General features: G+C 45.6%; 2 protein-coding genes across 2 annotated transcripts; one reads left to right on the top strand and one right to left on the bottom strand.

Moving 5' to 3' along the window:
* Positions 1-1,571: 1,571 nt before the first annotated feature.
* Positions 1,572-5,785, bottom strand: LOC311224505 (protein L-Myc-1b-like). The gene is made up of 3 exons (XM_084309526.1): positions 5,498-5,785; positions 4,268-4,954; positions 1,572-2,986 (listed from the first exon to the last, which is right to left on the bottom strand). The coding sequence occupies exons 2-3, from the start codon at positions 4,851-4,853 to the stop codon at positions 2,361-2,363; spliced, it is 1,212 nt and encodes a 403-aa protein (XP_084165652.1). The 5' UTR covers positions 4,854-4,954; positions 5,498-5,785; the 3' UTR covers positions 1,572-2,360.
* A 35,082-nt stretch (positions 5,786-40,867) lies between these two features.
* LOC311224821 (sodium-dependent lysophosphatidylcholine symporter 1-B-like) lies at positions 40,868-68,016 on the top strand (the record flags this gene model as incomplete). Its single annotated transcript, XM_084309947.1, has 14 exons — positions 40,868-40,960; positions 47,109-47,237; positions 48,439-48,563; positions 58,426-58,549; positions 60,042-60,120; positions 60,240-60,409; positions 60,578-60,668; positions 62,205-62,323; positions 62,845-62,928; positions 64,802-64,885; positions 65,007-65,119; positions 66,828-66,971; positions 67,377-67,553; positions 67,916-68,016. 14 exons carry the CDS (start codon positions 40,868-40,870, stop codon positions 67,968-67,970), a joined length of 1,587 nt encoding a protein of 528 aa, XP_084166073.1. The 3' UTR covers positions 67,971-68,016.
* Positions 68,017-72,089: the final 4,073 nt, after the last annotated feature.

Genomic DNA, 72,089 nt, shown 5'->3' with positions numbered 1-72,089 from the left:
GCCAATTATCCATAAATGATGCCTCCTTATTACCCACCTTTCAAACAGCCCTCCTTGTATTTACAACAACATATTGAGCTGGTATGCACACATTTAATAGGTAAACAACATTACCAATTATGCTAGCTAAGCTCAGGAAAATGCAAATTTTTTGGGTACCATTATGTGTCCGGCCCACGAAATCATCATTTGGGCCCCATTGGTAATCGAGTTTGACACCCTTGCCTTAAGACTTGAAAAATAAAAAACTTTTCTGGAAGACCATCCAACCCCGGTCCTTTCGCATCAGATTCTAAACACGACAGTTCCACCACAAGTAGGCCTTACGACTTGACGCGACCCGACTTCACTGAACTCCACTGCCATTGCTAATGGCAGCTAGGTGCTAATTGGTCTAGAGATGCCATGCTAAGTGCCATGTCTTTGTGTGAGTGGCCCTCAGGCCTACGAGAGCAACGCCAGCTGTGTGTGAGGGGGAAGGGTTGGCACGCGCCACCCCCCATTGACATTACATTGGCCACGGAGCTGCGGAACAAAGGTCCAGGTGGATAGCAAGGCACACCACAAAACAAACACACCCACATAGGGACTGGCTAAACTCTAAAGTAACCAGTACACGTGCAGACCCATAGGGGCACGAGGCCCACCTGAGACTACAGTATGACCCGGTTGGTCCTTTAGTGTACAAATCAATGATAGGAATTACATGCTGCTAAGAGATTTGTTTTATGACCACTTCACATGAAGTAAAGCGGGAAGCAGCGATACTCACACAGACTGCACGCCTCTCCTTATAGCAGCGTACAACTGGAACCTACTGTAGCTCAAAGTAGCAGCTCCCATCTCTCCTAACCCAGGAGACTGTTCTAAAGATATCATGTGTGTGTGTCACTGTAACCTAGTTGAGAGCACATCAGGTGTCCAGCACGCAGCAGCCCCTGCAGAGGGGCGGGCCCGCAGTAGGCATCGCATACACACTTCAAGGACACGTTCCAAGGACACACGCTCCACTCTATAACCTATACCGTGGACCTGCACTTAAGTGTGTAGAATAGTAGTGTACAGAATTACTCATTCCATATATACACCGCCTGCCCTGGAACAGCCTGAACGGACGAATGACAGTATTTTTACGACGTGCAAAGAAGCAACCTGACAGTCAAAGAGATGTGACGTACTGTGTACCTCAACCTCGATCAGGCGTTCCACCTTTCAGCATGAAGCCACCCCCAGAGGTTACCATAGAAACTGATGTTCCGATATGTGAAGCCCTGAATAATCTTTTTATTATAACAATCTGACCCTGTACCTCTTGTGTGTGTGTGTGTGTGCGTGTGTTGCAGGAATTACATGAGGTAGCGATTTAACTTTTTCTTGGCCGCAACACGTTTCATCCGACTGAAAGAAGGACAGAGAGGGAACACTGGAGATCATAATCAAATACGGTATCAAAATGTAATGTTTACGTCAACGTGAACATGTGTCCAAATCAAACCCAAGAGGGAAAGCGCCAACAGGTTGTCACAAAGTGACCGGAGAAAGTACAGCAGTGCTACTTATCTTTTTTTGTATTTCTTTTTTTATTTATATATATATTTTCTTAACAAAAATAGAAAGTCCCCCACCTCCCGATACCTGATGGTACGTAGAGGAGAACAGTAAAAGTTCATTGACAAAAAAAAATCAGATTTTTGTCTCCTTCGCCGGGAGCGATAAGCTATTATTTACAGAACAATTTGTACAACCAAAAACAATCATGAACAAGTCACTCACTCCTATATACACACACACACACACACACAGCAAGGCGTTTACACTTCACTCCAATCCAAGTGTGCAATGATGAAATGCCAAGACATTTCACTGAGAAAACGTAAAAGTTTCATGTATTCAGCGCAAACATACTGTAGGCTATGTGGACATTCACTACCATACTGGTAAACTATTCAGAAGATCTTTTTTTTCTTTTTCTTTTTTGGAAAACAGGTTCTTTCATCGGCTACCAAAGCATACCAGGAAATACCTCTCGGTCATAGCGGTTGTCGTCTATTCAAAGACCTGACATTTCCACCATTAAGACGCTGTGCAAAAAAAAGAGAGAATATGTGAAATACAACACACAAAGCTCTAAACTTCCAGCCTTCCCCATGATGGGCTCATAGGCCAGTCGACTAACAATGAAGCCCATAGCAATATGAATGAGGCAGTTATTCAGAGAGAGGTCCATAGCTCTTTATATGAGGCATAATGTTATATAAAGTCTGTAGCTTTGTTTGAAAGTGGCAGTTAACAGGGGGGGGTCCATGGCGACTTAAGAACGAGGCAGTCCATTTCCGCAGGGGGTCCATTCGCCCAGAGTCTCAGGAGCTCTTCAGGTCGGCGAGTCTGCGGAGGAGCTGCTGCTGGCGGGCACGGAGGCGCTTCCTCTCCCGCGCCTGCTGCTTCTCCCGGGTGTGCAGCTGGAGCAGGTACTCCGTGGCCTGGGTCAGGATGGCCACCTTGGGGGTCTTGGCCGACTCCACCAGGCCGGGGACCTGGTCGCGCAGTGCCAAGAAGCGGGAGCGCAGGTCGTTTCTCCGCTTCCTCTCCAGGAAGTTGTGGTTCCTGCGGCGGTCCGTGTCCTCCCCGTCGTCGGAGCTCTGGGGGCTGTCCGAGGAGGAGGCCGGGCAAGAGATGGACGCCGAGGAAGACTCCAGACAGATGCGTTTGCTCTGAGGTTCTTCCTCATACTCCTCTTCATCCTCGTCCTCCTCCTCCTGGTCCTCCTCCTCGTCCTCGTCATCCTCCAGGTCGCTGTCGGGGGACCGCGCGGCGTAGTTGTGCTGTTGGCGGTGGACCGACATGTGGAAGCGCTTGGGACAGGGGTCGGCGCGGACCGTGACGGTCACCGGCTTCCGGCTGGCACTCACCAGCCGCGCCCGGTTCTGCTTGCTCTCCACGGTCACCACATCGATCTCCTCCTCATCATCGTCGTCATCTTCATCGTCTGTGGTGCCAAAAGGGGAAATACAACCATCAGTATACAATTGGTTGTTTACAAAAAGTCGCTTTGAATAAAAGCGTCCGCTAAATGACACGTACACATTTGTATTATACATTCAGAAACACATATTGGGGAGTAACTGTCTATGTATATAAACTATGAGAGATCATTATCTATCATAAAATCAGATGAAGTTTCGCTACTAGTACATTCCACAAGCAAATTATGCAAATCAACATTCCTCTGGTTGCGTTAGAGCAGAGGAGGCTAGTTGAGGTGTTAACAGGGCGCTGGTCATCAGTGTCGGTGTTTGCAGGAATTAAGGCTTTTGTTGCCGAGCGCTGAGCATATTCATCATTCAGAGGTTCTGTGGGCAGGGGGGCTCACGCCAATTTGGGCAGTCTGAAAGACTTTCTCTCACGGTCTGTCGCCATGTTTGTAAAAGTAATAAATCTTCGGGGGCTCCCATATAACCCGCCCCTACGACGACGGCACTCCCAATTGTAATGCAAAGCCACCGTTGCTTTGGAATATATTGTGCGAGAGGAACCTCGAGCGAAATCAACTCTGAGGTGTGGTTTTAAAAAAAAAGGGGAGAGGAGGGGGAAAAAATACATTTAGATCAAGTATGTGATTGTGTATCATTATCAAGAGTGGGAATAAATTAGCCACATGATGACACACGTGTGCCAGAGAGCACAAGTATGTAAAGACATGGGCCTCATGCATGAAGCGATATAAGAACAGATTTGGACTTTAAGAACGGCTTGATGAGGGGAGCTCCAGTAGCTCACTGCGTACCTCGAGCGCTATTTCGGCGCCGGGGACAACCGTGCTCGTCACGGATCTGGGGTAGCAAGTTCGATTCCCGGACAAAGCCGTAACTTTCTCAGAGTGTCTTCCCCCCATCTCTACCCCCATTCAACCTGTTTCTGTCGGTCATTCTTGACCAGAGAAAAAGCGATAAACGCTAGAAGAGCCAGCGGAATGGCCAAAGTTTATATTAAAAAAAAAAAAAAAAAAACGGCTTGATGAATGTGGCGGTGGCTTTTCTTATTGTTCTCTTAACAGACAGGTAAGCAAGAATATAAGAAAAATAATAAGAGAGTATTGTTGAATGAGGCCCATTGGCTACTTGGGGCTCAGTCAAGATTGTGCTTTGCGGTGCAGCTCTCCAAATTACGCATTGTTAGGCGCACCTCTCCAAATTACGCATTGTTAGAGGGCAACACAGTCCCGGGGCAGGGGCGGGGTGATTCTCAGAGAGTGTGCTCAGTTCCTTACCAGAAGAATCGGAGCGTGACTCCGAGCCGGACGACGCCGCCGCCGGCTTCTTGCAGTTGTTCGTCGGCAAGGTGAGGACAGCTGCGGGGTCCACGCAGTCGGTCACTAGGAGCTGCGTGCTGCTGGCCGCCAGGGACGCGTCAGGTGAGACGCATGGAGCTTTGCTCGCTCTCTGCACGGAACCCGGCGGCACTGGGGGTGGGGGTGCGCGGGGGGCCTGGGCCGCCGCTGCCGACAGCCGCTCGTTGACCTTCTCCAAGTGCTTACTGGCAGAAAAGCTACTCCACATGCAGTCCTGGATGATGATGGAGCTGACGTTCCCAAAGAGCTCCTCCGTCATGTCGGGTATGAACGGCCCGTCGCACTCCTCGTCCTGGCCCAGGACCTTGGACAGCCAGCTGAGCGTGTCCCCGGCGGACAGATGCCCCGGGGCGGCGCCGCTCAGCGTCCGGGTGGGAGACATGGGCGGGGTGGGCAGCAGCTCGAACTTCTTCCATATGTCCTCGCTCGGGGCGGTCGACTTGTAGAAATCCTCCTCCGTGTCGAAGTCGTCTACAAAATAGTGCTGATAGCAGTCGAACTCCATCTTTCGGTTTCCCCAAAAAAGATCCTTTGGTGTTTATTCCCAAAAAAATGGGTGACTGTGGTTAGTAATAATAACCACAAAAAAGACAGGCCTTGCACAACCTGAAGGGACACATTTCAGTCATTAGAAAACAAGACCCGTGCACAATGTGGCTTTTAAAAGCATTTAAAGTCACTTCAAAGTAGATATGATCACGTTTCACAAAGACCCTGCTAATGGCCTATTAAGGAGATCACGTCCCTCTAATAGCCTACTTTCTACAAATGGGTCCACATTAATAATTGATTGCATCTTGCGGCTGCTCGCTTTGCAGTGATGATCATGGGACTGAAACTACCAGACACACAAGGTTATTAGTTATTACATAATCCAGTTATAGCCTGTATAGACTATAGACAGAGCTTTATTAACCGGATCATACACAGGGTTTAGATTGAGCCTTCAGTCCTCTGGTTTTCTCCGACGCGGAAAGACTGCACTCAAATGTACGCTTTGTTCCAAATGCATTCCAAAAAGCAGACAGGCTGTCTCGCACACTCGGCACTAGTAGAAATGGGCACGGATGTAAAAGTAGTAACATGTCCTCGATTTTCTTAAAAGTTGGATACAAACGGTATTCAAATAATAATGACCAATGCACTTACCGGTTTTTTTAGTCTCTGCCTTATCCACAAATCAGGATGCGCAACACGGCATGGAAAATTCCTCAGACAAAAACTCCAAAATTGGGAGGTTGGTGGAGAGAGAGGAGGGGGTCTATAGCTGTCCCGAGTTGCAGGAGGTATAGGCGGCGTCACTGTGGAAACAGATGCTAAGCATGCGACGTAAGGCTTATTTCATCATTCCTCCTACAAAAGCTGGGGGTAAAAAAAAACTCAAACAGGCCGATTGATCCGCCCCGCGATCTGTAAAAATGGAGAGCCACACAGTGCGTTTTTCGCGCCAGTGAGATATCCTGTTATACGATGATACAGTGTGCAGGGCGGGGCCTCGGAAATATCTGCTGCAGCGGGAGATCCGGGTAAGCCCTCTCGTTTGCATAAAAGGCGGAGGGTGGCGTTCAGCCACGCCCCCATGCCTTCAAGCCACGCCCAGGCCTTCAAGCCATTCAAGGCATAATTGAAACATCTTAGACGTTAAATCCCCTCAAGACTAAAAAAGAACATTTGGCCACGGAGTGTGACTCTGACTCATTCGTTTTTAGAAATAATCCCATTTAATATGACCGGGCCAACAGTCTAGGGTCGCATTGCCTCTCTGTATAGGACATATTAATTTCCCTCATCCAATCGATAACTAAATTGATGTTGAGATGAATGTGTATATACATGACATCTCAAAGTGACTTAATTAGAGCCACAAGATTCAGTTTAGATGCTGCTTAGTTAATACGCTGCTTCGGAGAGGGACAAGAGAGCCGGTATACATTTGAGGCAGATGTCCCATCATGTCTCCCATTGTTTCAATGATGCACATAATAATGCCTATGGATCAATAAGCAGCATAAGCAGCATTCTGGTCCTGGAGTGGAAGTGGTGCGTGTTAACCCTGATGATGCCAAACACGGGTTCAGCTGAGCCTCTCCTCCATTAACTCCATCTCCCAGGCTGACGTGCTGCTGCACCAGGAGCTACGAGGGGCAGCCTGCATGGTCACCGTGCACAAGACACTTACATGCTCAAATGTATATACTCTCTTTTATGGACTCTTTTTGTATCACAAACAGTACTGTATTTGCAAATCTGGTATGTCATAAATGTATAGATGTAGCAGTACTGTCTACCTGTATGTCATAAATGTTACGATGAATTGAAAATGGGGGACCCTGATGTAAACAAGACAAAAGTCTCTCTCTGGTCTGCATGCCCTTAACAATTGTGTGTATTGAGCCGTACTGTACCCATTCTGCAATCTGTTAATACAGTTTTCAATCAATCAATCAATCAATCAATCAATCAATCAAAAAACACAATAAAAACTAGCATAATAATGATGTATGAAAAAGTGACAGTGCTGAGAATGGTTGATATAAAAAGTTGGCAATGCTGTTATGGGGCCATTATGGGTTAGTTTGTAGTTCCATAGTTGTTCATTTTATTAAACTCCTTTCACAGCTTGTGTTTCTTCATACTTCATATACAGGGCACACGTATGTTTTGTGTTTTATTATTCATTTTGTGTTTGATTATTCAATTAAATCCAAACTTTAATACAGACTCATGGTCCAATGTCTCCACATAGATGAGTGGTAACGTGTGACACTGAACCTAATGTCCGTTAAAACCAGAACGATCTCATTTCCAGAGTCATTTAGCCGACAGATACATTTATACATGAGATTTCTTAAAACAGCTTGGAAGGTATTGACACGTGCAGCCACAAACATTTCACTTGCACTACACCATCTAGGTCAGGGGTCAGGAACCTTTTTGACTGGGAGAGCCATAAAAGCCAAATATTTCTAAATATATTTCATTGAGAGCCATATATAGTATTTTTAACATATAATAAATTAAATATGTCTTACTTTTAATGCGACTTCTGGTGCTGCATGGTTTTGCTGATGGCCTTGTAATCTGGTTCACACGTGGTGAGATTGAGCTTCATGCAGGCGTTGAGGCTTCCATCAGTTAAACGTGAGCGTAGGTTGGTCTTAATGTTCCTCATATGCAAGAATGACTGCCCACATGCATATGTAGAGCCAAACATGGTCAATACGGCAATACTCACGCTGCATTGTGTGGTATGTCACAGGAAGCTCGTTCCAAGTTTTAAGAATCAGCTGGTCTTCAGGTTGAAGATTTTTAATTTCTGTCCACTTGTGTTCCCTCGCCAGCTCTGCTCGCTATATCTTCAGCTACAGATACTATTAGCTGTATCTTCAAAACTAATTTCTGTTTACTTTAAAATTACACAGTATTATTAAGAAATATCACAAGCATTAAAAAAAAAATTTTTTTTTTTTTTTTTTTACTCAAAAATGTCTGGTCACCAGAAGAGCCATATATGGCTCGCGAGCCATATATGGCTCGCGAGCCATAGGTTCCCGACCCCTGCTCTGAACAGAGACACTTTCACTCCATCTGTACACATACTAAACTTGCGTGAGAGAGTGTTCGCTTGTGCATACATCCTGCGGCATTGCCTGTATCATCATCATCTGTCATTTGTTCTCTAATAAAATGTCGACGATATTTGACCTTTTCACAGACCCCAAGATTATTTGAAGTCAGGAAATGTTTGACATTTGTCCTCTTTGGATCTACAGATTAAAACAGCACTCTTACTGGCATTGTATTTGATATCATGTTCAACCCCATACACAGAACATTATAGTAAGAAGCTGCTGGAGACCAGCGCTACTCTGACTAAATACCATAAGATCATCTGCATAATAATATGGTTCACTAAAGTATCACCAATCAATCATGCACCCAGTATTACAGGCACTCAGTTGCTATTAATTCATTGGTTAAGAAATTGCGGCTTTTGAAGATTTCAAAGCTCCAAGCAGGAGGGGGGGTTGTGTATTTCACATTAGATCACATCAGGGTCAACGATGTAAATAAGTCATTGGCTTTTTCGTTCCTATCCTTGACTAAAGCAAATATGTGATGTAATAATCTGTATATGTTTTGTTGTCTAAATAAATACCTACCTACCTAAAGGTACACAGTAAATTTCACAGTGTAAATTTGACTGAAACTGAGTACATTTTACTCAAACTGAACTAAAATCTTACAGTTTGAGTACAATGTACTCAGTTTGAGTCAAATTGACTGTGTAGACAAAGCAGCTACAAAGCATCCACACAGTTAAAAGAAGGGGTGTTGATTTGGTACCACAGTGGTTTGTGGACCAACTCAATTTGCTTTCCAAAGGTGGGAATTGACACTAATGAGCCTTACATTAGCATATTCGGCTATTTGACTTTGGACAATGCATATGGTTATGAGATGTATTCAGGGGGATACTAGGATGCATAACATTTACAAGTGGAGATGGGAGAGGGGATGGTCGAGTAGTGTGTTTGAACACAAAAGAGTCAAGTAAATAAAAGGAGCATAATTCGGCTGAATTTAGTGCTGGGAAATATGTTTAAAAATATTTTTTATAATAATAATAATAATTAAAAACAAAAATATATATATAAGTAAGTAAGTAATATAATAATACATAACACAATTTTCAGACAGACTTTTTTGTTATTGATATATCCTTTATTACAATAACTACATGGAAAATCTCAATTTAGATCATCCAATTGATGTTCATGAGTTTGCATGGTGATAGGAAGTGTGAACTGCGATACATTTTCAGCTGACATTCAAATACAAATACAAAAAACAAAAAAAATGCGATAAGACAGTCGATAAATGATAAATACCGCCGCAGCCCTCTCGCTGAAATGTACATACAGTAGGTGTAATAAGTAAACTAGTAATCCTCTTTTCGGTGGGTAAACCTCATCATCCCACACGTTAATGTCTGAAATAAGCATCATTGTCTTGCCTTTGGTTTCTGTTGTGTCTGTCACATCCGAAAAGGAATGCGTGCAGACAGCCTAAGAGGATCTTGAGAACAACTCTGTGTGGACGAGCTGACCTCATGTGACAAGTGAAGCTCAAGCAGCCCCCCCCCCCCCCCCCCCCGTTGACCCAATTTGTAAAAACGTTCAGTTTGGTATAGGTAAACCGATTTGAGCATTAGACAGGAAAGCATCACATTGACCCAGGAAATGGTCATAAGTGAGGCCATAAACTAATTTCAAATCATATGAACTGGTCTGGAGTGGTGCAGAACATTAGAGAGACTCGTGCATTGTGCTCCCCCACTGGCCTCTGGCAGGCGAGGGGTCAGAGTTCCCCAACGTCTCCCGACGAAACAAGACACGGTCATCATCATCATCATCATCATACGCCACTGTTCCCGTTCCCTCCTCCTTCCTGTGCAGCATATTGATCAGAGTGGACTGTGGCGTGCGTCTCAGTGGTCAAGAGGAGACCCCCCACTAGCTCCCGCCATATCCAGACTACGCTAATGACACTGATTGGTGATGGACATCTGTTGTCAGGGATACGTACGCCTGAGGTCAAACACGCGTATGGCCTGTGGTCTCGTGTCACCCCACGCCCCACAAGCGGCGTCCCCAGACTGAACAGGGTGTCTAATTAGCGTGCAGCTCACCTATACTGTAATCTTTGGTTTTGGCTCTGGCTTAAGCTGGCCTGGTCTGTCCAGTCCACTCCCAGCAAATTAGTCTAATATACATCTGTTCTCCAAATCAACCCTCATCAATCGTGATCATTCTGCACAGTTAGTCACCAACCTACTGGTTAATGTTAAACTATACAACATGTATAAATTCACCAACCCACTGGTTAAACTATACAACATGTATAAGTTCACCAACCCACTGGTTAAACTATACAACATGTATAAATTCACCCACTGGTTAAACTATACAACATGTATAAATTCACCCACTGGTTAAACTATACAATATGTATAACTTCACCAACCCACTGGTTAAACTATACAACATGTATAAATTCACCAACCCACTGGTTAAACTATACAACATGTATAACTTCACCAACCCACTGGTTAAACTATACAACATGTATAAATTCACCAACTGGTTAAACTATACAACATGTATAAATTCACCCACTGGTTAAACTATGCAACATGTATAAATTCACCCACTGGTTAAACTATACAACATGTATAACTTCACCCACTGGTTAAACTATACAACATGTATAAATTCACCCACTGGTTAAACTATACAACATGTATAAATTCACCCACTGGTTAAACTATACATAACTTCACCCACTGGTGTTGGTCCTTGAACAACCTTGTGAAATACACACCAGGCCATTAGAGCTATTTGCCAAAAAGGTGTCAAAAGAAACGTCTTCTAACGTCAGTCTTTTGACCAACGTTGATTCAACATTGTTAAAACGACAGTCTTGAGATAAGATGAAGATTTCAAACGCAAGCTAAGAATACAACTGAATCTGTAATACACTCCTAACAGCATCTTCAAAGTTTCTGGGAGAATCTTCCTAAATCAGAATTTACATTTGGGTTTGAATGAAAGGCTAATTCATGTCTGGTTGTGAGTGACACAGTGTCAGCTGGCCTGGACTCCGGTTGGCCCGATGCTTGCTTGCTGGGGATGTATCGTTTATACTTGATAATGTTATGAAAATAGACAAAATGGAGTTGCAAGCACAACAACGCTTCTTTCACCTCAGGCGGCCGCCTCTAGCCACCCAAACAACTGCCTCTTTGCACTGCTGCGGTCAGGCAAGCGCTACCGGAGTCTCATGGCCGGCACAGAGAGACTCAGAAGGATGCTCAATGACTCTATGCAACATTAACCCATCCATCTACATTCACTGCACACACATCCACATGCACACACTCTAAAGTCTAAACACTCACATTTAACATTCACTTTAGACACTTTAAACACTTTTTAACACTACACCACATTTGATCTATTTATCACTAAAGATTTGCACTATATCTCTACCTAATTTTACCATTTGGTTGCATTTTGTACTTTAGTTTGTACTTTAGTTGGATATTGGATATTTTGTATAGTGTTTGGTCTTTATTCTTTTTACTTTTGTTTTTACCGTATGAAGCACAACACCAGGGGGCTCATACAGAACCAAGCACTGTAATGTACATGTACCTTATATGTGACAAATAAAACAAAACTTGAAACTTGAACTGAAAGAAATTTGCCATGGGTCCCCAGATCCTACTGGCCGACAGAGGCACAACCGAGGGCATCCTGTGGTGCATCACCGCCTGAAACTGCTGCCCTCAACTGCAAAGTGCTACAGAGAGTCATGAGATAAGATATTCCTTTATTGATTCCCTTGGGGTCATTCGGGCGTCATAGCAGCATGGGGGGGGGGGGGGGGGGGGTATGGTAATAGTAGAACACTATACAATTATAGTAAAGATAAAAATAAGCAGTGTAAACAATATAATTAACTCTGAATATAAGAATATGAGCAAGTAAACAGTGTAATCAAAGGTGCAGATGAGGGTCTGTATGCCCGATCAGTTATATTATACGTTACAATAAATATTGGCAATAAAACACTTCTGAATATATACTATGAGCAAGTAAAGTAAACAGTATACACAGGTGCAGTATACATAAGGTACTCTAACTGGCATGATATACTGTACGTCATACATTATACGTTCATTAACGGTCCAGAACATCCATGGATGTGAGCTTCCCTCCATCCAGGATATATACAGCCACCCCAACCACAAACTGTTGCAGCTGTTGCCACACAGCAAATGGTACCGCAGTCTCAAGGCCCCGACCAGCAGACTCCAGAACGTTTCCCCCCCCCAGGCAGTCAGACGAGCAGATAACACGAGCAGCCTGTCTGTGACTGAGGAAATCCAGTGCTGTTGTATCACTGTTTCTGCCACTGATTTGCAAACACTACACCCATGCAGCGTTTGTTATGTAGAAGCCTCTATAGCGCTACTTTATCCCTGATTCTACTGCCACTTTGCACCCACCACACCCACACTGTAATTATGAATAAATTGTGATGATGGTTTTGTAAATGAATGCTATTTTTTTTATCATTGCTTATGCTGAAAAAAATTGTCATGCTACATTTATTGCTTTCATTTTTGTACTACTTTATGTTGAGGCTGCTGCCAGGCAGAGGAGCCAAGGACAAAGGATTTCACTCCTCTATGCTGTAACAGAATAGAAAGATGTGACAATAAAGCTGATTCTGATTCTGATCCATCATTCACAGATCAATGACTGTGTGAATTCACATCCCCAATTCACCATTCCCACACAGGACCACCCTCGATCTGCTACATTTTAGGACAAACTTCACCCCTACCGGCTCCTCCTCTCCTCTATCCTCCTTCTCCTCTTTCCCCGCTCCTCTCTCCTCCTTTTCTTCTCCTTTCTCCTCCTTCCCCGCTCCTCCTATCCTCTCCTCCTTCCCATCTCCTATCCTCCTCTCCTCTCTCCTCTTTCCCCTCCTCTCCTCTCCTCCTTCCCATATCCTCTCCTCCTCTCCTCCTTCCCCTCTCCTCCTCTCCTCTCCTCCTTCCCATCTCCTCTCCTCCTCTTCTCTCTCCTCCTTCCCCGCTCCTCCTCTCCTCCTTCCCCACTCCTCCTCTCCTCTCTCCTCCTCTCTTTCCCCGCTCCTCCTCTCCTCCTTCCCCTCTCCGCCTCTCCTCTCTCCTCCTCTCCTCCTTCCCTGCTCCTCCTCTCCTCTCTCCTCCTCGCCTCTTTCCCCGCTCCTCTCCTCCTTCCCCTCTCCTCCTCTTTTCCTTTCCCGCTCTTCCTCTCCTCCTTCTCCGCTCCTCCTCTCCTCTCTCCTCCTTCCCCTCTCCGCCTCTCCCCTCTCCTCCTCTCCTCCTTCCCCGCCCTTCTTCCTCTCCGCCTCTCCTCTCTCCTCCTCTCATCTTTCCCCGCTCCTCCTCTCCTCCTTCTCCGCTCCTCCTCTCATCCTTCCCCGCTCCTCCTCTCCTCTCTCCTCTTTCCCCGCTCCTCCTCTCCTCTCTCCTCCTTCCCCGCTCCTCCTCCTCTCCTCTCTCCTCCTCTCCTCCTTCCCCGCTCCTCCTCCTCTCCTCTCTCCTCCTCTCCTCCTTCCCCGCTCCTCCTCTCCTCCTTCCTTGCTCCTCCTCTCCTCTCTCCTTCTCTCCTCCTTCCCCACTCCTCTGCTCTCTCCGTTTCCTTCATGGCGGTGAAATATTTTCCCTCTGCAGGGTTCTTGTTGGGGGACACAATGCTTAACACTAACAATAGCCACCACCCCCAAGTCATCTCCAGCTTAACTCCAAGTGCCCTCCATTGTCTCTCCAGTCGCATAATGTGAGTAGCACTGGTAGGGGTGGTAGGGGGGGGGGCTCACCTTTGGAGGGTACTCATACGGTGCATAACACCCGCCCTAAGCTACCGAGGGGATAGCAGGGAGAACCGACTGGAGGAATTTGTTTTCAGGGACCATCTCTAGAAGTGTCCTCGTGTGGATTATAAGAGGGGGTCCCCCGTCCTTCTCCTCTTCCCCATGACCTCACTGACACGGCGACCTCTGACCCCTGAACCCCCATGACATTCTCCTCCCACCCCAAAAAGATGCAACCTAAAGCAGATTGAAATGAGACAAAGGCCACGGCAACAGAAATGAGTAAAAACTTCACAGAGAAGTGTTATTGCTCCCTGGGGATACGCTGCCATACTCTGACACACCCTCCAAATGTGGTGTGATTGTCATCAGTGGCGTGTAAACTTTACTACTGTGACATTGTGGCAGGTTCCATATGGCCATGTTCTACACGCATGTCGAAGCCGAAGCCAGACCATTGATTATAAACGAGTAAAAATAGTTAAACACATAATAAAAGAGTCAAACTGAGCTACGAATCCAATTCATATTGATATCATTCATATTGAAACATGAAGTGATGTATGTACATTGCAAAGGCTACAAACTGGAGATTTTGTAAATTAATTCATAAAACAAATGCAACCAGTAAGTAAATGTATAGAGAATATATTAGGATAATAGTGATGAAGAGAATATTGTGTATACATTTACATTTAGTCATTTAGCTGATGCTTTTATATGTTCGTCAAGCAGTGTCGAAATTAAGTGCTTCACTCTGAGTAGGGGAGAGTGGGGTGAGGAGTGCCACTTTTTACTTAAAGTGCCTTTAAAGCAAGGGGATTACAGTAATGCCCCCAACTAAAATATGTACATATAGTTTAGGATGTTGTGCATCCCTGGGGACAATCACTTTGGATCTTAAATAAACTGTTTCAGAAATATAGCTTTAGAAAAAAAAGTGGTTTTGTGGCACAACTTGCCCCCGGTGCGGGGTAAGTTGTGACATTAGAGAGAATACACTGGGGTAAATTGTGCCATTGATAATTTTACGTAAAACAGATCATTTTAATCTCAAAAGCGGTAAAAGCATCCTGCAGATCTTCATCTCCTTTCCAACCTGACGTATAGTCTTCCCCTGTTGCACCTCTTTCACTGCTCTTTCCAACTTCTCAAGAGGAGTTGAAACCCTGTCTGTCTTCCGTTTGTATATCTGCGTGGCATGATGGATTTTGGTCTAAAATTAAGAATATCACATCGTTTTAGTGATCAAATGCAAGAATGCAATGTACAATAACAATAAATACAATAAAGTAATATAGTTAATAAAATAAGTTGGGGCAACTTAACAAAGAGAATATCTGGCACAACTTAACCCAGGCCCTTTGGCACAAATCACCCCAAGCCTACCATTTTGAAAAAAATGCATCCCCCAGCTGTTTTGAGCTAGCATCATGCTAACTGTATAGACTCATGGTGTAGCTTACTAAAGCACTAAAACATGTGTGAACTGTTTTCAAAGTTGTCTATAATTGTTCAAACACAGCAATCAAAAAACCTTGATCATACAAATTTTACTTTGGATGGCAAAAAACTGTTTTTTGAACTTAAATGTGCTTACCTCTCAAGCCAGGTGTCTCCCTTCTCTGCAGGTTGAGTGAAATGGATGCCTCTTCAAAAATATGTTGTCACATGACCAACTTCTTCTATGGTTTTCTAGATAACAGGGGTGGAACTACATGCCCCTTGGCACTACTCACCCCACTCTCCCCTACATAGTAGTTATAGAAATATTAGCATAGTAGTAGGTAGTAGTATACGTATAGAGTAGTAGTACATAATGGTAAAAAATACAGTACGATTTTTTTTTTGTATTAATAATATTGATTGAAACACTGTGTTTTTAGTTGACGGCAGAAATGTGTGTGGGTTTCAGCTGTCCTGACTGTAGTGGGAAGTTCTGCATCGTTCTGCACCATCATGGGATAGTCTGCATCGTTTTAGAATTTAGATGACCCTCAGACAGACAAACTGCTTCAATGCAACACATGTGGATTGTGTTTCGCTGCCACCTGGTGGTTATTAGGTGTAAGTAGTTGTCAGGCTTGAGTATAAACCTAAAACTCGTTAGTACCAATATAGTATCAGCTGATGAGTAATGCAGTGACTAACACTTATGAGTCCTGTTATTATAGTGATGGCTCATTAATGAGTCTTGATGTAACTGCACAAAATACAGAGGAGTTAATTTTCTGTTTGTTATAAAAGCCATGAACATTTGGATCAATGTCCAGAAGATGGCAGCATCACACTATTTTCTGCAGTAAAAAGTTTCAGATGTGATAGATAGAAAGTAAGTCTGTGTGCGTGTGTGCGTGCGTGCGATAGACGGGTTTGGTTTCTTGTTCATAAACATACCGTGTTCGAGCCAATCAGCAATACCCGCTGGGCTCTAGAGAAACCATGGCATTCCCCTGATTAAAAGTTGTTTCAAACTAAAACGTTTGAAATATCTAGCTTTCACCATCTACATAACTAGCACACTGTGAGTCTGACGTGGACTGATTGATTGATTGATTGATTGATTGATTGATTGATTGATTGATTGATTGATTGATTGATTGATTGATTGAACATTTTATTAACAGATTGCAGAATGGGTACAATACAGTACAGCTCAATACACACAATTGTTAAGGGGATGCAGACCAGAGAAAGACTTTCGTCTTGTTTACATCAGGGTCCCCCATTTTCAATTCATCATAATATGACATACATGACATACAGATAGACAGTACTGCTACATCTATACAGTTATGACATACCAGATTTACAAATACAGTACTGTTTTTGATACAAGAAGGGTCTAAAAAAAAGAGAGTAGGCCTATATACATTTGACGAAGAAACTGTACATTGGAGGAGGTTGGTATAGGTAGGAGGTTGGTAGGTCGGGTGGAGGGGGGGGGTTGGGTAGGTGGGGTGGGGGGGAAACTGTATACATTGGAGGTGGTGAGGGGGGGGGGGGGGTAATTGTAATTTAGTTTTTAGTGCCTTTGAGGTGCTTTGGTACCATGAGGTCATGAGGTGCAAGCATAGTCGTAGTACCCTTGAATGAGTGCTCCTGCCAGAGTCTTCAGGGTGTTCTTGTTTACCAGAGAGGAGATCCGGTACAAGAATCTAGTTCGTTGGTTGACTTTTTTTATTACATTGGATGCCATTTTGTCACAGGAAAGATTTTCCTCTAGGATGGAACCTAGGTATGTAATTTCATCTTTCCTTGTGACAATATTGTCACCCACTGTAAAGTGAGAAGCCGTCGGTCTTGCTGAGTTTGTTATTTGAACAGAAGAGAATGGACTCTGTTTTGCCCATGTGTAATGATAGTTTGTTAGCAGCGAGCCAGATGCAGATTTTGCCTAGTTCCGAGCTGAGGGTTTTTTCAACCTGTAACTTGTTCTTGTCAGAGACCAGCAGGGCTGAGTCGTCCGCGAACAGGAACAAGTTGCAGTCACAAGCTGACGACATGTCATTTGCATAAATTAGGAACAGTAGCGGTCCTAGTATGCTTCCTTGTGGAACACCACAGCTCACTGGGAGGGGGGGGGGGATAGGGTACCATTTACCTCCACCATCTGTTCTCTCCCCTCCAGGTAGGATTGCATCCAGCTCAATGATTGCTTTTAGCTTGTCAATCAGAATAGAGTGATTGACAGACAGTGTTGAAGGCCTTTTGTAGGTCCAGCATGACCATGCCGCAGTATTTGCCCACGTCCACCTCTTGTTTGATGTGGTCGTTCAAATAGAGAAGGCATGTGTCAGTGGAGTGGGATGTTCTGAAGCCAGATTGGAATTCGTAGATTCGATTTTTTCCCGCAAAGTACTTTTCGACCTGTTCGTATACTATTTTTTTCCATGACTTTCAAGATGGAGGTAAGGATAGAAACAGGGCGGTAGTTGCCTGGGTCTAATTTGCTGCCCTTTTTGTGCAGGGGTGTTACTCTCGCAATTTTGAAGTTTGGGTACGTGTCCCTGTTTTATGGAGAGGTTTATGTGTGTGATGACTGGGGTGATGGCGGCTGCTGTGCTGAGTCTCTGAGGAATTTGGAGGGGATATTGTCATGGCGTGGCCTTGTTAGGTTGGAGGGGGCTCAGTTTTTTTAGTACCTCAGCTGTTATTACCATTTCTAGTTTGAAATCGTCTTTGCGGACCCCTAGGTTATTGTAGTAGGCTATGATGTGTTCTACCCCAAAATGCCCTGAGTGGGAGGGTAGTTTGTTTACCAGTGTTGTGGCTATGTTTGTGAAGAAAAATTTTAAGTAATTGGCTACATCCAGCTTGTCTGTGATGAGCGTGTTGTCCGTCTTTATGTTTATGTTTGAAAATCTGGTTTTAAGTTTTTTACTGCAGCCTAGTTGATTATTGAGTAATTTCCAAAGTTCACATGGTTTGTTTTTGTTTTCCTCAGTTTTGTCATTGATGAAATTCTTTTTTGCAGTTTTGATCATGGAGTTTACATCATGTTTTAGTCTGTTTCTTTCCAGTTTGAGTTCAGTCACGTGGGCTTGGAGTTCACTGCTCGAGCTTTTGGTAAGCTTTGACTGACTTTTACAAAACTCAGAGCATTTCTTTTCTCTGGTTTTCATAGCGGCCAATATTTCGGAGTGCATCCACGGCTCAGCGCGATTTTTTACCCTGATGGTTCTTAGGGGGGGCCATGTCGTTTAGTATTGTTGAAAATTTGGTTTTGAAACCAAGCCATGTTTCACCAGTGTACCATTGAGCTCATCTGACCAGTCCAGGCTCTCCAGTTCAAGGTTAAAGGAGTAGGTTTTGAGGTCTTTAGATATGATTGTTTTGTGACGAGAAACAGAAGTTGTAAAATTACATCATAGCTATTCGTTCTGTATCGTTAGTGGCTTAGCTTGGCATCGCTACTGCACTATCTCGCGTACGTGCACGCGTACTGAATAAACCACAAATGTACCTCTAATACCAGTATTAGTCTGACCACACCCCTCATCAGCTTACCTTCATAAGCAGGTGTGTGGTCACCTGCTCTCCTCCTTCTCGCTTTCACCACAAGGAAGAGGTGCCTCGGTAGATCCCCACACTTGACACCATGATGGAAGAAATTGGATTAGGAACAGCTTGGGAAACAAGGATACGTTGACATCATATCTTTATTTTCTCTCTCACTATTTTCGAGAAAATACGGCGATATTGTCTTCGTACTGGAGTGTCTAGAAGATGATGATCATTCTAAAAACCCTCCACCGGTTTTCGTATTGGGAGCACGCCGCTGCATGCTTCTCAACTGCAGTTCCTTGCTGTGTTTGTTGGGGTGAAACCTGTCAGGCCACAGCTGAACTGTCGGACATGCCGCTGTTGTGAGGAGCGGTGCGTTCCAGGTTGGGTGAGTAATGTTTGCTGGCGGGCTCCACTTGTCTGTTAGTGCTATGGGGGCTACTTGACAAAGTTTATGGAAACCGGCCCCAGGCTAGGGTCCTTTGTTTAGCCGCCTAGGCGACAGAAGGCCTTGGTCTGGCGACCATTATAGTTTTAACTAGTGGGCCGCGACCATTGACACTGGTGATCCCTGTGTGTTCTGGACGAGTGGATTCTCTCTGTCACCGTGTTAAGACCCCATCTTTCATATCCAAATGAGAGTATTCCTTCACGAGGGGATATGTGCATGTAATGTGCGATAGCGGCAGATTCATGTTCAAAGTCAGCTATACAGGCCAGTTGGTACTGTGCTGATTCCGCCGGACGTGGTAATGTCACCGTTGTGAAGCGGTGTTGACGTCTTGTTTTCTCTTTTCTCTTAAAAAGTGAGGAGGGTTCAGAACGGCGGCCTGTCTGGGTGAGTGTTATGTCATTGTTTACATGTTCATAGCTTACGGTTAGCCGGTCAGTGGCCTGGCGCGGGGTAGCTTAGCTTCTCGCGCGCCGCCGGGAGCTCGCTTCTGATCGCGTGCGTCGTTAGATCGGCGTCTCGCGAGCGGAAGCAATAGCACCCGAACGGTTGGAGCAGCCGTTAGCTTGATGCTATTCTGTTGAACGTGCTTTGATTTTAACATGTTTTACACTCTTGACCACGACGTCATCCTTGACAGGGGATGTTCGTCGACCCTGCCTGAGCCTAGACGGGGATTGCGTCAACAAAGAGGACTGTAGCGACTGGTGGAGCGGCGACGCTGCCCGGATCGAACAACACAGGACGGCTGTGTTCTACGGTGTCTTGTGACTGCACTTCGCTGATCTGCGTTCCGGGTAGGTACGGGGTTGACCAGACCTCATAACACGTCTTCTGGTTTTACTTTGCTAAATGTATTGTGAATAACGGTGTTTTTTCCCAAAACGTGTGTTGTTGCAATGCATTTGGGATACGTTGCGGGTTGTGTGTGAGCTGTTTTTGTCACTGGCAGTTAGCTTCTCCGTGCAGATCGTGATGTATTGATCTGGTTGTTGTGTGAGAAACATCATGGTGTTTATGTGTACCGTGTACTCACTACTAAGGCAACTAACCTATGAAGCTATGCTTGGTGACAAGTGAGTAAAGGAATGTTCTTTCTCAGACTGTAATGACAATGAACAGTGAGTTCACACATTAACAGGTTTTCCTGTTTTAACTGGCCGTATTGAGGGTAAAATAAGAGGATTGTGTTTCCCCCCCCGGTTCCCTGGGGACTTTATCACCTCCTATCAGACATGTTGTGCATTAATTGTGTCTTTTGTGTGGTAGGGATACGATGTAACTCTTAGCTTGATTGCTGAGGTTGTGCTAAATCTGCTGGAGAAACTTATTTCCTAAAGGGAAATTGGTTTGGTTGCTGTCATGTGTGCTTAGCAAGGCCTGTGGTCGATACTAATCAAGAATGATGTATTCTCTCATTGTGAAAAAAACGGCGTTCCTCTGTTGAGTGTTTTTTGCCATTTTTTGTAGGTGATGATGGGTTGTGTGTGTCATGTGACCTACAACTGGGTTGTACTGGCCACAGAAGCACATGTGTATGTTGGACCGGGGTTCTTAGAGCCTTCTCTATTCTGTGTTTTTCCTTAGTAAAAATCAGATAGCAGGTTAGCTCATGCGCTGTGTGGAGCTGTGAAACGCTTCATAGAGCTGACTATGACTGTGTCATATTCTCTTTTTGTCGTTACGTCGTATCATGGGTGTGGGGTCGTAAAGGGGTGAACTGGTAACCTTTCCTCTCCCCATTGTTCTGTCGGTCAGGGGTACACCCCCTGTCCTTCAAGGTTCCCGTCACGTGGCGGTTCGGCACGTTACGGGGGGGGGGGGGGGGGGGGGGGGGAGGGAGTTCCTGGTCCCACGGCCTGGTATATTGGGCGTGTGCACCGCAGGAATTCCCCCGCCATAGAGTACGTCACCGTGCGCGTCTCTGTTGGTAGGACTTCCGTGTGCTGTTCAGGTCCATGTGATGGATCTGTTTTCAGGGGGGGTGGTCAGGGCTCCTCCTCACCAAGCGCCTATTCAGGCCTTCTGTGAGTTCGGACTCCTTCTTCCATGTGAGGAAGCCTCCATCAGAGTACAGAGCCTTCCTCCTCAGATTGTCAAAGTGAGTGGACCCTCTAGAAGGGTCCTTTTCTATTGTATGTATATTCGATTCAATTCGTTTATTGAGTGTGTATGGGTTCAGTGCCTCTTCCCCGGAGGCCCTAAAACCAGTTTTTTACATGGCTCGAGGTGCAATATATTCTTTTCAATCTGTACAGCTCGCGTGGGAAGTCTCTCTGGGGATCCCCGTCTCTTTCCTATGGGAGGGTGGTGGGATGTAAAAATGTGAACATTTTTTACCCCGGCTGTGTAGACTGGGATACATACTGTTGATGCTTCCTTCTTTCTATTCCAGAAGTGTTGGAGTTAGGGAGTGTCACACCCCTCTTGTCGTTCCCCTGGGCGCCTTGGGGATTCAATGACAGGTCTAAATAGCCTGTTCATTGATGGGGGTGTGTCCCGACGCACGTATAGTGCTAGCTCGCTGTAAACAGGCGATTGACTGGCACGCCTTGGTTGCTTGTGGTTGAAACAGCGTTTTTATAAAGCAACTGAGATGGGGGTTTTTCCTCTTCCGACGACCACATCCCATGACCTGGGTGGGTTGTCGACGGATTCTCGTTCATGTCTGGGGGATGACGACGGGATGGATCTGAACATATGTAGTGGGGTCTCACGCCCTTGGGGTGGGCCACCAGGCGCGGTTCGTCCGAACGTCTGGGTGGCGCCTTCTTTTCATGTTAAGATCAACACGCATATCTGCCCTTCTCCTGGAGTAGGCATGTCGGCGTGGTTAGGGCACGGGACTGGTTCTGGTCACGCTGGTCCAGATCAGTTGAACCCGTTGTCCGCCGGGGATGCAGATCTGCTGTTCTGGTACCCTGAGGGACTTGGGCTTTTTTCAGGGGGAAAAATGCCAGGTCGGTCTGGGTGTCACAGGGTTAAGCGCTATGGAGACCCTGGTTGGGTATGTTTTTACTCAGCACTGTCGTCATGGCTTACAGCCATGCCATTCTGTACGCGCTCGATCTCGTCGGATCTCGGCCGCTACACAGGTTGGTCCTGGTTAGTACTTGGTTGGGAGACCGCCGGGGAATACCAGGTACGGTGTGCTTAGGGGCTGGTTCTCCATTATTTTTCGCTCCTCTCTCACGCATGGCGAAGAGGGGCCTGTGGGGGTGGTTTTTTGACCTCCTCTGGTGACCCTGTGCTTCCCGTACCGCCAGGCCCGGTCCGAAGTGATGTTTGCGACCCGTAGGCCTGGGTTAACCCTTTTTGGAAACTGAGACACTTGTACTGCGGTATAGCCGGTGTATACCCGCAGGTGTGTTTTGGAGTTTTTTCTTGAGGGGTTATAGGAACAACCACCGCATTGGGTAACACCGAGGTGGTTGATTCCCTGGTGTGTTGGAGCAGTGTCAACTCCCGGGTTCACCGTTTGAGGGTGCCCCTGCACGTTCATGACGTCTGCCAATCGTGTCAGCCTTCTCTGCCTCGACCCCTCTGGGTGGGGGTGGTTAAATGGAGGCTTGGTCATGCAACACCGCCAGCTTACGCTCCTTCCGCCGGGGCGGCTGTGTTCAGCTGTCCCCTCTGGCGCCTGTCTCGTCCGCAGTCTCCAGGCTAGGGTTAACAGCCTGTTGCCTGGTTTTTCCCCGGTGCGCTGCCTGCTTCCGTTGGTTAACCTTTTTTGTGTGCTTACGGCCATGCTGACTGCCTGTTCTGCAGGGTCAGTGTGCCAGGCGGTGTACTATTGGGGGGACGGGGCCTGCTCAGCTTACGGCCATACCGACCTGAACACGCCCGATCTCGTCCGATCTCGGAAGCTGGGCAGGTTCTGGCCTGGTTGGTTCCGCCTGGGAATACCAGGTGCAGTAACTGAGGGGCCTTTGTCCGAATACGCTGGCGATGTGGGGGGCGGGGCACTACGTGCCCACCTGGTGGGGTCTTGATGCTGGCATCATGGACTTCTCCGGGCCCCCATTCTAGGGAGTCCAGTCCTTTTGGTGGGTCTGGGTCTTCCTTCGTGCTCCGCTGCTACGGCCTTGCCACGGGGTTGGGTTTGCCCTTGACCCCGTGATTCTGGGGGCAGTAACGAGGTTGTTCCTCCGTTCGTTCCCGGGTGGCATGCGGGTTGTGCGTGTGTGTAGTCGTGGGGTCAAGCCACGGTCTGCTCACCCTGTGCGTTGAGTTGCTTGAGTGCCTCTTCGCACGGTCGGGTCCGTCGCCCTCCCGTGACGTCCCTAATAGGGGGGCTACCCTCCATTAGGGGGGGTCGGGGGGGCTCGGCCCTCCCTGTTCTGATGGTTTTGGGGGGCTGTCAGCGGGGTGTATTTGTCAGCCAAGTGGCTCCGCTTGGCCTCCCTTGTGCAGTAGCGATGCCAAGCTAAGCCACTAACGATACAGAACGTTAGGTTATGACTATAACCAAGTTCTGTTAGTTAGGGGCGATGCTTGGCATCGGACGGCCGCTGCAGCCCTTGTCCTCACCTTGTGGTGAAAGCTTGGGAAGGAGGAGAGCAGGTGACCACACACCTGCTTATGAAGGTAAGCTGATGAGGGGTGTGGTCAGACTAATACTGGTATTAGAGGTACATTTGTGGTTTATTCAGTACGCGTGCACGTACGCGAGATAGTGCAGTAGCGATGCCAAGCATCGCCCCTAACTAACAGAACTTGGTTATAGTCATAACCTAACGTTATCAATGTATACTTGCTATATAATATTAACGTTTTAAAATCAGACTTGTCTTATCTTCTATGGCTTAATATGATTGACAGCAGCTTTCAGCTTGTATGTAACTGAGGGGGGACCCACATCATTTTGATCAACTGGCTCATTGTCGAGCAGCCACTACTACTACAGTATATTAGACAGCAAAATGTGTTGCAACTTTGACACACAGAAAGACTGACTGGAATGATGACTGAACTGGTGAATGTTGTTTATGTTGCCTACTGTTGTCTGACATGTAGGCCTACTACTAGTATTTTAATGTATGGTGGCCTTGCAAACTGAGTTCCTGAAGGACAGTAGATGGATGTTATTGTACCGTAACTTCTATTTCCAGTGCATCTTTCATACCATACTGTAAAAATGCAAATGTTTGTAATACTTTGTAAAAGTAAAAGTGTAAATCCTTGGTGTACACCAGTGTTTGAACCGGTGTCTGTGAGGACCTGTGTCCTACTTTAAAAAAGGAAGGAGAAAAGATGAAGAATTATGTCCAAGGCAAGTATATTTTTTCAGCTGTCGCTTTAAGAAAGAGAGCTTATAGTGTTAAGACTGGAAGCATAGTTTGGTTAATTTTAGGATTAAGGGTCAGGGGTGGAATGTACCTAACAAGTGTAGAAATCAGTTAAAATAACCTTTATTTAACCTAGTATTTAGTCCATTGAGATCAAGGATCTCTTTCACAAGGGTGACCTGGCCAAGAAAACAGCAGCACACGCCATGATACAAACCACACGATTAAAACACAATACAAAACAACAACAAAGCAGCAATAAGAAGACCACATGATAAAGATCACATCATGTAAAGTACACATGATAAATATCACATCATATAAAGTACACATCATAAATATCACATCATATAAAGTACACATCATAAATATCATATAAAGTACACATCATATAAAGTACACATCATGTAAAGTACACATCATAAATATCACATCATGTAAAGTAGGCCTACTACTATTCTACTGTATTGTGGGCATGCAGTGTGTGTGTGTGTGTGTGTGTGTGTGTGTGTGTGTGTGTGTGTGTGTGTGTGTGTGTGTGTGTGTGTGTGTGTGTGTGTGTGTGTGTGTGTGTGTGTGTGTGTGTGTGTGTGGGGGTGTGTGGGGTGTGTGTGTGTGTGTGTGTGTGTGTGTGTGTGTGTGTGTGTGTGTGTGTGTGTGTGTGTGTGTGTGTGTGTGTGTGTGTGTGTGTGTGTGTGTGTGTGTGTGTGTGTGTGTGTGTGTGTGTGTGTGAGTGTGAGTGTGTGTAATATATGCTTGGAAACATAGCTAAAGGGATTAAGATGCTGCATGTTACTGTATGTCATGAGACCAGCTACCTTCCTCACACCACCAGCCAGTCACCCATGTGTCTATTGTTTCCTACAGACTAACTGGGTCAGATTGGGGGGGGGGGGGTCAGGGATGGTTGTGATTAGCTCCACTCCAGGGGCCCATGTTTATCACACTTCTAAGAATAGGAGTACTGATTTAGGATCAGTTCTCAAGTCACGTGGCCACATATACTTGTCTCAGATCAGCTTTTATAAGATTTATAAATACAGGCCCAAGATATAGATTTTATGCAGCTGATAATGGTCATCTAGGATCAGCTTGCCTCATCGAGATGGTAATAAGTGGCCATGGAGGGGGTTGTGTCCAGTAATCCTAGATCAGCAGGCTTGATATAACCTCTGGGGACTTGTCAGCATCTGTCTGCTAGGCTATAATGGGCTCTGTGCCCAGGCCAGCATATGCTATGAATTGAAAGAAAGGCGAGTTATAAAAACGTTTGTTCTGTCAATGGTGTGGTGGTTGGGACCCTTGTGATCGAGCCTCTCAGCCTCTTCTCTCACGTGTCTCTGCTTCTCTGTCCTCTCAGCTTTCCTAAATGGCAAATGGACTGCATTTATATAGCAATTTTATCCCAAGCACTTTACAACTTATGCCTCACAATTTATGCCTCACATGTTATTTGAGATTTTAAGGCACAATCCAAAATGTATGTTTTTGAGAAGTTTGACTTGTTGAAAATATGCTTTTTGTAATGATCTTAACCTCTATCTTGACATTTCATAACTCTATCTTGACCTCTCATAACTCTATCTTGACCTCTCATAACTCTATCTTGACCTTTCATAACTCTATCTTGACCTCTCATAACTCTATCTTGACCTCTCATAACTCTATCTTGACATCTCATAACTCTATCTTGACCTTTCATAACTCTTATCTTGACCTGCAATTAGAAACTGGCCCCAGTAAATGTCAAAATGTCAATGAATTCCCCCACAGCCCTGCTTGTAAAATGTTGATCAACAAAAAACATATGACTGGCGAGATCCAATGCTGGCCTCGCCGACGTACAACGCAGAACCCTCTCATGGGATCAGGTTTTATAAGGCAACCCAAGTTGGATGATGGAAACTATACGCGTGGTGGGTGGTGGCGGTGGTGGAGACATGCCTGTATGATGTCTGCATCACTCTGTGCATTAGGGACAGTCTCAGCGCAGTGACAAGCAGCGCACACTGTTGATTACCAGTGGTTTGTAGTCAGACAGACCCCCCCACCCCCCCCACCCCCCTTCACGCTGCAGAGCTATTTCAGACTGATCAGCTGATGCAGAGGTCAAGAAGAAGGGAGACAGGGAGACATGAGGTCAGATTATAAACGGAGACGGAAGAGGGAGGAGTCAGAAGAGGGGTAATGAGAGCAGGGGGGAGGAGGAGGGGCTTCGCGCTATCCTGTAACCGCTTTTACTCTGTGTGTGTTTATTAAGCACAGTATGTTTGTAGTTTGTTGTGTGTGCGAGTGAGGAACGCCAGGGGTGTGTTTGTATGTGTTTGACTTTCTTTTAACTGAAGCCATGTGCACTCAAGCATAACATCCTCCGTGGTAAATGGTCAAATGGTAAATGGACTGTATTTATTTCACGGCTTTTATCCAAAGCTCTTCACAACTTGTGCCTCACATTCGTCCCATTCACTCACACGTTCACACACCGACGACGGAGGCGACCATGCAAGGTGCCAACCTGCTCGTCGGGAGCAGTTAGGGGTTAAGTGTCTTGTACAAGGAGACAACGACACACCGCCCCAGGACGAGTCGGAATCGAACTGGGAACCTTCCAATGACCAGGCGACCGCTCTACCTCCTGAGCCACTGTCGCTCAGGGGGTGATGAATCCTTTTTGAATAGGAGATAAAACAGGCTCTGTGAAAACGAGAAAGAACAGAGAACACAGAACGCAATGTTCAAACTGGAGTTATCATAGTTAGATACCAAGCACAAGACACTAGCAGTATAAGATAAGGTCCGTCGTCAAACATTGCCTATAGGCAGGTGTGGGGAACGTGTAATAACGTAGGCCTACTCAGTCTAATGGATCCGGTTAATATGCGATTTATTAACTCAGAATGATCAATACGTACAAAATAGTCAGAGAGAATGGCTGAATGGCTCTCATCCACACTGTAAAAAATAAAGGTTTTTTTCACGGGAAATTCACTGTATTATTTTACAGATTACTTTTGTTTTTCTACTTTAAGTGTAAATGCCATAAAAATACAGTAAATGACCTTTTATCAAAATATTAATAAATAAAGGTTGTAATCTGTAAATGTATTTGATTTTATTGTAATTTGACAGTAAGTATTTGGAAACCATGGATGCCAGACATTTATCGTTTTCTTGCAGCTTTTTTTTCTTACAGTGCAGGCTACTAGCTAAGAGACCCGGAAGTAAGAGACCGAACCCTTGGCTCAGGGGCCACTTATATACAGGGGGGGGGGGGGGCACACACCACATAAAATGTGGTTTACAAAGGGGAGGGGACAAAGACACATATCCTTATGAGAAGACAGGTATTTATCGCCCACACAGGGTACCGGGCAACCGGCATACTGGTAGTCTAACTATATGACCGGAAAGCAATAGGATTCAGATGGTAAATGGACTGTAACACTTTTATCCAAAAGCGCTTTACAACTTATGCCTCACATTCATCCATTCACTCACAAGAGTGCAAGGTGCCAACCTGCTCATCGGGTTAAGTGTCTTGTTAAATGCCCCATGAAATCTAAATAGATTGTTTGTCATTTCCTGGAAAACGAAAAAAAAATATTTGATGAGTCATCCAGCACACAGGGGACCGGGGTGTATACTAAATTTGCATCAAATGAAATGCTTTCTAGAATGACATTTACAGCACATTGTAACTGAGCCAGCACTCTGCCTCTTTAACTAAATTGAACAAATGTTCAATGTTAGCTTGCTAGCTAACATTATTTATGTTGCTAACCTATGTTGCTAACATTAGCTTGCTAGCTGATGGGTCAACCGTAATGCACATTCAGCACTATTGGCTTGGCTACTATAAATGGCAATCAATATCCATGACAAGTCTCTCCCTAGCTTCCTGTTTTTACAGGAAACACATAAATATGTGGAATCAAATAGAATTCTGCTAGCCGTTTCATGGGGACTTGAAGTGTCAAGGACTTCGACGGGCTGCCAGAGGAGTCAAACCAGGACCCTTCCGATTACCAGATGACTGCTCTACCTCCCGATCGAATGTTGTAATCAAATGCAGTGCTTGCCAAGAAAGTGTTATTCAAGCATTGTGTAACTTTCCCCCTACACACATACTAACTGTATGCAGTTAGTATGTGTATTTAGGTTATTGTATTATATGAATGTTTAATATTGATTGGATTTAGATAAAGTCATTGAACCGTCGTATTTGTCATAATAGAGCATTCTAGAACATAGAACCTTCTAGAACGTTTGTGGTGATGTTGTAATAGACCTTACTGGAACATACAACATTCTGGAACGTTTGTGGTGATGTCATAATAGACCTTTCTAGAACATAAAACATTCTAGAACCACAGTATGACGTCATGATAGAAAGTTATGGAATCTTTGTGATGTCACCGTATGATGTCATAGCCGAACGGCAGTTTTGCATCTTCGACCAGACTGAACAGGACCGAACGGATGGACTCAACAATGGACTGAAGCCAGAAGCCAGCAAGTGGATTTACGGCTTTCACATTACGAAGGAATTTTCATGTGTCGAGTCGGCTGTGATTTTGGAGACTGGGAAAAATACAGTTTTCTTACCTTGTAGTAGTACTTGTAGCTTGTATTAGTACTTGTAGCTAGTAGGAGCCACTTGTAGTAGTATTTGTAGTAGTGACAGGAATATTTAGGAAAGTAGATTTAGGACCACTTCTGTAAAGAAAGAATTTGCAAATAAACCATTTGGATATCTTTACTTTGCACTGGAGCGGCTGTGGACATTGCTTTTCTTTATCAACGGACGTACTACTCACGAGTAAGTAATTTGTATAATCATGACGACAAGGTCCTCTCACTTCAGCCTTTAATCGGCGTAGTTTATTATCACATTGGTACACAGTACATGAGACCTTCTCTCTGTGGGAGGTAGGTGGGAAGAGACAGAGAGGGAGGGAACAATCCCTTAAATACCCTCTTACCTGGCGCCAGCGTCAATAGCTCCGCCTATAGCACCCTCTTGTGGAAACAGTTAGACAGTTACATGCAATCGTATACATCACATAACTTTAACACCATTAATAAAAGGAAGGCTAAGTTAGGTCATCTAACTGGTCACATGAAGAAGATGAATCAATGAATGGATGAGGACGACGACGGTAACTTGGAAGGTGTACAGACAGGATTGGTAGAATTCAACAGTCTGCTCGGAGAGTTCTGTGCGCTTAATACCGTATACCCACTTCACCTCATACAGCTACGCAGAACCCCAGCTATGTCATTATTACTGCTACGTGAAGCTCAGTTTTGTGTCATTGGGATGTTAGCGTTGGAGAAGAGGTGGTATCTTGTTTCAGGAACCCCTGATACACAGGCACACACACACACAGGACATCTTACTCACCATGTAGAAGAGTTGAGTAAAGTGGGAACTAAACGGCAGTCTCAGGAATAGACTGCAGAGTCAACCCCGGTCACCATTCGATAATCTGGAACACTGTCCAGCCCAGCGAGCACCATCGGTCGCTGTGGCAGTATCCTATACTGACCTTGTTTTTAAACTATTTAGAACTTTGACCACTGAAAGTTTAGGACTCTGTATCAGCAGTGAAAAAGTGTTATCTGTGCGTGTCCCTAGCGAGAGGCAGTCCCCCTTGTCGCTTTTCTGCTAAATAAAACAACTACTGAAGACGTGCATTTATTTGGGGAATGATACACGGTTTACTGATTACTGCGCTACGATTTAGTGCTTTTCTAGAACTCCACGTCTCTTTACACTAAGGGACTGGGGCTGTGATTTATATAGTGCTTTTGTTAGGGTTTGTAACCGACCTCAAACGCAACGGCACAGAGAGGAAGTTCAGAGTTAGCCAAAGCAAGGGCGTATTTATTTACAGAGTCACAAGATGGAATGAAGTAGAGCAATTGAACAAACGGGGAATCTGGCATGTGAAGATTGTTGCGGCTCTGCAGATACTCCCAGTAGGTAGTGGTGAGGAATTGGCTAGTGACGTTTGAAGCGGCTCTGCAGATCCTCCCAGCTTTCTCTCCCGGTGGAAACGGAGAGAAAGAGAAATCAGAGTTAGCCCAGCGCACACACAGAGGCAGAGAGGTGACTGATCCAGTATAAATCCAAGTGACTTGATCTTCGGTGTACCACACACAAGTTAGCAGAGTCCAGAGAAAAAAACAATACGGTATCTTCAGTGTTAATCTAACACAAAAATTAGGTGAGTCCAGTACAAACAAAAACGGGATCTCTTCGGTGTTCACCAAACACACAAAAAACTGATAATCCAAAAGATAGTTTCCAAAAACTCACCAGAGCGCAACGCGAGAAGCGGGCAGATTACGAGGCGTAGCTCCGAACGGGGAACCAGGTTCTCCACAGCAGTTCTCCACAAAAGATCCTGGAGAGCAAAAGACAGCAACAGCGACGGGGAAGGCAGGTATATGCAGGTGTAATTCAAAACGACCCAACATCGATAGTAAGGGGGTCTGAGCATATAAAGCCTACAGGGGCGCTGATTACAAGCTGTGACAGCTGCGGGATGAGATTGATACTTGCTTCAAAAGCATGTGGCGGGGAAAGCACCAATAAACACGGCACGCATTAATCACATAGTACCTTAAAGGAACGGAGCGTGTGGCAGGGAGCGGACCAAAACCTCACAGTACCCCCCCCTCCACGGGAGCCACCCGGCGACCAGCCCGACCCGGCTCGCCCGGATGGGCACGATGGAAGTCGGTGATCAGGCCGGGATCCATGATGAGCTGGCGGGAGACCCAGCTCCGTTCTTCCGGACCGTACCCCTCCCAGTCCACCAGGTACTGGAAACCTCGACCCCGCCATCGAACGCCCATCAACCGGCGGACCTGCCACTGGGGGTGACTGTCCACCATCTCGGGAGGAGGAGGGTCCGGAGCAGGAGGCATCAGGGGATTGAGAGAGACAGACTTAACCCGGGACACATGGAAAATGGGGTGAATGTGCAAGGACGCAGGAAGCTTAAGACTCACCGCCGCCGGACTGAGTACCTTCAGAACCTCAAAAGGACCGACGAACCGGGGGTTAAGCTTCTTGGCCGAGGACCGAAGTGGAAGGTCCCTTGCGGAAAGCCACACCCTCTGCCCAGGGTGGTACGTCGGCGCAGGTACCCGGCGCCGGTCAGCCCCACGACTGGCGCGCTCCGATGACCGGAGCAACGCGGTCCTGGTGATCTCCCAGACCCGACGGCACCGGTCGAGGTGGTCCTGTACGGAGGGAACTGCCACCTACGACTCCTGTGCAGGGAAAAGAGGGGGTTGGTAGCCCAGGGATACCTCAAAGGGTGAGAGGCCGGTGGCGGAACTGACCATGGAGTTGATGGAGTACTCGACCCAGGGAAGGAAACGGCTCCAAGAAGCTGGTCTCTCGGCAGCCACACACCGAAGAGCAGACTCCACACTCTGGTTCATCCTCTCCGTTTGTCCGTTAGTCTGGGGATGATAACCAGAGGAAAGACTGACCGTTGCCCCCAATCCCTTGCAAAAAGCCCGCCATACCTGGGAAGTGAACTGGGGCCCCCGGTCCGAGACGACGTCCTGGGGAAAACCATGGAGGCGAAACACGTGGCGTGTCAGGAGGTCCGCCGTCTCGGCCGCCGAGGGAAGCTTGGGAAGGGCCACGAGGTGAACCCCCTTGCTGAACCGATCCACCACGGTCAGTAGGCACGTGTTCCCCTGGGAAGAAGGAAGACCTGTGACGAAGTCCAGCGCCACATGTGACCAAGGACGGCTCGGAATGGGAAGCGGCTGCAATAGCCCGGAGGGTGCCTGGTGGGAGGCCTTGCTGCGGGCGCAGACTGCGCAGGCCAGTACGAACTCCTTGACGTCGTTCCTCATGGTGGGCCACCAGAACCGACGAGCCAGGAAGGAGAACGTGCGATGAACGCCCGGGTGGCAGGCGAACCGGCTGGTATGGCCCCACTGGAGGACCCGGGACCGGACCGAGTCGGGGACGAAGAGACGATGAACCGGTACATTGCCTGGAGCGCGATGGAAGCGTAGGGCACGCCTTACCACCCCCTCGATGCCCAAGGTGACTACTCCTACCACCCTGGCCTCAGGGAGGATGGGAGTCGGGTCCTCAGTGGTTGGAGCCCCCTTGGAGTGTAACCGGGACAGGGAGTCGGCCTTCGTGTTGCGGGAACCAGGGCGAAATGTCAGCGAGAAGTCGAACCGACTGAGGAAGCTGGCCCATCTTGCCTGCCGGCCATTGAGGCGCTTGGAAGCACGGATGTACGTCAGGTTCTTGTGGTCCGTCCAAATGGTAAATGGCTCCTCGGCCCCCTCTAGCCAATGACGCCACTCCTCCAAGGCAGCCACAACCGCCAGCAGCTCCCGATTGCCGATGTCATAGTTCCTCTCGGCAGGGAGGAAACGACGCGAGTAGAAGGCGCACGGATGTACCTTCTGGTCTGTTGCCGACCGCTGGGATAAGATAGCTCCCAGTCCAGTATCCGAGGCGTCCACCTCTACGATGAACTGTCTCTTGGGGTCTGGATGGAGCAAGATCGGGGCGGAAGTGAACCTCTTCTTGAGGGAGCGGAACGCAGCACACGCCGCTGGGGACCAGTCGAACGGCAGGGCGGGAGAGGTCAGCCTGGTAAGCGGTTCCGCCACTTGACTGTAGTTCCGGATGAACCTTCGGTAGAAGTTGGCGAACCCGAGGAAGCTCTGTAACTCCTTCCGAGAGGTGGGTTCCGGCCACTCCTCCACGGCCCGGATCTTGCGAGGATCAGCTCGGGTCAAGCCTCTCTCCACGATGAAGCCCAGGTAATCGACGGAGTCGGAGTGGAATCGGCACTTCTCCGCCTTGACGAAGAGCCGATTGTGGAGGAGGCGCTCCAGCACACGGCGGACATGCTGGATGTGTTCCTCGAGGGTCTTGGAGAAGATGAGGATGTCGTCTAGGTATACTACCACAAACACCTCCAGCATGTCACGAAGGACGTCGTTCATGAGCGCCTGGAATACCGCCGGAGCGTTGGTGAGGCCGAACGGCATAACCAGGTACTCGTAGTGGCCCCTGGGAGTCTTGAAGGCGGTCTTCCACTCATCGCCCTCTCGGATACGGACTAGATGGTAGGCACTCCGGAGGTCCAGCTTGGTAAAGACGGTAGCCTGGGTGAGAGGCTCGAAGGTGGAGTTCATGAGAGGAAGAGGGTACTTGTTCTTAATGGTGATCTCGTTGAGCTGGCGATAGTTGATGCAGGGTCGAAGGTCTCCGTCCTTCTTCCCAACAAAGAAGAAGCCGGCCGCCACAGGAGAGGAGGAAGGCCGAATGAGTCCTGCTTCCAAGGACTCAGAGATGTATTGATCCATCGCTGCCTTCTCAGGGACGGTCAGACTGTAGAGGCGGCTGCCGGGAAGGGGAGCCCCTGAGCGGAGGTCGATGGCACAGTCGTAAGGCCGGTGAGGCGGAAGGGCCTGAGCCCTGGACTTACTGAAAACCTCCATGAGGTTGTGGTACTCGGGGGGTATGGTCGAGAGGTCCGGAGGCGGCTCACAAACGGATCTCCGGGGCGAGGGACAGGACGCCGCCTGAAGACACTGGGCATGACAGGAGGAGCTCCACCCCCTGATGGTACCGGAGGACCAGGCGATGTGGGGCTTGTGCAGCGCGAGCCAGGGCCGGCCCAGGACTACTGGGACAAGAGGGGATCTGGTGATAAAAAACTGGAGTCTCTCAACGTGGTTACCAGCAATGGTGAGCAGGACAGGGCAGGTGCGTTGAGTGATGTCAGCCAGGCGGTGTTGGTCCAATGCGAATACCTCCAATGGCCTCACTAGGTCCTCAAGTGGAATGTTGGCCCGGGTAGCAAACTCGAAGTCTAGGAAACTCTCGTCAGCCCCCGAGTCAATGAGTGCCTCCACCGTGGCCCGTTGGTCCGCCCAGGCCAGGGTGACGCTCATCAGACGGCTAGGTGGTGCACGGCTCTGGGAACGAGAAAAACGGCTCACCAGGATCTCCCGGGGTCCCGGCGAGCCTGGTCTTTTGGCCGGGTGGGGCAGTTGGCGATACGGTGTCCATCCCGACCGCAGTAGAGGCAAAGGCCGGACCTGAACCTCGCCTCCCGTTCAGCTTGGCTAAGATGAGAACGTCCCAGCTGCATGGGTTCCTCCCCGGGCACCGAACGGGAGGGAAAAGAGCCACCAGTCGTGTTGGGAGCAGGGCGACCCGCAGTACCGTCACGAGTACGGGGGGTCTGGAGTACCTCTGGAGGTCCCTGTCGGGTTCTCTCACGTCTTCTCTCCTGGAGGCGTCCGTCGATGCGAATGGCGAGGCTGAACAGGTCCTCGAGGGACTCAGGTTCCTCACGGGTCGCGAGCTGGTCCATGACAGCGTCGTTGAGCCCCCTCATGAAGGTGAGACGAAGTGCTTGATCTTTCCAACCGCTCTCCGTTGCCGCCAGTCTGAACTCCAGCACGTAGTCGGTGACCCCGCCACTGCCCTGCCGGAAGGTACCCAACCGGGCTTCAGGGTCCTGGCCACGGGCTGGGTGGTGGAAAACCCTGCGGAGCTCAGCCACGAAGTCTGGGTAGGAAAAACAGAAATCTGCCCCCATTGCCCAGGAGGCAGTGACCCACTGGGCTGCCCGGCCTGAGAGCAAGTTAGTCATGTAAGCCACTTGGGCTCCCCTTGAAGTGAATCGACTGGGTTGATGACGAAAAACCAACTCACATTGCATGATGAATGTGGCACAATCCTCGAAGTTACCATCGAACAACCGTGGTTCGGAGAGACGGGGCTCCCGAGGTGCGGGATCGGGAGGCGCGGGGCCTGCCAGGGCTGCGGGTGATGCTCCGGCCGAGGCTCCTGAAGTAAGTGGGGTTACAAGCAAGGTGTTAACGGTTTCACTCAGCGCTTGTAAGTGGAGGAGAATATTAGACTGCTGGCTAGCCAGAGAGCCAAGGGACCCCTGAATAGGCAGGACCTGCTCTCGGAGCTCCTGTACAGTAGCCGCAGCCGCATCTAGCTGTAGGCTGTGGTCGTTGGTTAACTCTATCTGGACTGCCAACGCTGTTCTGACCCTCTCTGTGTCGGCTGAGGTCGTCATGGTTGGGTCGTAATGTTAGGGTTTGTAACCGACCTCAAACGCAACGGCACAGAGAGGAAGTTCAGAGTTAGCCAAAGCAAGGGCGTATTTATTTACAGAGTCACAAGATGGAATGAAGTAGAGCAATTGAACAAACGGGGAATCTGGCATGTGAAGATTGTTGCGGCTCTGCAGATACTCCCAGTAGGTAGTGGTGAGGAATTGGCTAGTGACGTTTGAAGCGGCTCTGCAGATCCTCCCAGCTTTCTCTCCCGGTGGAAACGGAGAGAGAGAGAAATCAGAGTTAGCCCAGCGCACACACAGAGGCAGAGAGGTGACTGATCCAGTATAAATCCAAGTGACTTGATCTTCGGTGTACCACACACAAGTTAGCAGAGTCCAGAGAAAAAAACAATACAGTATCTTCAGTGTTAATCTAACACAAAAATTAGGTGAGTCCAGTACAAACAAAAACGGGATCTCTTCGGTGTTCACCAAACACACAAAAAACTGATAATCCAAAAGATAGTTTCCAAAAACTCACCAGAGCGCAACGCGAGAAGCGGGCAGATTACGAGGCGTAGCTCCGAACGGGGAACCAGGTTCTCCACAGCAGTTCTCCACAAAAGATCCTGGAGAGCAAAAGACAGCAACAGCGACGGGGAAGGCAGGTATATGCAGGTGTAATTCAAAACGACCCAACATCGATAGTAAGGGGGTCTGAGCATATAAAGCCTACAGGGGCGCTGATTACAAGCTGTGACAGCTGCGGGATGAGATTGATACTTGCTTCAAAAGCGTGTGGCGGGGAAAGCACCAATCAACACGGCACGCATTAATCATATAGTACCTTAAAGGAACGGATCGTGTGGCAGGGAGCGGACCAAAACCTCACAGCTTTTCTAGAACTCAAAGTCTCTTTACACTAAGGGACTGGGGCTGTGATTTATATAGTGCTTTTCTAGAACTCAAAGTCTCTTTACACTAAGGGACTGGGGCTGTGATTTATATAGTGCTTTTCTAGAACTCAAAGTCTCTTTACACTAAGGGACTGGGGTTGTGATTTATATAGTGCTTTTCTAGAACAAAGTCGCTTTACACTAAGGGGCTGGGGGTCGTGGGACAAACAACAGACACGCATGACACAAACACCCAAGGATGGATGGGGGGGGGGGGGCTAGGAGAAGGCAGTGGAGAATAGATGATAAGATGGGTGTTGAGGCAGGATTGGAAAACTGTCTCTAATGTCTTGGGGGACTGCCCTGGAGAAAACTCCTGTTATATCCTCAGTGTATCATGTGTATCTGCCGTAATGTACTAACTTCATAGATTATCAGTGACTTCCTGTGGCTAATAAAGTGGTAAATAAAGTGGTTCTGAGAGAAAAGATTCACATTTCAAATAAAAAATTAAAAAAAAAATTAAAAGAAATATGTACAGCAGTTAATATAGTCATTCCCCCAATCACTCAGTTACAGTCACCGGATACAGTCACCTCTTATAGATACCTCGGTATCTGGTTAGATAACACACCGTCTTTTTCTCAGCATGTGTTACGTCTTCAATAAAAAATAAAAGCAAAACTTGGCTTCTTGTACAGGGATTGCTCTTGCTTTAACTGCTCCCTGGTCCAAATGTCCATTCTCCCATTGTTTGACTATGGCAATGTCATTTTACAAGTAAGTAGTAATAATAATGCAGGACCTCTTTAGAAACATCTTTATTTGTCATACAACGACATGGGACATGCAATGGGCGGCACATACACACACATGCATTGTCTTTTTCTCAGGGTCGCCGATGCGCTTAACCCATCCCGTCGTCCATCCCCCCAAGGGCAGCCGAGAGCAGACAGGGCGAGGTACCGCGCCCGGGGACCAATCCAAGTGCTCCTGCCCGTCTTCGCCAAGGCAGCGTCAGCGATCTGTTGTGCATGTTTTTCCATTGGGTTTATCTTATCGGGGGGGAAACCCTTGCGAGCACGGGGAGAACATGCAAACTCCACACAGAAAGGCCTGGGAGATACCCCACCTGGGTACCTGGCAACGAGGAAACCTGGTCCCCAAGCGGGAATCGAACCCTGGACCTTCTTGCTGTGAGGCGACAGTGTTAACCACTACACCATGTGCCGCTATAATATATATAGGCAGGGAAGATTATTTAGTAGCAAAGTGCATGATCGTTTTTTTTCTTCTTTTCTTCATTACAGATATTGATTGAAGAAGTGTGTTTTTAGTTGACGGCGGAAAATCGGTCGGGTTTCGGCTGTCCTGACTGTGGTGGGAAGATGTAGAGTGGAGGGATCTTGAGGGTGTAATAGTTAGAGACCATTGACCAGAGGTAGGTGGGAGCCGTTCCCTTCGCTGCACTATATACCAGGTCAAGGACCTTGAAGCGGATTTGTGCGTCAATGGGAAGCCAGTGCAGCTCTCAAAGAAGTGGGGTAACATGGGCTGACTTTGGTAGGTTGGAGATCAGGCGGACCACTGTATTCTGTATGAGTTAAAGTGGCTTGGTGACGGTAGTCAGTAGACCAGCTAGCAGTGCATTGCAGTAGTCGAGGCTAGACATGACTGTTGATTGCAGGAGTTAAGTGGCTTGGTCTGACCCCTCCTTATTTGATACACCTGTTAAAATAGTCATCTACTGTAAAACCATGTCATGTCATGCAGATTAACACACACACATGCGAGATGGGCGACCCACAGGAACACACACACACACACACACACACTGAGTCGCTGATGAAATGTCTCTCTGCACTTTTCCCATCCCGTCGTCCTTCCCCCCATGGGCAGCCGGGAGCAGACATGGGCTGCGATCCCGCCTCAACACCCAGCTCATCTGTCCAAGTGCTCCTGTCGGTCTTCGCCAGGGACGCGACAGCGTTAGCGATCTGTTCCATTGGGTTTATATCTTATGGGGAGGGGAAACCCTTGCGAGCATGGGGAGAACGTGCAAACTCCACACAGAAAGACCCTTTCTTCAGTCAATCCTCCTTCCAATTTGCTTCTCCCAGCAGTTGGAACGAAATGCAAAAGACTTTGAAAATGGACAAATTGACCCCCCCCACTCATTTTAAGGACTCTATCGCAGAGTTGTTTACACACACCTGGCTGCAACTGTCACCCAGCCTGTAATTTGTCTGTTCTGCTTCATGTATTACATACCTTGTATTTGGTTGTTTGTTTGTGTATTTTAATTATTTCCCTTACCTCTGTGATGTATGTATCGTTTGTCTCTTTTCTATATAATAATGACTGGACTTTGGAGAAGTCTTTATTCGGCAAAAATACAAAATAAAACTCATAGGGAAAGTCATACCCTCACAGATCTATTATTGACCCCAAAGAGATCACGTATATATCCCCTACGCTGTATTTGCATAGAATTTGCATTGACTGACTATGAAGTAACAGCAGGCATGAACAGCTCAAGCCAGAAATTCTCCATCGGGGGGCTGGAAGAGCTGTGTGTGGAGGCGTGCTGGTCGGGTTGAGTAGTGAGTGAGGCGTGCTGGTCGGGTTGAGTAGTGAGTGAGGCGTGCTGGTCGGGTTGAGTAGTGAGTGAGGCGTGCTGGTCGGGTTGAGTAGTGAGTGAGGCGTGCTGGTCGGGTTGAGTAGTGAGTGAGGCGTGCTGGTCAGGTTGAGTAGTGAGTGAGGCGTGCTGGTTGGGTTGAGTAGTGAGTGAGGCGTGCTGGTTGAGTAGTGAGTGAGGCGTGCTGGTTGAGTAGTGAGTGAGGCGTGCTGGTCGGGTTGAGTAGTGAGTGAGGCGTGCTGGTCGGGTTGAGTAGTGAGTGAGGCGTGCTGGTTGAGTAGTGAGTGAGGCGTGCTGGTTGGGTTGAGTAGTGAGTGAGGCGTGCTGGTTGAGTAGTGAGTGAGGCGTGCTGGTTGGGTTGAGTAGTGAGTGAGGCGTGCTGGTCAGGTTGAGTAGTGAGTGAGGCGTGCTGGTCAGGTTGAGTAGTGAGTGAGGCGTGCTGGTTGGGTTGAGTAGTGAGTGAGGCGTGCTGGTCAGGTTGAGTAGTGAGTGAGGCGTGCTGGTCAGGTTGAGTAGTGAGTGAGGCGTGCTGGTTGGGTTGAGTAGTGAGTGAGGCGTGCTGGTCGGGTTGAGTAGTGAGTGAGGCGTGCTGGTTGGGTTGAGTAGTGAGTGAGGCGTGCTGGTCGGGTTGAGTAGTGAGTGAGGCGTGCTGGTCAGGTTGAGTAGTGAGTGAGGCGTGCTGGTTGGGTTGAGTAGTGAGTGAGGCGTGCTGGTCGGGTTGAGTAGTGAGCGAGGCGTGCTGGTCAGGTTGAGTAGTGAGTGAGGCGTGCTGGTTGGGTTGAGTGAGGTGTGCTGGTTGTGTTGACATTTACATTTACATTTAGTCATTTAGCTGACGCTTTTATCCAAAGCGACTTACACGTTTTGTACAACAAGACAGCAGGAAGGGCACAACTCTATCAGCTGAGTAACAATGTTCATCAAAGTGTTGAGTGCTACAGTGTAGTTTAGTATATTAGGACAAGTGCGTGTTGAGTGAGGCGTGCTGGTAGGGTTGAGTATAGTGAGTGCTGTCAGATATGGCATTAATTTCTATTTACAGACACAAAACCACACTGGACACATTATGCTGTTTCCGCCATTGACTGACAACTCTCTCACGGGCCATGCTATGAATCATCTGTGTGTGCTTGTATGTGTACATGTCCCTGGAGAGAGTTGGACCAGCATATCGCAGCTGTGTAAGCTATCTAATGCCACTGCAATCTTTATTGTGTGTATGCAGACTGGCTCTGGTTTCAAAGACAAAGTGATAACTGATAATAGCGTGTGTGTGTGAGTCTGTGTGTGTGTGTGTGTGTGTGTGCGTGCGTGTGTGTGTGCGTGTGTGTGTCATGTCTGTATGTATATATTATATATATAAAGAGAGGGATATATATATATAAATTCAATAAATTGTTGCCTTGAGACTTATTATGTACTAGAGCCTCAAGACAAGTGATGAGTTCCTCTTATATGATTAACGTCACTTGTCGTCGACGTCTTTGACATTTGGAAAGGGTTAAATGACGTAGAAACGCGTAGTACCGGGAGCAGCGTGGATGAATGAGCGGCGGGGGGAGGGAACGGGAACGGGACCAAAAGTCGCAACAGACAAGCAGCTGAAAGAGCACACGGTGACGGTCACGGTGACGCTCCGTGATTCCTTTGGTTGTTCAAAATATTCCTCACAGCGAGAGACACGTTTTTCATTCATCCATCGTCTTGAAAGCAAACTGGGGCTATGGCACGAGGAGAGGGCGCCGAGCAATATGCGGCGGCAACTTTATTACCTGTGAAGCCACTGAGTGCAGCAGATGGAATCAAAATAGCAAAGGTACGTGAAAATATCATAATAATAATACCGGTGATGAAACGGTGTGTGTATTATGGTGTATTTGGATACATACATTTCATCAAGCATGTTCATCGGGAGCGCCTTAATTAAAGGAAGCCTGTGTGAAATAATTTACATATTCTTTGTATTTTTCTTCTCAGAACGCCCATATTGAATATTATCGTCACGTATCGGTATAGATGATTTACACGAGTGTGTCACCTCATTATTGATCTAGGGTCGAATTATTATCCCAAACTACAGGTTATAGATTTTATAAACCGAGGATCATCATCACGCCACCTGAACGTTCCCCATTTCATTTGGGTCTCTGGGGTTTGAATTCCACCCATCTGTCATTAGGCACTTGTTCGTAGTGGTGCAGCCCATATATGGCTCTGGTACAGCCTTTCCGGTTTTAAAGGGGCAGTGTCTTCACTAAAGCTGCACTTCGACATTGTTTGATAAATATAACATGTATTACTAAATGTAATAAATGGCTCTGGTTGCATTATATTAGCTATCTCTATTTGATCATGTATTGAGGACAGGGCTCAGTTTATTATCCCTTTTCTATGGATATATTATAGACCTGGGGAGTGAGGTTCCCCACCTGTGATGTCCCCCCCCATTATAATAACCATTGAAGATCAAAACTAAATATTACAGCCAAATCCTAATTGTGTAGGAACACTTTGACCGAGGTGTATAGATTCGATTCTTTCATTCTTATACTGTGACTAGTTGTTGCTCTTATTAGGGTTGGGCCGATGGACGATGGCTGCTATTGTGGTTTTGTTTTTATCCACTGGTTACATTCTGCAGTTGCATCACTGACTAGTATTTAAAATACTTTTTCATGTCACCTTCAAATCTCAGCAGCAAGGACAGTTGCTAGCTAGTCAATCCTGTTCCCACTTTTAAGGGGGTGCATGATGAGAAGTAGGGTCTTCTTTGAATATGTTATTGTATTTTACATTGTACGTTTTTATTGTATTGTTTTACATTGTATGTATTTATTGTATTGTTTTACATTGTATGTATTTATTGTTTTACATTGTATGTTTTTGTTGTATTGTTTTATATTTTATGTACAAGGGACTGGAGATAGCAAAAGCTACAATCTAGAGCAACGCACCTTTTCTCTTCGGAGACTAATGTTTTTATTTGTACGTTGTCCCTGAAATAAACGTCTATATAAAAATATATATACAAATCCGATGCTTCATGAGGCTCTTGGGCTATAGGGAGGAAAAGTGACGAAAGATCGAGTGAGGATGGGCTCAAGTCAATCAAAATAGTCATTCATATCCAACATGCTATACATAAAGTATAAAAGAAAGTATGTAAAAAGTTGAAATTTTTATAGGAGTAGCCCATAAGAGGACATTATGCCAGTTCAGTAGACATCGCCCAACAGTTATACAACCAATAAAGGTAATGTTTGAACTCCAAGGTGTCCAATGGGGTTTTTGACCTTTAGTTGCTGGAAATGGCGCTATAGCGCACAGTGGGAGGAAAGGGGTCCCTGAAAAGTGCATCACGCATTCTTCCAACATAAGGACGCACATGCACAGCATGCACTGGAGACATGTAACACACTGCCCAAACAGGAAGTAAACTAACTGGTGCTACCTTCACTAATTTTCCCTTAAGATATTGAATAAGTATGGTGTCTGTGCACACTGTGTCCATGGAAACCACAACAAAACGCAGGCTTAAAGGTATGGTTTCCTTACACAGAAAAGGAACATGGAACTAATAGTCCATTTACTTTTCTGATAACTACCTCACTGCATAAAATGTTCATACAAGCTTCATTTTTGATTATTAGTGATACCCCGTACACACCCAGATTTTGCCCTCTTGGGAGAGGTGTATCGGAGGCTGTGACGTACGGGCGTAGAGACAGGTCTGCATATGAGTGTGGTTTAAAAGAACACGGCAACATTTTGGGAAATTAGCTTATCGTCTTTTCCAGAGAGAGACAAGAACATAGATACCAGTTTTCTCTCTGTGCATTCAGTAGAAGGCTATCTGGCTGCACGTTAACCTAGCTTAGCACAATGAATGGAAGCGGACATGGCCGGTTAGCCTAGGCCAGGGGTGGCCAACCAGTCAGAGACTAAGAGCCACAAAAATTACTGTGGTACCACAAAGAGCCACACCATATATACCAGCGTTTCTCAACCTTTTTTTCAGTCACGGCACCCTTCATGTGTTTATAGGTCCCACCCTCTGGCCTCTGATGTTGCTAATGTCTTTTTTATTTGGGCCTCACAGGGTTAACCTCTTAAGCCCGAGCGGTCCGGTACTGGACCGCAAATGACATCAGGCCATAAATCCATCTCTACAGAATAATTAATGTTGCATTTTCTTTTCAAATGTAGCCAAGAGTAAAGACCCTAACCCTGTCAAAACAGCAGTCCACATGTATATTTTCAGCATTACGTTTGTTTACCAATGATTAACTGTTATTAGTGAAATATGATTATAGAAATATCAGGGCATTGAGTCGGAAACCGGCGCATATTGACGGGAGGAAGTGGCGCAGCCAAAAGTGAGTGTAGTCTTTTAAAGGAAGAGACCCAGGGCTTTTGATGGACTTTCGAATTTAAAAAAAACGACCCTACCCTAGTAAGGGTCTTACTCTTTCTCATGTTATCCTTTGGATCCTTGTTGTGTGTTTTGAATCCATACATAAAATAAAACCAAACCCACTACCCACCCAGCTCACGCCAGCCCCTGTCAATCATCTGACTTCTGGATAAATTTGTTTATTTTTCGGGATTATCTCCCACAAACCTGAATGTTATTGCCATAATACGAACACAGTTAGTTTCTCTACCTCCTGTGAACGTCTAGCAAAAAAAGGCGTTGCAATCTGATGAACATTTTTGGAGAAATTTACATTATAAAAAAGTAACTGTACTTGTGAATCACGCCTGGTGATACTAAATCCAGATTGAATTCTGCCATTGGAAAGGGGAGATTTGGCCCGATCCATAGATGTGCCACTTGGCCATAATAAGGTAATTTATAGGCCTGATATTCAATAATCATATTTCAAATGGCATGTGTCTGGATGGCAGAATTCAGTACTGTATCTACAAAACCTTCTGTTTAATCATCTTCCCTTTATTAATTTGCTTAGATTTTTCAGGTCTGTTAGCATGGTGTTATTCACAGTCAAAGATAAAAATATATATATATATATAATTGAATTGATATTCTCCTTTTGGTTCATTACAATTTACTCAAGCCTAGTAACATACACAATATTTCTGACACTGGGAATACATTCCCTGAGATCCATAGATGTCCCTAGAATCAGATACCAAGAACATGCAAATGAACCATAAAAAAAAGTCTAAATGTTTATTCTACGTGTTATGGAATGAATGACAAAAAAAAAATATATATAATTATATATATTTTTTCAATGGAGGGAGGAGCCACACATTGGTGGGCAAAGAGCCGCGGGTTGGCCACCCCTGGCCTAGGCATTGTCCAACTAACACCTATCCCGAAGGCTAATGTCCGCTTCCATTCATTGTGCTAAGCTAGGCTAACATGCAGCCAGATAGCTTTCTACTGAATGCACTGAATCTATCTATCTTCTTGTCTCTCTCTGGAGAAGATGGTATGGTAATTTCCTAAAATGTTGGCATGTTCCTTTAAACATGCCCTTGTGCTTCAATTTGATAGGTTTAGACCTAACGAGTGAACTGTCTAACAATCAAAGAAGGTCAGACTCATTACAACAAAGAGCAAAGAAAACAAAGGTCATATGAGGTCATTTATTCAGATTGTAGACAATGGAACAACAGGAAACTGTATTCGGGTGGAAATGTGAATATAAACAAAAGCGAGCAGTTTACAAGAGAATTTGTCAGATACCTTTTTGAGAAAATGTGTTTTGTATCATAATCTTTACTCGTTTCCATGGTAACTACTACAGTAAGCCTCGCCAATGGTTGTTCGACCAATCACAAGAGCACACATATTAAAAAACATAAACTACGGCATTTTAAAAACAAACCAGTCAGGTAATCATGAGCATATAATACCAATAGTGTATTCTGTCTTTGTTTTTTTTTTTTACAATTTTGCAGTGTTCGCTTGAGAGACTGGTCTTCAAATGGCAATGCTTATGGGTACTGTAGTAGTTACCATGGAAACAGGCCAATATTCAGTCAGGTACACATTATTTCTTCTAGTTTTTTCTCAAATGTGAAAAGGCAGATTTCATTTAATTATGCTCAACTCTGCTCTCGTCAAATGTCAGACCAATTGAATAAGTGGAACCGTGTAAACCTTCCACCTTGAGAAACTCTGATGGTAAAAGACCAAAGGCAAAAAATAATCTGGAACCAGGCGGGTCTTAAAACTATCACATGACTCCTCTGTCTAGTCTGTCTCTGTCTCTCCCTTTGGAGATATGTAAACATGACATTATGCCTATGTGGAACATAGGTCTATCATTTTAGTATAGACCTGTTCGCTGTTTACAAACATACCGTGTTCGAGCCAATCAGCAATACCAACTGAGTCACGTGACTACGTTACCCCGGACCGGCGCGACCTGCTGCGCCAAAAGAAGTACAATGGGGCTCTATGGAGAAACCATGGCAACCCCCTGACTAAAAGTTGTTTCAAATGAAAATGGCTGGATGTCATTTAGCCAAATCAGCATGGCTGTGAGTCTTTCACCTTTTACATATCTAGCTTTGGCATGGATTGATTGTTTAGATCGCTAGCATGGCTAACGAATGCAAATATATTGTAGTCTGCCCCGTTGTTCTGACTAGGATTACGTTCCTTTCTGCCTCGGGTCTGCGCGCGCATATTTGTCATGACATCGTCAGGTCTATAATACCACTGTCAAATATAGGATTTTCCTTACCGGCTAAAAATATTTGTACTCTAGTCTAGGGCATCGTGGACTTACAGTAATAAGCTTACAGGTTTGAGGAATGAAGTGATGATCATTCCTGACCTATCATTCCTCAAAGTAGTAAGCCAATCTTCCCAGAAGCCCCCCTCTCCACAATACTGCACACATCAGCTGATGCTGCACCTTTTCTTCGTCGTCGATTGGCTTTGGGAGCAGGGCTACCGCATCAACCCCAGTGGCTGACATCGCCAGGCCGTCTTGTGTTGATCGGTTTTCGGTACGTGGTCATCAGACTCCTGACTTATCTGCTGACTCCTGGCTGCCCGTAAAGGCCAAGCCTGGAAATATCACACTACCTACAACATGTCATGTCCAGAGCCAATGGCTGCGTCCGAGCCAGGGCGGAGTCTCTGCAGCGGCGGTGTGTGAACCGCAGGGACGGGCGACTCTCGCACCACTCTGTAAGCCGAGGCGCAGGCGCCAGAGCGCAGCGTCACGGAGGCTTTAGCTCTAATCTCGGAGCGCTGGGCAGACGCAGAGGGGAGGTGGCCAGCCTCCGTCCCCGCGAGTTTAACAGGTTGCGTAGTGTGGCGGCAATTAACGCCAAGAATTCCGAGAAATGCCAAGAACTCGGGGAGAAATGAGAGCGACTTTTGATCTCGCCGTGCAGGGCGGACCAGATGTCCGGGACAGTGTGGTATAGAGCGGGGCAGTTAAGGACGGAGAGCCGAGCTGAATGGAACGGCACTGTGCCATGAAGAGGGATGAGATGGCACACACACACACACACACACACACACAGTGCACCACTGCTCACATCACTTTGTCTTAATGTATTGCTCCTCGTGGAATGCAGGCCTCTTGGACCGTGGGCGGGGGGAGAAGAGCAGCCCTCTGCAAATGGAACCATAACCGGCACTGGCATCTCCATAGTCCATAAGTAGGGATGCAGATGCACCCATACCATTTTTTCACTGCCACCTTTTCACTGCCGATTCCCAAGTCCCAGACTTTCAGTATCAGGCTGATAACAGAGTCCCGATCCATTGCTTATTGCAATATATAATAACATCTTCTCCATTAGAGAGCGATCTTAGGCGAGTCTGTGTAAAAAAAAAAAAAAAAATCAGCAAATCAAGTGAAGTGGTTCTATTTTAGTATTGGGGGAAATTCCCCCATGCATCCCTATGCTGCATAACACAATTTCTCATCTCCATTCCTTGTGTACCCCACCCCTCCCTTCTCTTCCAGAGGAGGGATGAGAAGAGCCGTCTCTCTGTGTGCAGTAAGCTGTGCTATGCCATCGGCGGGGCTCCCTACCAGATCACCGGCAGCGCTCTGGGCTTCTTCCTCCAGATCTACCTGCTGGACGTGGCTCAGGTGAGTGAGACCTGTGGCTTCAGCGGGAGGGGGACACCTGGGCCAGCTGATCTTCAGGGTTGGGGCAAGTCAAAATGGTCTTTATAATTGAACCCTTCAGACATGGAAGCAAATAGGTCAGTTTGGACATTTTTATGGAAAGCTCAATGTGTTTTCAGTAAGTATGAAAGTCATATCCAGATCACTTGGAATTGTGAATGTGATGCATCACCCAAATGTAATTATCCTCAACTGTTAATGAACACACACACACAACACTCAAACACTTTCAGACATCTTAAAACTTCAAACTAACTCATGCACTTCTTCAACTGAAGGATTAAGTTACATTTATATTTTGTGTTTTTAAATCATTTATGGGTATACAACGAAAAGATTCCCCTCAAAAGGCAAATGAAATGGAAAAAGAAAACGTCAAGAGGTCTAAAAAATTAGGCCATCTAATGCTGGCCATTTATGATCCTCTTCCCCACTGCATTCTCAAACAAACTTGTTTTTAATGTCTAAACATTTTTACTTAAATTTTAAGTGCCCATTTTTATATTTTAGATGTGTTGTTTTTTGTGTACGAATAAGCACCAAGCCAAATGCCTTGACTAATAAAAGGCCAATCCCCCTTTTGGATGTGAAAAAGCAGTATAAACATTTCCCTTATTCGTACATGTCTTACAAGTAGCCTATAGGTGCACTTGAGGGCTAAGGCCAAAACCTGTGCTCACTGGCTCCTGAGACTAGTATCATTTTAACAGCCTTTGGCACGGAGAATCCAGTCAAGCGCATTAACCACACTCCTACTGTTTTGCTTTGTCACTCAATTAGCCAGTGCATTAGCCAGAGCCTCTGGAATGACTGGAGGAGGGGGGGGGGGGGCTTTGTTGGACTCTCAATGCAGCCCATTCAAGTGCAAGGAGATGAGATCATTTGGAGTCATCTTGAATGCTACTTTGTTCGTAGATAATTTACAGTGTTTGCAAATTCCCCCATCTCTGGTATTCCAAGGCGTTGCGTGGCCTTTGGAATCTGGCCAAGCCCTACTTGGGGGCATCTTGTCTCCTAGATGTAATCACCGCTGGTAACGTGGGGCCTTTGTATTATTTTTTTAGACCGGCTACTCAGTGTCCCCCCGCGTGCGGTTATGATAGACGTGTCTTGTACTCGTCTCACCCCCCCCCCCCCCCCCCATCTCCCGTTCTCCTTGTAGATGGATCCATTCTACGCCTCAATAATCCTGTTTGTGGGCCGAGCCTGGGACGCTGTGACGGACCCGACGGTGGGTTTCCTGGTCAGCCGGACAAAATGGACCCGCTTTGGCCGCATGATGCCCTGGTAGGTTTCTTGAGCCACGCTGCAGCATGTGGTTTTTTTGGGGGGGGGGGGATTTTTGAACATTGTTTTGGTTGACCGGAAGAGAAGAGGAAATGAGACGATATACTTTTATTTTTTTTTAATTAGTTGGCAGGATATTAGTGGAGAATAACTTTCGGGAGGTGGGGGGTGAAGCTAATATTCCTTCCTGCCATAAGATGGAGAAGATAATATCAACTGTGAGCCGTAACCATGACAACAAGGATCATGTGCGTACATTGAAAAAGAAGACGCAAGAGCAGACTGTGTGTGTGTGTGTGTGTGTGTGTGTGTGTGTGTGGTGTGCGCCAAGCCGACCCTACCTTGTGCTGGTGTTACAAAGCTGTTTGATACGCATGGTGGCTACGACAGTAGCTGTATTGTTGCTGCCGCCGGCGCAAACATCCGCTGGCCTCCATTGCTTTTCAGAGTGTGACCCAGTCTGGATCCGGTCTCCGCTGCGTCACGGGTGCGGATGAGGACGCCGTGGGACAAAACACAAAGCTCCTCATTAGCAGCAGGAATGCGACGCCCAGGTGACCCTATGTGTGTTGTGGGTTCCATGAGAGAGGGACGCCGGCGGGCCAGAACCAGAACCGGAACTCTCCATGGTGCGTGAACTTGGAAGTTCATGAGTTCTTTTTTTAACGTCGTCGTACATATGCACATACAAAAAAAAACGTGTGGCACTTCTGTAGTGAAATAACATGGGTTTGTGGTGCACAATGTCAGTCGGGTGAAAGCGATCACCCTGATTACACTTAGGAGTTATCGGCCACGCGGTAAAGATGATTTAGTGGCCCTGTTTAGATATCCATATTGGATTCGATTTATTGTCATTATACAGCACAAGTACGGTACAACAAAAAGAGGTTTGGCATCCAACCAGAGTGCAAATGTAATGGTAAAGTGCAATAGTAATATACAATGTACAGGCGATTTAAACTGGGTATAACATATATAAATGAGTACTACTGGGTGTAGTGCTAATCGGATGTATGTACAATATGTACAGGTATAAAGACTGTATGGTCGTAGTCATACTGGCCAGCAGCGTAACTAGTAAGAGTAGGTAAGGGATATGTACATATATAGTATCTACAGATATGTAAAGGGATTATGTGCTGGTATGTACAGACGGGTGGATATATAATATATATATATATATATATATATATTAGGGATGCTCGATATTGGCTTTTTTACCGATACCGATATTCCGATATTGTCCAACTCTTAATTTCCGATACCGATATCAACCGATATCAACCGATACCGATATATGCAGGGTTTCCCCCCCAAAAAAACGGAATAATTTCAGGTAACTAATAATTTCACTGGATATATATAACAAATATTGTTTTATTTTTTTTTAAACCGATACCGATATTTTCCGATATCACATTTTACTGCCGATATCGGCCGATAATATCGGACATCCCTAATATATATATATATATATACGGTATATACAGCATTATTGTACATGTCATCATACAGAGTCTTTTGGGTTATATGCAGGTGTATATAGGAGGATTATATGCAGGTATATATTCAGACCGATATGGATACGTATATACAGTATATGCGGTAAATATATAATTTATATATATATGCGGTATATACGGCACTGCTGTACCATATAAGCGGAGATGTAGTCTTGTTAGTATATAGGGAGATGACCTTGGTGTCTGTGTGTAATACATACATGCTGCATACTGACATGACCAGGGTGTTAAGCTGCTCTTTGCCTGAAGGTGTAATTGAATACGGCACAAGGTGCACACCGAGGAGCAACACCACTCATCCCTGTCTGCCATCAGCTCGGTTAGGGTCACAGTGGGTCGCCCCATGTTGCTGTATGTATGGAGGGGGACAATGTGCTTCCATGCAGGGAGTGTCTACCAACTCTAGCATGTAGGGGATTTTTTTTTTTCTTTTTTTATTTATTTATCCTTTATTTATCCAGGAATGTCCCATTGAGATACAAGATCTCTTCTTCCAGGGAGTCCTGACCAACACAGCACACAACAAGTTTCAACATAAAACAGGGCATTAAACAAAAAACATACAATTCAAATATAAATACAGAGGGTCATTTGTGCAGTGGCAAGGAGCATAATCACATCAACAATAGCATCAGGTAAAACAGTTACATGTTTCATAAAGGGCTAATCGTAGCATACCTTTAAAAGCATTCACAGTAGGAAGTGCCTGTAGACAAAGTTTCACTTGCAGCGTATTCCATAAAAAGGGAGCATAGTGGGAGAATGCAGCTTTACCAAGCTCTGACTGCATCAAAGGAACATTTAACAGCATCCCATTTGCTGCTCGTCTGGTATTAAAAAAGCAAGTATAAAAGGACAGAAGTCTGGAGATATATAAGGGCAGCTTACCTAGCAATGACTTAAGGATAAAAATCAACATGTGTGATTGTCTTCTTTGGTACAGAGAGGACCATCCTAATGACTGATACAAAGTGCAGTGGTGGGTGCGAGAGCCTGCACCTGTTACAAAACGTATGGCAGTATGGTACGCAGAATCCAGCTTTTTAAGCAGGGAGGAAGGAGCATGCATATAGATTACATCGCCATAGTCTAATACAGGCAGAAAGGAACTCTGCACAATTCTCTTCCTGGCTTCAGACGGGAAACATTTCTTTAACCGGAAGAAAAAGCCCAGTTTAGGTCTAAGTTTTCTCAGTAGGTTCCCAATATGAACATCAAAGGCCATCTTTTCATCAATCCATATGCCCAGATATTTATAGGATGCTACTTTGTCAAGGCATGTCCCTTCCAGTGTCAGAATCGGGGGGACAGCTGTATTAGCTCGAGAGCGAGAGAAGGTCATGTACTTGGTCTTTTTTGCATTAAGGACCAGTCTTAGCCTTAGCAAGGAGTGTTGTAGTGTATTAAAAGCATCCTGTAGAAGCTCTATGGCCTGAGTTAAAGAGGATGAAGAGCCCCCCCCCCCCCGTGTGTGTGTGTGTGTGGGTGTTAGGGCACGAGCAGCCTACTGGAGTACTCGTTTAATTGGCACCTACTCGACTGGTAAAACACTACTTACCGAAGACTCTTAAGACGCTAAGCTTAGAGAAATCCCTCGCCTGAATCTTGTAGTTAACGATAATTGGTGTGTGCTTGTTGCTTTGTCACAATACACTGCGTCTATTCTGTTGCCAGTGTCATTACGATGAATTGAAAATGGGGGACCCTGATGTAAACAAGATGAAAGTCTTTCTCTGGTCTGCATCCCCTTAACAATTGTATGTATTGAGCTGTACTGTACTGTACCCATTCTGCAATCTGTTAATAAAGTTTTCAATCAATCAATCAAGTGTGACGACGTGCACGCTGCGGCTCCCAGGTCATCCAGACAAATGTTAATTTAAGTCTTCATTTTTTATGCATTTAAGTTCTATATTACTGTGTGTGTTTGATGCATTTGAGTTCTATATTACTGTGTGTGTGTTTGATGCATTTGTGTGTGTGTGTGTGTGTGTGTGTGTGTGTGTGTGTGTGTGTGTGTGTGTGTGTGTGTGTGTGTGTGTGTGTGTGTGTGTGTGTGTGTGTGTGTGTGTGTGTGTGTGTGTGTGTGTGTGTGTGTGTGTGTGTGTGTGTGTGTGTGTGTGTGTGTGTGTGTGTGTAATTCTTAGGTCAATAATAATAGTTATAGTAATGACAAGTAATGGCGTGTGTGTGCATTATTGCCGGTGTGTTTCTAGGTAGAAGAAAGCCATTGTTTGAGACCAAATGATTATTTATATTTGCTGGGGGATAGTAAATACCTTACGAGAGCAGTCATTATGTGAGGAACCTGGGGGCAATGTGAGGCAGAATGCAGGCCCTGCATGAGCTGCATGTGGTGAGGGGGTGGGGAAAAGAAACGGCTTCTCGCTCTGCCATTGGTCCAACCCACAACACACCATCAGCTTTCGACCAATTGGGGTTTGAGAAGTGTGTGTGTGTGATCTGAGTGACAGTTTGGGGTGGGGGTCTGCCAGAATCGAGGGAGGTTACCATGGGTCAAGAAAAGGCCTGATGCCTGGCTGCATGTCAATGAGGCCATTGTTGGAAGGTGGCAGTGTGGTTCTCTGTGGTGGCGCAGGAGACTGAGCCAAACAACTAGCTCTGCTACCAGATCCTGCCTGCAAACAAAGACATACGGATATTGTTATACAGTGACACATTACGTATCTAAAGTGTATTGCATATTGAGATTCTCATCAATATCTAATTATACTTGATATCCAAGATGATATAAAAGCGTATATAATCACAGGGCACTATGACAAATGTGCTAAATAATACTATGACACAATGCTAAAACACCACACATACACCACACATTATGCCACATATTATGCTACAAATACAAAGTCGGCAGCATACAGACAAGACTGTAGACGGAGACTGCACATCTCTGCATCTGGTAACACTCACCATCGACCCTAGGTCAACATGCTTCACAATCTTACATATTAATTTAATATATTTTCACTCCCCACAGGTGTGGGACCCGGCCTTAAGGTCACACACACACACACACACACACCCATACGCATCAAAGCAAAAACAACCACCACCCCAGACATAGCCTCAAATAACTCACATAGTCTCAGAACAAATAACTCACCTTACATTGTCACAAATGTCACAAACCGTTAACATACTACCGAGCACATACCCAAAAACCAATATCCAATATCTCGACCAGGCACCCACGCACCATATATCTCGGATCCTTATCACTAAGGTAAACACGCACCCATCCTTTGACCAGGAAACATACTGAACACCCACGCGTCTCGAAACATGACACGTAAATCATACTTCCCCTATAGGTGTATCTAAAACCAGATGTATCTCAATCATTGATTTACTCCAGAAACGAATGAAAAATACCCCCGCATCTGTCCTGTCGGCTCGACAAACTCACGCTCGCGCCCACGCACTTACATGCACGCACACATACTCACACGCACATACAATCAAGACTTACACTAAACCCATCACAATAAATTATGAACACGCCCTAGTAATATGACACACACATATACACTTAGAACATAAGAAGGGACTTCGATTTATTCTGGACTTGACTTCTCTGCTTCCTTTTGATTTGCTTGGTCACATGATCTGTACTTAGCAGACTCTAACTTTGTACTCAGCCGGGGGCGGCTACGTGGCGTAGTGGGCAAGGCGCTCGCCACGAAATGCTGGAATGAATGAATGAAAACTTTATTTAACAGATTGCAGAATGGGTACAATACAGTACGGCTCAATACATACAATTGTTAAGGGGATGCAGACCTGAGAAAGACGTTTGTCTTGTTTCCATCAGGGTCCCCCATTTTCAATTCATATAGACATTTATGACATACACAACATACATGACATTTATGGCATAGGGACATATAGGTATTTAGTACTGATACATTTGTGACATAAGCGGTATTCAAATATACAGTACTGTTACCCCTAGATCCTGATAGAGTATATACATATGATGGGGAGGGGACTGTACATTAGGAGGGGGTGGGTGGGTGGGAGGGAAATATACATACGGCGGGGAGGGAATATATACATGCGGTGGGGAGGAGACTGTCTATTAGGAGGTGGTGGGGGTTTTGGGCATTTACGGTGGCCAGTTTCGAATTGCAGCCTCCCGTAGGTGCTCTTTAAGAGCGGTTTTGAATGTGGGCAGGGATTCACATTCCTTTACAGCTTTGGGTAGGGCGTTCCACATTGTTGTGGCATAATTGCGAAACGTGTTTAGTCCCTTGTTTGAGCCGAATCTGGGTTTAACATGATTTGTTGAGCTTCCTCTGGTGTAGTGGTTGTGGTATTCACTGACCTTTGGGAAGTATTTTGACATGTACATGGGCACCCCGGTCGTATAGTGTATCTTGTAGACCAGGCCCATTGCAAGTTGCTGTACTCTGTCGTCTACTCTAAGCCATCCTAGGTTGGCAAAGTGGGCAGGGGTGAGGTGGGTTCTGGGGTTCAGGTCAAGTAGTAGTCTGACCAGTTTGTTTTGTGATGTTTGTAATTTTGTTTTAAGCGCCTTTGAGGTGCTTTGGTACCATGAGGTGCACGCATAGTCATAGTACCCTTGAATGAGTGCTCCTGCCAGAGTCTTCAGGGTATTCTTGTTTACCAGAGAGGAGATCCGGTACAAGAATCTAGTTCGTTGGTTGACTTTTTTTATTACATTGGATGCCATTTTGTCACAGGAAAGATTTGCCTCTAGGATGGAACCCAGGTAGGTAATTTCGTCTTTCCTTGTGACAATATTGTCACCCACTGTAACTGAGAATCCGTCGGTCTTGCTGAGTTTGTTATTTGAACCGAAGATAATGGACTCTGTTTTGCCCATGTGTAATGATAGTTTGTTATCAGCGAGCCATATGCAGATTTTGCCTAGTTCGGTGCTGAGGGTTTTTTCAACCTGCAATTTGTTCTTGTCAGAGACCAGCAGGGCTGAGTCGTCCGCAAACAGAGACGCTGGGCTCGTCAGTTCGAGCCCAGCGCTCCACATTTGCTTTCAGTTTAGCTGGTCGTCCATACTAATATACATTGGCCGTATTAGGGGGTGGGAAACTGATGGGTGGGGATCGGGCGTTGTGGACAGCGACTCCTACAGGTCGGTTGGTGCGCCTGCGCAGTAGAATCAGGAAGTGTCGGGGGCAGCGTGAGCCTCCCACGCGTTACTCCTCGCCACTGAGAGATCGAGCTGCGCAGGTGAAAAGATGCAACTGCTGTTACCTCAAGTACCGGAGGGGACTTGTGCTATGTATGACTTAGTCCACATTGCAGCCGGCTTGTGGGAGGCAAGAAACAGCGTCCGTGACAGGCGAGGGTTGAATTGGATGATACGAAATTGGGATGGGAGAAAATATAGAAAATGGGAGAAAAAGTGGATAAAAAAAAAACCGTTGTACTCAGCCGGCCGGTTGTATTGCAGCTTAATTTCCATTGTACTTTGTTTATTCATCAAGTATCATCCAAAGTGTATCATCTCTTTTCTTAATTTTTTAACCTTTGTGTATAAAGCTAAATACACGACAGCACCCGCACACTAAATAGACGTTCAGCTTTACTACTGCTTGCCTCCCGTTTCTTTCCAGCGCTGTTAAATAAGGTAATTTGGTGTCGGGCGTCTCTCTCTCTCTCTTCAGCGGCGTGTGTATTCTGCCCCAAGGTCATTGCTGATGGCTTTGCCGACACCCCCCCAACCCCCCCCTCACGTCAGGCGAACCTGCGATCTATGCATAATTGGCTGTGACGAGAATATGGGGGGGGGGGGGGGGGGGGGGGTAGAACAACCGATCGGTATGAAATCTGACCTCTATATCCAGATAAGAATGAACCCATTAGCTCTCATTAACCCGATTCTGTCAGCCAGTAAGACTGAGGCAGGAGGGGGTTTTCATGGGGGGGGTGGGGGCTCCCTATGACTAACCATGTATGAGTGGGGAGACGTGTTAAATAAATAAAACATCCCTCCCGTGTTCAGTGTAAGATGATATGTCCTTTGGGGGAGGGGGGTCTCCCAGCCGTTCCAGCCTCACAGCAGTGGAGGCCACAGTATTGACTCACACATTGTGATATTACAAGTGCTTTTACATCACGCCAACACGGACCCTTGGAGGTCAGAGGTGACCGTCCTTAAATGGTTGGCGTGTGTTTGTCTGTTTGTCTGGAGGGGGGGGGGGCTGATACCAGTGAGAGAGAATTGAAAATGGGGGACCCTGATGCAAACAAGAAGTCTTTCTCTGGTCTGCATCCCCTTAACAATTGTGTGTATTGAACTGTACTGTACCCATTCTGCAATCTGTTAATGAAAGTTTTCAATCAACCAAGAGAAAAAGAACGCCTACCATTCCGTTGGCACAGAAATGTCTCCTTCGCCCCTATATACTGTATGTTACAGACTACAGTCCTAACTGGTCGGGGGGCGAAGACCCAGCAATCGGACCACCCTTCATCGGTTACATCTGTTGGACTGGTCTGTTAACAGTTTTATTGGAAGCGTGTCTCTTCCATCGGACGCAAAAGGCCTCTCAAACTCAGGCTCCCTCCTCCAATTAATTCTGTTTGCAAGGTCAGCCGGAGGACATTGTGGTACCAAAGGGAGGCTTTCTCACACGATCCATGACCATAGTGTGAGTGTAGCGTGGGGTGAGAGCAAGGTGGGCCAGCATCGCTCCAGCGCGAGGCCGGCCCTCCCCTCTCCTCGCCTCGCCTCGCCTCCTCTCCCCTCCCCACTCCCGACGCGGTGCCACCCGAGCCCATTTTCCACACGGCCGGATTACGGAGATTATTCACAAAAGACATTGCTTACAAAGCGCCAAGTGAAAAGGAAAGTGACCAGAATGAAAAGGGGGTCAGGCTGCTGTTAACAGGTTGCAGAATATCTCACCTAAACATTGCCACCTCGGAGGTCACGACACCTTCATCATATGCCAACTCTATTGTAGTAATAATAATACCTTTCTTAAAAACAAGCTTACAAAGTGCTTCACAGAGAGAACAAGCAAATAAAGCAATAAGAGCAATTAAAGAGCACACAGCAAATAAGATAACATATTGTTATTATTATTATTATACAGAATGGTAAATGGCTGCATTTATATAGCGCTTGTATCCAAAGCGCTTTACAATTTGTTCCTCACATTTGACCCATTCACTCACACATTCACACACCGACGGCGGAGGCAACCATGCAAGGTGCCAACCTGCTCATCAGGAGCAATTAGGGGTTAAGTGTCTTGCTCAAGGACACCTCGACACGCTGCCCGGGAGGAGCGGGAATCTAACCGGGAACCTCCGGTTACCAGACGACTGCTCTACCTCCCGAACCACTGTCGCCCCCTCACAGACCTTACTTAACACTTTGAGTGCCAGCCACGAGAAATCTCGTTAGTTCATGCCATGCGTTGAGTGCCAACCAATGAGAAATCTCAAGAATTTTTTTTTCTGAAAGTTTAAAAAAACGAGCGTTTTTCAAAATGGTATAAAACGGAAATGAACCGATTTTAAAAGAGAAAAATAATCAGTTTCGACTGACTGCAAACAAGTCATTGATAAGCAACGGGCGTATTAGACACATAGCCATAATTTAAGATATAGTTTATGCGTTCGCAAATATGATCGCCCTCCATTGACTACAGCGTTGGCACTCAAGCGCCTATTTCTGGCACCCCCTGCTGGCACGGAAAGTGTTAAATGGTAGAAGATGTCTTTATTTGTCATGCAGCAAACGCACACAAAGGCGACACACAAGAACACACGCGCATGTAAGATGGGCGGCACACAGGAACACACAGGTCACCAATGAAATGCCTCGCTGCGCAAGACATGGGCTGCGCCCCCGGGGACTAATCCAAGTGCTCCCGTCTGTCTTCGTCAGGGACGTGACAGTGTTAGCTTGGTGGGGAAACCCTTGCGAGCACGGGGAGAACATGCAAACTCCACACAAAAAGGGCCCGGGAGATACCCCACCTGGGTACCTGACTCCCTGGTCACCAAGCGGGAATCGAACCCAGGACCTTCTTGCTGTGAGGTGACGGTGTTTGTTTAAAAACAATGTTTGAAGCTGGGATGAGATGGAATGGACTGACTTGGCAACCCGGCACTTCTCTCGCTGCTCTTTGATGTAGGATCGTGAGGAAAGCGAGTCATGATCCAATAGAAAACCACGACTCACTGTTGAAAGTGAGCAAGTGATTTTGATTGTTTTGTCACCACACAGATCGAATGGATTGAGTATACAGTATCGTCGGCGTAATGAAGATCTCTTTCAGAGCCACCTAACTGATCGTCCACCCTTGTCTTCCCAGGATCCTCCTGTCCACTCCATTCGCTGTCCTCACCTACTTCCTGATCTGGTATGTTCCTCCAGTGGAACAAGGGAAGGTCCTGTGGTTCCTCGTCTTCTACTGTCTCTTCCAGTCGCTGCAGACGGTCAGTACCTCCTGTTGATTGGAGCAGAGCTTGGTGGACAGGGAGGACCACAGTAATTTATTTCGGTACAGCTGAGTCGGCTTCCGCGGACTGTTGTTGATGATGTCATGATGGGAATGAGTGTTGGTTCATGTGTGGTTCAGGAGACAAGTTTGAATGTTCCTCCATTGATGCCTTTTCCATGGTAACGCATCAACCTACTGAGTTTCATGTACCAAACAAAATGACCTATCTCAAGCCCCGCCCTCTTTCCTTGATCCTCCAATCGCAACTGTTGCTCCCCTCGTCTTCAACAAGTTTGTCCGAGGGAAGCAACAGTTGTCGTGATCTCCATGACAACATTATCCAACAGTCTATGGTAGCCATTTTAAGCTGTACCAGTCAAATTACCCATTCTGTCTATTGTATTTCTATGCTTGATATTCTCTGATATATGACCGTGTTAAAGAGATGGTTCACAATTTTGGAACCCTATCCCTGTTTCCTACTCATCCATGACACTGTCGATCGGTTGGGGTCCTTTCTCTGCACAGTCCACGCTGTTCTTCATACCATATACCCGCAGCTGTGACTAGTTGGCCACGACCGAATGCAAAGTCAATGGGGACAAGCTCCCGCCTGTACAAGCCGTCTGAAACCTACTTCTTTCAAGATTTTTTTTTTAATCCCATATCTACTAACGAGCATGCACTGAACCCTTATGGCATAGCGGTGAAAACCAATTGACTGTTAATTGTATTTATGTTGATGGCAGTGAGTGCTGCTCAGGAAGCACTATTTATTTGATTTTAATTATTTTATTTTAATACTTTATGCTAATAAGTAATGTATCTTGTACAATATCATCCTTAACTGAAGATGAGATTGTTAATGATGTTGATAATGATGTAATTGATGTTGATAATGATGTAATGTATTGAATATTGTTGTAAGTGCCGGACCCCAGGAAGAATAGCTTTTGTCAAGTGCAAAAGCTAATGGGGATCCTAAATAAACATAAACATAAACATACTCCACGGTGCACACAAAATAGATTTCAGTTGGTTTCAGGCAGCCTGTACAGGCGGGAGCTTTGCGTTCGTTTGTGACTGAACTAAGCGGAGCTGCGGGCGTCCAGTATGGAGAGTAGCATGGACTGTGTTGAGAAAGGGCAGAGAGTTGTCTGAGAAAGGGCTGAGAGTTGTGCTGAGAAAGGGCTGCGAGTTGTCTGAGAAAGGGCTTATTCTTAGTTACTATGTGTTAGAATAGAATAGAAATACTTTATTTATCCCGAAGGAAATTCAGCACTACAGATTGCTCACAGTAAACGGTAAACATTTAGGTAGTCGGAAACAAGTCACAAATAAGAATAAAGAATAAATAATCAAATATGGTCCGGGATATACATTGTTATGTATATACAGCCACAAATATACAGTAAGTGTACAGTACTAGAATTGTAAAAGATTTCTATTTTCAAAGTAAAAGTCCTGTGTTTTGTTTGTGTTGGCAGTGCTTCCACGTGCCGTACTCTGCCCTCACCATGTTCATCACCACAGACCAGAAGGAGAGGGACTCCGCCACGGCCTACCGTACGTCAGCCTGCCGCTCGTCATGTTGTTTTTGTTTTTTATGTGTTTTTTCTTTTTTTTATGTGGACGTTTGCGCGCATCCACTCACTTTGACCCATCCTTCCCTCCGTTCTTCTCAGGTATGACCGTCGAGGTGCTGGGCACGGTGGTCGGCACGGCGATCCAGGGGCAGATAGTGGGCAGGGCCATCACCCCCTGCGTGCCCACTGAGTACGACGTCCTCGACAACGGGAACTCTACCCGGACGGGGTCGGAGGTCAACATGTCCCTCATCTCGCTGGACGAGACGGTGAGACCCGGGAGTGTTCTGCAAAGGATGACGCTAAATATAATATCATGTTTACACTCATTGGTATTCATAATTTTATATCTGTTGGATGTCTAGTGTGAACTGAAAAAGTCATCCCTGAGCTAACGCTGCCTCTCCGGCCCCCCCCCCCCCCTCCCTCCTTTACAGAAACAAGCCTACCTGATCGCCTCGGGAGTCATCTGCGCCATCTATGTCCTCTGTGCCGCCGTTTTGTTCATGGGTGTCAAGGAGGAAGAGGGTGAGGGAACCAATGTGAACTAGGGCTGGGCGATTAATACATTTTATCGATTAATTCGAATTCATGATTTAGGACGATTTTCAAAAGAAATTATTTAAAGGGGAACTATTTTACTATTTCTTTCACTATTTGGGCACTTTTACACAATTCCTGTGAGTTTATGGAACACCTCTGTAATTATATATTTTTTTTAATTCATTGTTTTGTATTTCAAATCAAGTCCTCAAAAACAGCATTTTTCTACCTGAAGATCTTAAGCTGTTTTGAGGCTGGGCTCCTAAACCACTGTGTGGCCTGCGCCGCCGCCTGAACATTATCATGCAGCGGTGTCTCTCTGACATCACAAATCAGCACATTTTCAGATGACTCAGTTCAGTGAGGGTGAATATTGTGAGAGGAGAATTGGAAGAATGCGCCAATATGAGAATTAGAGACATAGATCATATTAATATAAGTCCACATAGCTAGGAAACAATGCTAAACACTGAAAAAGGCCATTTATAAGATAGTTCCCCTTTAAATAAAAAAATTCCCCAAGAGTCACCTTTTATTTTACAAAAAGTGATGTTTGGTGAAAGTTAGATTTGCACTTTATTAATCCCAATAGGGAAATTCATTCTTGTTTGATGATCAAGAGGCACCTTTTATTTGTTTTAAGTGAAGTTTGGTGAAAAAGCAAGTTATTGCACTATTAATCCCAATAGGGACATTCATCTTTGTTTGATCAAGAATAACCTTTTATATATATATATTATTATTATTATTATTATTAAAAAATGTAAGTGAAGATTGGTGAAAGTTAGGTTTGCACTTCAATCCCAATAGGGAAATTCATCTTGGTTCGATAATTTTTTGTGTCAAATAAAAACAAAGCTTATTTGAATGATTTCCTTGACGTTTGTAGTTTTTAAGAGAAAAAGTCGATTAAAATCGGATGTGGTGTGAAAAAATCTTGAGATTTTATTTAGTGCCTGGTTAGAAACGAATGAAAATGGATGGATTATCCAAGTGGGGGTCCGGGGGGGGTGAGCGAGCAAGAGCATATGTATGTAGGGTATTAGATAGCAAGTATTGGGTATATATCTCGTAAACTACATTTATAATGATTCAAATGGTGATTTCATTGGATGTTTACTGTTAATGCTTGTGTGTCTAATTTGATGTTATGTTAAAAAAAAATTAAAAATTAAAAAAGAATTTAAATAGATTTTATTTGTAGGCCATATCGCCCAGCCCTAATGTGAACCAATGGGTGTCCTTTCAATCAGTTTTTTCTCATATTTAAACAATCGAAAGAGCTGTGCTCGGCAGACCCCAGCCCTTCACGTTGCACATTGTTTTGATATTTCTGTCACAGCAAAAGAATGAGGAGGCCACATTTTGGCAGTCGCTAAATGTTACAAACAAAAGGACTTGGGATCCGCTTAGGATTCCTCATGGCAAGGATTTAGCTGCTGCTGATATTTGGAACAGTGGCTGCTGCTGCTGGGAGCCTAACTGTTGTTCTGTGTCCCCCGCCCTGTGCTGGCGTTCCAGAGACCGTGAGGGTGAAGTCGGAACCAATCTCCTTCTGTCAGGGCCTGAGGCTGGTGATGGGTCACGGACCCTACATCAAGCTGGTCATGGGTTTCCTCTTCACATCCCTGGCTTTCATGGTAAGAGCGCGTAAAAACCAGTGTTTTTGTTTTGTTAAAATAAACGGTCTACGTGTTAAAATAATAGCTCTACACTCCCGACGGCCATCACTGGTATATAGAGTGTCTGGTCAGTAACATGGTTACTGACCTGGTATCCCGTTCCCACTTTATCAGGAGAGAGAGGTCCACATTGCAAAAATGGTCTGACAAAAATAAGAAATAAAAACTCATTTTAAGCAAATGTGTCATTGAAACTAGCAAAATAATCCAGTGCAGTAAGCTAATTTGATTTGGCAAGATTTCTTGAAATAAACTTAAAAAAAAAAAAAAAAAAAATCTAGGGTTCTCTCTCCTGATTTGATAAAGTGGGAACAGGATACCAGAACATGTATTGGACTGGGAGACCCATGTTACTGACCAAATACTCTATATCAGTGATGGCTGTCAGAATGTGGAACTATTTAACACTTATTTTATAATAGCCACTTACAGCGCCTTTTCAATTTGGATGAAAACTGTTATTTCTCTCCCTTTGACAGCTTTTGGAGGGAAACTTTGCCCTGTTCATTACATACGCTCTTGGCCACAGGAACGACTTCCAGAACATTCTCTTGGTCATCATGGTGAGTTTCCCCGTTTGCTGCTGAGAAAAACTCATTATCTACTATCCGGGGGCGACAGTGGCTCGAGAGGTAGAGCAGTCTCCTGGTAATCCGGAGGTTCCTGGTTCGATTCCCGGGCAGCATGTCGAAGTGTCCTTGAGCGAGACACTTAACCCCTAATTGCTCCTGATGAGCAGGTCGGCACCTTGCATGGTTGCCTCCGCCGTCGGTGTGTTAATGTGTGAGTCCTCTAAGGACAACAGGAGGCTCTGCTCTAAAGGAAGTCAGTGATTTCAAGTACCTGGGCTCGTGGGTCAACTCGTCCGAGCAAGACCTTAAAGTGAGGAAGGCACTTGCGTGGAGGGCTCTGAACGGCATGACCAGTGTGTGGAAATCCAACCTCTCCCGTCAAATCAAGGTCAACTTCTTTCATGCAACAGTTGAGTCTGTCCTTTTGTATGGCAGTGAATGCTGGACCTTGAAGCCCACCCTGCAGAAGTCCTTGGATGGGTGCTACACCAGAATGATGCGTGTGGTGCTCAACAGGGATGAGCATGTCACTAATGCAAACTTGTATGGGGGGGTGCTAAAGGTGAGCGATAAAGTGGCAGTCAGGAGAATGAGGCTGGCAGGTCACTGCCAGAGACACCATGAGATGCCAACCAGCAAACTTGTGCTGTGGGAACCAACACACGGGCATCGATCACGAGGACGTCCCACGTTAACCTACGTGGACGTACTCAGGAGAGATGCGGGAACAGAAAGCACCGGCGAGCTAGCCAGATGCATGGAGGATCGGGATGACTGGAAGCACCGATGGAGGGCCCGTCCGAGGACGACCTAGATAGAATGGGTAAAATGTGAGGAACAAATTGTAAAGCGCTTTAGATAAAAGAGATATATAAATGCAGACATTTACCATTTACTATCCCACAGTAAAAGCATACCAAATCACCAGAAGGGCATCAGTAGAATTATTATTATTACCATACCATCCTGCCCTACAGGATTAAGATCTAATATTATGATATATTATTGCCTATATTTATTGTCTTTCTCCTACCCATACGCCCAATCCTCCCCCATGCTGCTATGATGCCTGAATTTCCCCAAGAGGATCAATAAAGGAATATCTTATCTAATCTTATCTTAATATACATTCAACGTTGCAGAGTGCATAGTGTTAAACATCTCTGGATCAGTTGGGGGGGGGGGGGGGGGGGGGGCTTTCCTCATGTGAAGACATGCGTGTCTGTGGGGCTGAAAGGACAGATTTTCAGGGTGAGAGGACGTGTTGTTTTGGCCCCTGGGAACCGGTCCCCTGCTCACTCAGTCCAGGAGAGCAGGGGATCCAGGGAGAGTCGGGCTCACACAGTGGAGCTTTTGTTGTCCGGGCGATCAGTCAGTGCCACCATGGGAACAGCGGTGCTTTTCTGGCTCTCTCCATTCTGTCGTTTCATCGCAGCTTCTTAACCTACAGCCTTTCCCTCTGAGTGGAATTGGAAAAAAAATTTAAAATAGAAATAGAAATTGCCTCTGGTCAGTTTGGATCATTCATGCCAGTTCTCATTCTCCTGAATCAGTGGCAGGCTTGACCTTGTGTGGTCATGTTACACACTGTGTCTCCCCTAGAGGTCAAGGGTCGTCACCCACGCAGGGTTAAAGAAAGGGCCCATTTTAAAGGTAGTGTGCCCTTCTCATGACCTCTTCCTTCATCAGTCAATCTGTCCTTTTTCCAGTTCCCACATTTCCCACAATCCCTAACGAGGTCCACTCAACCACAGGATCACGTCCATCGTCATAGAAATCAAATCTCTACGCAACTTCACCCGTGTGAAGTTGTCTTTTGATAATTGAAATATTAACATTGGAATTATTCTTTCTTTTTGTCCAGCTCTCTGGAACCATATCCATTCCATTCTGGCAGTGGTTCCTGACCCGATTCGGGAAGAAGACGGCTGTTTACATTGGCATCACGGTTAGTACCGGTAGTAGTAGTTAGTAGTGTGTGTACTTGACGTTGGAACAACGAAGGCAACCTTTCAGAAAAGACGCGTCTGTGTGAAGAGTGCGTTCTCTCACGTCTCCTCCCTCCACAGTGGGCGGTTCCCTTCATGATCCTGATCGTCTCCATAGAGAGCCACCTGGTCATCTCCTACATGGTTTCCGTGGCAGCAGGTGTGAGCGTGGCGGCGGCATTCCTCCTACCTTGGTAAGCATGACCTTATCTTAACTCATTCAGCGCCAGCTATTGGCTGTAGCTAGGCCGCGCTTTAAACGATAGGAGTGCGTCACCTTGTTTGTAGAGCTATAACTATATTCTATATTATAGCTATGGATACAATACTATGGCCCATTTGACATCACCTATCTATCGTTCAATATGTGAAAAATAATGAGTTTTTCCATCCATACGTTCCCGTGTTATACCGTGGTGAATAATATAAGTATGGTTTTAGAGCGGTCTAGGATAATTCATGAATTTGAGTTATATAGCCAATTCCACTATAGACGTTGCCGTTTCTTGCCTGTACACGCTATTATTCCGAAAATCAAATCTATATCATAGGTATTATGTTCCATCATGAATGCATGAAATGGGGGGGGGGGGGGGTCGTTTCTGATTATTTGATTATATTTAAAAGACTTAAAAGGTGGACTACAGTATGCAGTTTGGGTAGAGAAATCGCATCTATTAGCAGAGCCTGCAATTCGTTTACAAAACCTAACAAATTATAATTATATCTTATCTTATCATCCTTTGATTTATTTGACGTATCAACAATAGATATAAAACGATACACTGCAACAAATACATATTCATTGAAAATGTCGCGGATGGCTCAATAAAGTTGAAGGATAACTTATTTCCATCGTGGTCCTCTTTCCAGGAAGACAAGTCACAGATGACTATGGTATTGCTATCTTTGTCTTCCTGGAAAGAGAACTACAATGGTACCATCATATAGGCTACATTAAAAACAATGCATCCATACATATAAAACTACCAAGCAAGGCAAAAGATTATATATGTATGCATGCATCAACATACGTACTGTAAATACATGCATAGGCTACTTATGTCTTAAATCTACATGGCACAATGTCAGTGGCCTTGCCTCTAGTTGAATAGCCATGCGAGTCCCCAACAAGCATCAAATAAAATACCATGGCCCATTTCCTTGCAACATCTTATGTGTAAGTCTCAATTTCAGCTGCCTTGCCCTATTTTCTGTCAACCATTTTAATTCCTTGAATTGGGAAGGACCAACGTGAGTCATGGTGGGGTTGAGGTTCATTACCACCCTGGCTAGTTTATTTTGAAGTTTAGTTTTAATCTGCTAGGGGGTGCTACTGTACCATGTAGTACAGGCGTAAAAGTGAGGCTGTATTTAAAAAAAGAAATGCAGGGTTTCCTTATCCAAACATTAAGCCTTTCACACCAGAACTGTGATTTTCTGGTTCACCTTGGTAATAACTCCCATAGTCTCTAGTCAGGGATCTGGCCAACTCACAGCCCAAGTATTTGACACATGTTTTGGCTGCTCTGAGGACCTACTCAACCTTATTTTGAACCAAATAATATAGATTCAGTTTTCCCAAGATGCAAAGACATTTTCTTTCCTTGACAGCCAGCTACCAGCCAGTCTGCTGAGTGTGACTCAGATGTTTAGAACATTTTTTTAACCTTTATTTTACCAGGTAGTTTTGAAATGTGCTAAAATAAAGTCTATTATTATTATTATTATTATTATTATTATTATTATTATTATTATTATTATTATTATTATTATTATTATTATTATTATTATTATTATTATTATTATACATCCAGTGAATATGTAGGCCTGTATGCCAATTAGGCTAGTTGTCTTTTGTTCGCCATCTTTCCCCTCATATATTGCGGTCTCTCCTCTTAGGTCGATGCTCCCAGATGTGGTTGACGACTTCAAGGTGAAGAACCCAGATATTCACGGTCATGAAGCCATATTCTACTCCTTCTACGTGTTCTTCACCAAGTTCGCCTCTGGAGTGTCTCTAGGTGTCTCTACCCTCAGTTTAGAGTGAGTCCATTTATCCTTTTTTGTTTTACCACTTGTTTTGTTGTACCACTTGGGGCCAGTGACTGAGGTATAAAGGGGCTATTGAATCTACTTTCCCATCACTGTACTGTAATAGGTAATTATGGGCCTCTCAGACAAACTTTTCTCCTCCTTCTCCACAATCATCATCGTCAAAACAGACTTTCTACCTTTCAAGTTTTCTAAATCTCTCCCTCGGACAGCAAAGTGTTTCTGGGAGATGAGAGGATTATATTTCTCTACAGGATCACTGTATGAGATTAGCTGCATTTACAGTCCACCGCCAGTCATGTGGTTTACAATAACCTAATCCTTCAACCGGAATCAAGCCTAACTGTACTTATGTCCAATTTATTTGCCTCTCCCTCCCTCTGCATTCTTCTGCAGCTTTGCCGGGTATGTGACCAATGGTTGCTCTCAGCCCCCTTCGGTCATTTTAACCCTAAAGATGTTGGTGTCTCCTGCACCGGTGGTCCTTATCGTCCTGGGACTGTTGATATTCAAGAGCTATCCCATCGACGAGGACAGGAGGCAAGGCAACCGCAAACTGCTGCTAGAGATGATGTAAGTTAGGCCGAATACATACAGTACACACCCATACATACACACACACACACAATACCAGAGCTGTGTCCTCCACTAAACAGCCCAATTACCATACCACAGAGCTAAGTAGTCTGGTGACCAACAGCTTCACACGAGAGGCTCTAACTCCAGTTCCATCCTGGCATCTAATTCTATACCTCAGCTAAATGCTAATCAAACACTCAAATTGCTCCACTAGTGTTGTGTATTATGCACCCTGTTTGGTCAAGCCAAGTGCTCTGCTCTGGCCCGTTTAGTGTCATGTATTATGCACCGTGTTTGGTCAAGCCAAGTGCTTTGTGTGTGACTCTTGGCCGTTCTCCCGTCTCTCTTTTAAACAGGGACAGTGAGCAGGATTCGGAGTCTGACTCCACGGAGCTCGGGAGCGTTGTGTAGGGAGAGCGAGGACGAAGCAGAGCCGGAATGCCGCCGCCGTCCGGCGTGTTTGCACAGGCGAGACCACCGGGGGAGGCTGGACGGGCCTGGTGTGTTCTTTTGGTTTCAGCTGGACCAACAGGGGAGAGACCACAGACCACACTGTGGTGCCGGCTGCCCGAGGGCTACCTGAACACCACGGGCCTCCTCCGGCCCTCTAGTGGACGGCCCACGTAATTTCATCCACTGTACCCTACTCCCTCCGGTGGATCGCACAAGTTCACAGGGCCCTCTAGTGGACGGCCCACGTCATTTCATCCACTGTACCCTACTGTGTTTTCTATTGGCCCACGTCTGTGGTTTTGTTTTGTTTGTTTACCAGACTGGATGTTTCCCTGTGTAAAAACATTGGACGTGTCCCTGTGTAACCTAAGGTTGGAATGGGATTTATTTTCTTTTTTTCCTGATCCAAGTACTGGGTCAACTGGAGGAAAACTGTGCTACTTTCCATTCAGGTGAACCTCTGAGGGAAACGGACAGTATCTGGCCCTATTTTAAGGGCATGCCGATAAGTTATTCCACCAAGGTGGACTTATGCTAACTTTATGTTCATGATCTTTCTTTATTTTTCATTTTGAACAGTTCAAATCACTGTGGAGAGTCCGGTTAGAACTCTGGTGGTCATAGAAGAGGGGTTCCAACAAGCTCTTGTTACCTTAAAATTGTCCTTTTATTTATAGCTTCACGATAATAAAACGTATTCTAGTGGTAGTGAAACCTGTGGTTTCTGTAAAGGGAACACAACATATATAGAATGAAGTGTACAGATAATTCACATCCTAATCATATTATCTATAATAAACCTAGAACATAAAAATATACTAGGCTACAATTGTTTTAGGTAACCTACAGCTATTCTACAGACTACGGTCTACATGGGTAAGAGGCTAAAGCATGCACATTCACATCTAAGGCACATGGGCATTAATGCACATGCGCCAGTGGCCTAAAGTGTGAATAATCAATATTTCAAAATGGTAAACAGGCTAACATTCTCTTAAGATTTAGTGTTGTTTATGCTAGGAAAAAAACATTCGGTTTTCACAGACGCACAACTCGCACCATGACTGAACTAATAAACGTTACAGTATTTAAATCATTAAACTATACGTTCTTGAGGATCTCGTGACGCCTTGCTATAGGCAAGCTGGTGTTCTGTTGCTGCTCAGTCCCCACAGTCAAGGAATGGACAGCCTTTTTCAACAGATGGTAGATCTGTTACTAACAGATTTACTCTCTGTTAAAAAGACAGTCTATTCCTTTAACTTATTGTTGATTACTGCTACAATAATGGTAATACTAGTATGGGAACTAGAAAGGGGGGGGGGGGGGGGGAAACAAGCTTCCATCGACTTTTTCACATCGCTAATTGGATTTCTATGTATCCAGTTCAATTGAATTACTGCCTTGCAAGCACCCATCTTGTATATTTGTAGTTGCAATGAGATTTTCTGTTCAACTCCTTCTTTGACCAGATTCACGTGTTCCATCGATTTGATTTGTCTTTATTTTTTCTGAAAAGGGTTTCCCCTCAGTGCAGATATGTTCGGGGGGGGGAAAGTGCTTTAAAAACAATACAGTATTTATCTCCAGTCAGGTTGACAAACCATGTCTGTATTCTAATGTGCTTTACCTTTGATACAGAGGTGCATGTTTTGAAATCATTTCTACTAAAAGCAGAGCATTTACTTCCCGAGGGAAGAGAAAAGGCTTTCCTTAACTATTTATTTCAATTTATTAATCCAAGGGATTATTGTTTTCAGACGGAAGCCTATGATTTAGTTCTAAAAAAGATAAATCTAAATAGATACTTTGTCACAGCTGGTGTGAATAATGTTAGTTAGTTTGTACATGTGGTAAATTACTGTCGTGTGTGTGTGTGTGTGTGTAAATGGTAGGGATCCACAACGATGCTGCTTTTTCATGGCCAATAAGGGTAAGGCCTGTGTAATAATAACTTTTTCTTATTGTCGGCATAGCCTATAATGAAAAGACCAAAACCTACAATGCATTTCTTCTACTTATAAGTAGGGTCCATCTAGCCACACAAGGTTATATAACTAAATATCCTGAAGTCACAGAACTCCATTGTTGTCTAAATAAAAAGGGTTACAACAAGTCAGAGCCATATTTGTTGGTTTGATCGGCATAATTCATAGTTGCGATGAACATGGGTTTATTATACTGTTGCCTCGACTCCTGTCCAATGTGTGCACTCTGGGACCGTGCTGTTCTGTTTAATACTGTACGTCCATAGATCCATAGAGCTTGTTGCCTTTTGGAGTACATGTTGTAATAATAACTACAGTGCAACAGTTTATCATGATAATAGTACATTGTTGTAAAGCATGACACGTGTTTTACAGGCTGTATTTAATGATTGTTGTAGCATCCAATGGCAACGTAGGACTTCCTGGTTGAGGGTTGAAGGGTATGACTCTGAGAGTAGGAAGTGTATTGAGAGCAGAGTAAATACCTTGTAGGTTTTGGTCTTAATAATCTTTATATCCTCTGATCCAGAGAGTCGAGACCTAGCCTGTTAGTTTGGGGTAATTGGGACAAAAAAATTACATTTCTCCATGATTTCTGACATACGTGTGATTCTAGGTTCAACAGTTGTGATTGGAGGATCAAGAAAAGAGGGTTGGGGTTTGAGATAGGTCAATTGGGAGAAAATTCTCCCCACATTGATTGATTGATTGAAAATTGTATTAACAGATTGATTATCATATCTGCATCCCCAGCAAATGGACCTATATATTGTCGTGTCCTTGGGAAAACTTGTATTGTGAAAATGATGATTACATGATTTGTATGGGGGGAAAAAAGAAAATCCTAACTCGTTGTGCATGTAATATGATATGACATAATATGACAATCTGTTTGATTAAATCTTGTATGTCATTATTTAAATATTTATATGTACTTTCACAAAAGCTGCAGACCCGAGCCAATTTCTCATTTCAGACATGAATACATTTCCCTATACGATTTTCTTTTTATAATAATTTTTTTATTAAAGTATGTCTGCCATATTTCAATAAATCAAACTTAAATCCTAAGGTCTATTAAAAAAGCAGTCTTCTGGGAAAGCACTCCTGTTAAATTATAAATGCTTCTCTCCTTTTGTGTTATATTTGCTGTATATAGTGTACACATTGTAAATATATTTCGTATGTTTGATAAAGATGTGACAATAGATGCAAAATTGTGTAAATTTTTGTACTGTAGCCCAAGTTATAATTTATGAATAAAGTCTGACTAAACAGATACAAACAAGACTCACAGTATTATCAAAACTGAATTCACACACACTGCACACTGCTAATACAGTGGCCTATATGTCGAGATCACAGAGGCCATGTTTTCTAACAAGGCCTGTCCTCGTCAGTGATTATATCCACCTGTGATCAATCATTTGGCGACACATTCAAGTTCACACGACACGAGTTCTTGCGATGAAAACAAAGTGGCGTCTGTACATTTTGTGGAGTGCATTTTCACTTATTATCCTGGCAACCTCTACTACAGCAGAGGTTTATGAATCTCTTAGGAGGAAAAAACCTTCACACGCAGGCAACATAAAGCTGACCTCCCGTAGTGACATAGGTACATCTCCTGCTTCACACCAACTGACCCCAGACCTGCTGCTGGCACCACGCTCCGCACCCACGGAGGAGCCATTTCCCTCCTCCACACGACCTGATGAGAACCCGCGGTTTGTGCGTCGGAATGGGCCTGCTGTGTCCGATATACAACCGGACGTGTCCGTGACCTGCTCCACGGCGGACCTGGTCGTGCGGGTCCGAACGCACTTCTACGGTCTCGGTGCCAGCGCCGCGGAGCTGACGTTAGGACGCGCCTGCAGTAGCAACGGGGTGCTCAGACCGTACGGTGACCTGCTCTTCACGTACCCTCTGACAGCCTGCGATGCCCGACGTGAGGTAAGACTGCCACACGGGTGTTGGGCAATAATATCTTTTGAGGTGTTACCCTTTCACTGCCACACTACAGAAGGTTAATCCTTCGGTAGTGTGATGATAGTAAAGGGTTAACCTTCTGTAGTGTGGCAGTGAATGA

The sequence above is a fragment of the Notolepis coatsorum genome (genome assembly GCF_963971535.1).
Source record: "Notolepis coatsorum genome assembly, chromosome: 3".
Taxonomy (NCBI): Eukaryota; Metazoa; Chordata; class Actinopteri; order Aulopiformes; family Paralepididae; genus Notolepis; species Notolepis coatsorum.
Note: the sequence above shows the minus strand (reverse complement) of the source record. Positions and strands in the feature narration are given on the sequence as shown.

Bases quoted from the DNA above. Each gene is read 5' to 3' on its own strand.
- LOC311224505 (XM_084309526.1), bottom strand. From the start codon at position 4,853: ATGGAGTTCGACTGCTATCAGCACTATTTTGTAGACGACTTCGACACG. The intron at 2,987-4,267 runs GTAAGGAACTGA...TTGGCACCACAG, and splicing joins GTCACGCTCCGATTCTTCTG to ACGATGAAGATGACGACGAT.